Source organism: Phoxinus phoxinus (assembly GCF_949152265.1).
Source record: "Phoxinus phoxinus genome assembly, chromosome: 15".
NCBI lineage: Eukaryota > Metazoa > Chordata > Actinopteri > Cypriniformes > Leuciscidae > Phoxinus > Phoxinus phoxinus.
The window spans coordinates 4,927,307-4,999,395 of record NC_136890.1 but is presented as its reverse complement, the minus strand read 5'-3'; the positions used below and the strand labels follow the sequence as shown (position 1 = coordinate 4,999,395).

General features: G+C 38.6%; 1 protein-coding gene across 1 annotated transcript; it reads left to right on the top strand.

Moving 5' to 3' along the window:
* Positions 1–33,682: 33,682 nt before the first annotated feature.
* On the top strand, positions 33,683–47,048 carry stc1 (stanniocalcin 1). The gene is made up of 4 exons (XM_079638424.1): positions 33,683–33,967; positions 44,043–44,185; positions 44,707–44,918; positions 45,702–47,048. The coding sequence occupies exons 1-4, from the start codon at positions 33,853–33,855 to the stop codon at positions 45,982–45,984; spliced, it is 753 nt and encodes a 250-aa protein (XP_079494550.1). The 5' UTR covers positions 33,683–33,852; the 3' UTR covers positions 45,985–47,048.
* Positions 47,049–72,089: the final 25,041 nt, after the last annotated feature.

The following is a 72,089-nucleotide window of genomic DNA, read 5'->3' as shown; positions in this document are numbered from 1 at the left end:
CTGGAGGCTCAAACAACACTGTTCCATCCGCATATTGTTCAGAACAAGTGGCAGGCACTAGCTTCAGCATACCACCTGGAATGCGACACGACTTACGACCCCGCAATTTAGCCCTACCAATACACACCACAGAAGACTGGTCTCCCACTAGATGGCAATGTTGTAACGCTTGTAAAACAAATTGTGGGGCCTCCACGGACGAGGGAAGATCAAATAAGCCAGGGCCATACTGTCCAAAGAGCTCCTGGTAGCATCGACTAAGGACATTCATTCCCAGTACTCCAGGAACTTGAGTACAGATGCCCCCAGGAGGATCCCTGACCACCAAGACCCCGCACTTAGAAATCAAACGATTACACATCTCAATATCCAATTCCATGTAGCCAATATAGGGAATTGACAAGCCGTTGGCTGCACGAAGTTGGAGCCAATGGCACGACTTTAAACGGTCTACGCCCCAAGATTGAAAATGAGTTTGGAAACAGCTTTCAGTAATAGTAGATACCATTGATCCTGTGTCCACTAAGCAGGGCACTGGAACACTACCCATATGAACAAGAAGGTGTGGGCATGACGACATCAAATGGGATAAAATAGTACATGAGCCATTTTCTTCCCCAACCACGCCTTGACTCTGCAGCGCGGTGGGAATTAGTTTCCCGACGACATGGTTGAGTCAGGCTGTCCACTAACCATTAGTGATGAAGCACTTGAAGGGAAACGGGTAGGTACGCGTTCTCCATCACACTCCCTTGCAAAGTGGCCCGGTTTCTGACATCTACGGCACACAATCTGATTACGACGAGGGGATTGACTACGGGGTTGAGGGGCCTGACTACGGGGTTGAGGGGCCTGTAACCTGGCGATACTTTGAGTCAATTTACCAATTTGTTCTTGCTGCAACCTCAACATTTCTTTAACTTCCCCCAATTCGGACTCCTGAGAAGACCTCCCGGTGTTCTCACGAGGCTCACTCCGCACCCCATACTGGATACCATATGCAGAAGGGAGCGAATGACTACGACCCCTTGAAACCCCTAGCATGCCCTCCCGTTCCCACCGAAGTGCCTCACAACGTACGTCTAAAAGAGTCAGAGTAGGTTGACCTCGTACCAACTGTTTAAGCTCCCGCCGAAGAGAATTATCATTCACATGCTCAATAAACTGATCACGCAACAAAACTTGAAAATTTGGCATGGCATAAGGTGACTTTTGCTTCACTCGCTCCAGGAGGCCGATCAGAGCGAGGGAAAACTCCAACAAAGACTCCCCCTCCTGCTGCCTCCTAGAGAAGAAAGCCTCCTGCAAAGAAACATATGACCGTGAGCAACCATACAACTCCCTAAGCACTGAAATAATTTTTACTGGGTCATTACGTTCATCATCAGAGCGGTAGCGAATCTCTTCCCTTGCTTCTCCCTCCAAATGGTCAAAGAGAAAAAATGCTTTATCAGATGCAGACATATAACGGGCTTGCATACAGGCCTGAGCCTCCTCAATCCACTCCTCAATATCAAGACTAGACCTGCCACTAAATTTTGGGCACCTTCGATCTCGTGGTACAAAAACGTACCTCTCTGGTGGGGCAACACCCTCATTACTTGACTGTGGAGTGGAAAGAGGGGGGCCAGAAGCCACAGCCGACGGCCCACTAGGACCCGGATGAGCAGATGATTGCTCCTGCCGCAATCTGTCATTGTCTGCTCTCAACTGAGTTACGATTTCTCTCAATTCTCGCAACTCTTCCTCCATATTTAACTACAAATCTCACTTACCGCAAGAGAAAAGTACTCACTGGATATACGCTGCTGTTTTTCCTTCGTCTTAATGTTTTCACCACAACCTCAGTCCTAAGGGGAGAAACAAGCAACAAACAGTACACAGAGCAAATCATATACATGTACCCACGTCTCTCCCGAAAAAGAAAGCCTACCCTGCCGACTACGCCACGAATGTGGCAATGTTGAGGGAGGGGGTAAATGTTGTAAATATGTTTAAACACCCCCAAATACAATCCGACTACGCCACCCCGTAAAGAAACGGGGAACTAACCAAAATAAGGGACACAAATTCGTAGGCTGAAGTAATCCGAGAGAGGCGTGTGAACAATGTACAAAAGACTTTATTCAAATCACCATAGATTTCAAATCACCATAAATAGTTAAAATGTTCGATGATAATAAATGTCAAATGTCAGGTCACGATCAAGCACGGTCACAATCAGAGACTCTGTGCACTGAAAAAAATAGAAATACCAATTTGAAAATACTCAAAACGAAAAATAAACAAAAGAAATAATTAAAGACACAGGCTTTCCAGTGGCGGGGGCAGGCTAGATGGAGTGAAGACCCTATCTGTGGATTCGTGTAACACACACACACACGCACACACAGTGAGAGGTGAATCCAAGCAGCACTGCACTCCACACAACTGCACCACCACCTGTGATACTGCAAACTAGCCAGCTAGCCTGCCAGCCCCAGGCCAGCAGTGCCTAGAGTACACCAAAACAAACAAAACACATTAAATTCCATAATACAATGAAGATATTTCCAGCAAAATAAACAAAAGACATTTATAAAGAAACACTATTACAATAACAGACTTAATCTACTGAAAATATAGAAAACAAAATACTAATAAACAACAATATAAACAACACCACAGAAAAGTAAAATAAATGCAATAGTTCCAATGCTCACTAAAGCAGGTCCCAGAATCAAAGTTCTCCCCACACTAGCGTGGAAACACTTAACGGTATCAGGGCACGAGCGATGACATTAATAATGCCCTAGATGTAAACCAGCAATAAAGGAAAAACAGCAGCGCATCCTCCTTTAACAACGGATAAACTTCCGCCTTCAGAAAACGCGACGGGAGAGACAGCTCAGCGCACTAAGAAAGAGAAGTTCTTAATTAAACACTTGTTTTGTGAAAAGTAGGAAGCAGATTGATCACGCTTACCCAAAGCAATTCCTCGTGCCACACGGAGTGTATAGTCGCTCACAGTTCATAATGCATTAGCATGCAGGAAGACTTTTCACTGATTTCACGGCTAAGAGTAAAACAGATAATTAATCGCCCGAGGCCAAAATAACAGTAGGGAAAAGAATCACGCACATACCTGACATACAGTGGACAGCCTATGACCCAACCCGGCATAACACGCACTAAAAAAAGAGAAAGTCTACATTTAAAAATCCACCTGCTCACGTCTATTAGCCAAAAAAGCTACAAACAAACCAAGAGAAACCACGCACCGTCCACACCAGCGCGCTCAGTATGGGCGGTCCCAGTCGTGACGCATACCAGGCGATCTAACTCCAGCCCTAAAATACCATCAGTGCCACCTCCAATAGGCTATGGTGGGTGACAATCATGCACCAATGAGCCAATAAGACTGAACTACGTCACCCACATTGCCACAATCATATTTCAACTAATTAACCATAAATAAAGACACTGTTTCTATTGTGTCAGCCATGTTTTCTCTGACACACCCATAACTCGGAAACTCAAGGCTTAAAAGAAAATCCCTCTCATAAAATCTCTTGACATTGTGGTGCCATTCATGTGTGGACATTCCCAAGATTGCTTGAATGTACTAATGTTCGTCCCTTCGTTTTTTTTAAATGCACGGATTTTTTTTTACAAATAAAACAAAGATTAGTGGAATATGTTGTACAAGAAAATACAATTTCACTTTTTCTAAATTTGATGTTTAATTCAATGGGCCCTATCTTGCACCCAGCGCAATTGACTTTGAACACCGACGCATGTATCATTCCTATTTTGCACCCGCGCACAGCGGACTTTTCCCTCCACAGACGCACGTCGGTAAATTAGGGAATGAACTTGCGCTCGCGGGGGCGGTTCAGCGCAAAGAGGAGCTTGTTCCGGCGCAAAACTGCCCTGGTGCTATTTTCCAGTTTTAGAAAGCAATTGCGCCACTGACCAGGAAAAAAACAGTCTAAAGACAGTGGTGCGTTGCGAGTTAGTGATATGGTATTTTAAGGGCGCGTGCTTGGCCATAATGTAGCGTGTTAACGCACATCCACTTTGATTCTCTAATAATTATAAACAGACGCAGCAGTTTTCATTTTTGCAAATCATACACAAGGAAAAATATTAACACATGAGGGAAATCATTGTTGTGTTCGTGAAGATGTGAAAAAGATCTATCTAGATGTAAAAAAAAAAAAATCTAGATTAGGCTACACATTTACCCAAATTATATGCCTGTTTAACCGAAGCTAATTTGGGTGGGTTTCTCCCATTCTCTGTGTTTTACGGCCCTGACGAGAACATCGGTCTCTTTGGCTGTGAACTCCTCCTGGCGTGCGCCTGGCAAATCCGCCGTTATAATAGCGATCCGCCATGGAACAAGCGCGTCTGCTCTTAAAGGGAATGTGAGAGGACGCTCTGATTGGTTTATTTCACGTTACGCCCAAACCACACCTATGAATAATGAAGCTACTTCAGACCAACCCCTTTTAGATTTGCGCCAGGCGCAAGAGTCGTTTATCCCGCCGGGAAAATAGCAACAGCGCCGGGATCCGCCCACAAAGTTTCTTGCGCTTTGCGCTTTGCGCTTTGACACTTGCGTTTCAGATCGTTAAAATAGGGCCCAATGTGTTACAGTAGGTGCCATTTCTTTGCAATTGTTTTCTAAATTTACTAGCAATGTCTCAGTAAAAATTGTTTCTACACAATTGTTTTAGACTGTGGTGCAGAGTTACTTCTGCAGTTGTTCTGAGAGTAAATGTTCATAAGAAATCCTAACTAGAATTTGAGTTAATTTCTACAATATCACATGAACAAGAGTGCTATTATTAGCAAGTAACTGGTCAGTTAGTTTGCTTTTTTTTTTTCACTCTACCAATGAAGAGTTCCAAAAGAGACAAAAACATTAAGCTTTCTGTAAGCGTAACACGAGAATGAACCTCATTGGCTCTTGCTGAAGCTCAAACGTGCCGCGTAACACGAGAATGAACCTCATTGGTTCTTGCGGAACTTCAAACGTGGCGCGTAACACGAGAATGAACCTCATTGGCTCTTGCTGAAGCTCAAACGTGCCGCGTAACACGAGAATGAACCTCATTGGCTCTTGCAGAAGCACAAACGTGCTGCGTAACACGAGAATGAACCTCATTGGTTCTTGCGGAAGCTCAAACGTGCTGAGTAACACGAGAATGAATCTCATTGGCTCTTGCTGAAGCTCAAACGTGCCGCGTAACACGAGAATGAACCTCATTGGTTCTTGCGGAACTTCAAACGTGGCGCGTAACACGAGAATGAACCTCATTGGCTCTTGCTGAAGCTCAAACGTGCTGCGTAACACGAGAATGAACCTCATTGGCTCTTGCTGAAGCTCAAACGTGCCGCGTAACACGAGAATGAACCTCATTGGCTCTTGCTGAAGCTCAAACGTGCTGCGTAACACGAGAATGAACCTCATTGGTTCTTGCGGAAGCTCAAACGTGCTGAGTAACACGAGAATGAATCTCATTGGCTCTTGCAGAACTAAACTCATCAAGAGTCAACAAGCTGCCAACTGCTGCAGGATGTCTTTGTTCAGGGGGAATAAAGGGGAGTGGGAATTGCCCCGCATTATGAACATGGCCCTTGCGGGAATTATTAAAATTGTACACAATGCCAGCCACCTCGTGCCACATTTCTGGCGCTGTAGATATGCAGAAATCCTAAATTTACCTTAAAATGGTTCTTCAAATTAGAGGAAGAATCAAATGCTGATATCTCTATTGAATTGATGCTTGAAGGATGTGCCTCCACAGCAGCAACGTTTAACAGCAGTTGGCGCCATCTACTGCTGTGTTTAAAGGTTTCTATGCGTGATTTGATTTGACGAAGTCACAAGATCGTATACTTTCTCCCTATCCAATCACCTTGATGCATACAAATTAAATTAAAACAAGCATGTAATGACCCCAAATGGAAGGAAAATAGCTGTAAAAGTACAGTTACATTACTTAAACTTTACTCAAGCACATAATTTTAAAACTACTTAATTACAGTAATGTGAGTACTTGTAGGCTACTTCGTTAATTGCCGCCAAGCAATGAACGACTGAAAGCCAACGTGGAAAATCAAATGAGTGGAACAAAGTAATCAGCTCAACTCCTTGCTCGAGTTCGTGTGAGAAAAAAAAACTTGCTACATGCAAAGTCAGCTCCTTGCAGCATTTCCAATCCACGTCGTTCACATAATCTGGAACATCACAACAAACAAGCATGCTACAAACGCATAAACATTCCAGTGCTGTTGAATATTGAATATCAGTGTTCTTGGAATTGATTGTTGTATAAAACTGAAGTTGATTTAAAAATAATAATAATTCACATTTCTACAGTATTGATTAGTTTCTATATATTTATTTTATTAAGGAATGCACACAATGCACAAAAAGTTAAATATGTAAATATATTTTCCTCACTATCACGCACATAGGCAGTCTTTATAAAGTCTTTATAAAGGTTTATAAAGCATCAAATATAACATAAATTGGCCAACTGAGATACCGATGCTCACTTAAGTTCTCACTGGCCCACAAGTTCCTTGTAGCCATTTAAAGGAGGCTAATTGAAAACACTCTTCTGTGTGAACAGATGACACACACACACACACACTTACACACAGCAAGCTCCTCAGAGCCATTTAAAAGGAGTGTAATTGAAAACACTGGTCTGTGTGAACGGATGTGGGCATGTATCCAGGACGTATTCCTGAAATTCTTTCACTGGAGACAGAACCAGATGAGCCTAGAACTGAAACCAGATGGCCATGGAAGAAGAGGGACGTTTTAGTGTGAGGAACAGGCCAGGTAAAGGTTGATTGTACACTTGTTTTGCTTTCAGAGAGTCAAAGATGTGTTTAATATGGAAACTTGTCCTTATAAACATTTCAGAGTTCGATAACCTAAAAGGAATGTACATCTTTCAATAGTTTCCTCAGATGTAATGGACAAAAGCCATAACAAATGACAAGTTGACAACTCATCATATTCATCATAATTCACAAATAATTTATGTTCTGACCATAAATAAATACCATATTGTTGTGTTAATTTTAGCAGCACACATCCTTTCCAATTCATGAGACTAACTAATTGCTGATCTTCTTGAGATAAAAATTATGGCCATAGTCATTAATATTGTTTGGCAGCTGAGTACATTTTGACTCAGGAGATTAATATTTAAATGTTCCATCTAATACCACTGAAATAATAACTTGCAATGTAATGGCAAGAAAATAATTTCTTCATTATGTGCACACTGTTGTCCAATTCATAAATTATTGATTCTTATGAACCAGTTCTGTTTTAGTTCACTGAACAAACTTGCTCAGAACTGATTTCAGTAACTTCAAGAGGTAAAAATGATAAACCTACTCCTACACACCAATCTCAGATACTTAATATGTTGTGTTATACGACAATTCGGATGTAGCTCATTTCCCCTGTGGAGGGAAGGGAAATTCATTGTTCATAGACTAACTTTGTGGTTTTAAAGTTAGTATGAAACAGAAGTTGCGAAAGTCTTTTCTTATTGTGACGTATATCCAAGTGAAATGGCTTCTCGATCTGATTTTTTTCATGGGGATTTGATTGGATGGTTCATGGTTGTGGTTTGTTGGTGGTATGAGTGACAGGTTGTCCCAAAACCTAGCGCCATTAAACACATCAGAAGAGAAGAGAAGAGAAGAGAAGAGAAGAGAAGAGAAGAGAAGAGAAGAGAAGAGAAGAGACGTTTTTTTTTTTTTTTTAAATGTGTGTGCACAGATAAATCATTTATAATAAATACTGCAATATTCCATTAAAAAATATTTTCATGCTGACTTTAATCCTGTGCGAATCAAAGATGCCCATTTTTTATTGTTTATTTATTTAATGATTGATTGATTGAGGCAACCATATAAAAAATCAATAGTTTTTTTTTTTTTTTTTTTTTTGACTAACCCAGAGCTTCTCAGAGAAATCTAAGGCCATCTCTGATCTAATCCTGTCTAGATAGAAATGCCTGTGATTGTGGTATAGCCTACTATTATTTTCCACAACGCTTCGCCTTGGTAAATTAAATAAACAAGAAGATTATGATCATGGAAATGACTCCAAATGCCACCTAATAGCAGTGACAGGTAAGATATTAAGGACATGAATGTGAACAGGATTTTGGTACAAGTGTGCCACCCCTCATATTCCTCTTTCCACCCCAATTATAATTTTCTAGATCTGCCCCTGTAGTATATTCAAATTTGAATATATACCTATGTCATTAAATCAGATGAGTTAATGATTCAATGACTCATTGGAGTGAATAGCGTGTTTGTTTCACTCCTGAATTACTTAGTGTTTTTTTTAACAAATCAGTTGAATGATAATCACCTACTGGTGTAACAATGTAAAAACGTAAAATTCCCATTAATGCACAAACTGACGGTCTGTATGGAAAGCGCAATCACAGACAAGAGTGATACATGCACTGAAAAGTCCCAGTGTTGCAGTTGGATGCTACTCAATCAATCAGATTCAAGCAATACTGGTTGCCCACTGAAGCTAAGCAGGGTTTAGCCTGGTCAGTGCCTGGATTGGAGACCTCCTGGGAAAACCAGGTTGATGTTTGCAGGTTTGTGTGGGTCCTAACGCCCCAGTAGAGTGATCATGGGGACACAATACTGTCAAAAAGCTCTGTCTGTTACGAACTGCTCCGAGACGAGAGTTAAGATCCAAACGCAGCTTTTATTGGGCAATCCAAAGGCGTAATCCAGTGTACAGGCAAAAAGGTCAAAACACAGGCAAGCAGTCCAAACAAACAAACAAACAAACAAAGTAACAAAACAGGCAGGGACCAGAGGCAAGAGAGTAATCCAGGGAACAGGGCAAGATATCCGAAAAACAAGAAACAAGAAACCAGGGAAAACGCTCAGAAATGCAGTTTAACACTAGACAAAACTTCGCAGTGATTGATGGGGTGAACCAGGCTTATATGGGGTTAACTAAACAAGAAGATGAGATACAGGTAATGAGTGCTGATGAGTCCAGGCAGAGAATGATGGGAGATGTAGTCTGTGTGAATAATAATAGTCTTGATGTGGAGTGACCTCAGGTGGCTCTCAAGGGCACTCCAGCTGGTGACCGTTACACTGTCCTTCAGGTGAGAGATTTAAACCGAGGTCCTGACTCTCTGTGGTCATTACAAATCCCAGAATCTCCCAATTTGCCCATTGGCCTCTATCCATCATCATGGCCTCCTAATCATCCCTATATATACTGATTGGCTTCATCACTGGGCGCTCTGAAGCAATATGGCTCCCGTCGCATCATCCAGGTGGATGCTGCACATTGGTGGTGGTTAAGGAGATCCACCCTTCCATATGTAAAGCGTTGTCGAGAAAAGTGCTATACAAGTGTAATTAATTAGAATATAATATAATATAAAGATTATGAATAACACCATGTGAAATAAGAGATGTAGAGATATACTTGGAAAATTTGAGAGTACTGAACTTTGTTCAGTAACTAAGCAACTGCACTTTTCTGTTTGTAACAGTTGATTTGATAATGTATGGTTTTTCATTTCACTAAAACTAAACTGTTCCCATGATAGCATTTCACACAGATGGCTTGAAAGCAAACTAACTTCCCATAATGTACATCAAGTACATCAGCTAACCTGATGCTTAAAATCTCACAGGGTGGCAAGCCTTCCCATGGGGCTTTATATTTAATCATTAAATGCAGTTCAAACGCCACACACAGTAGATTTAAACTCAAAAGGCTCACGCAATACAGTCTGGCTCGCTTTGACTATTTAGCTTTTAATGCAGTTTAGCATTAAATCAAATATGTTCCTAATATGTCTGAGCTGTTGTGGTGAGGGAAAAGCAGAAAGACCCAAATGCAACAATTGAAAACACTGATCAAGATGTATCACGATAGCCTGCAGGGAACATGGACCCAAGCCCACTGGAGAGGAGATGAAGACAAGCTAAAGATTCAGAAGAAACAAAGACAGATGCACTTGATCATATTCTAGAAGTGAGAGGCGAGGTAGCTGTGTGTACACCTTCAGTACCTCCGCAAAATGACTATTCTTAGAATAGATTTATTCATGAATGTGTTTGGACTTTGAATTGAAGTGAATCTCTTCCAGCCTGGACCTACTGATAATCTAATGCTGCGTTCACGGCTTCACGCCATGTCGTAATTACCGTAATTACAAGATGACAACACGTCACATTCTACCCAGAGCTGTTCGGAATTATGCGTTTCTATGGCAACACTATCAACAGCAAAATGAATTTTCAGCAGTCAGGTGGTACAAGGCAGAGCTCTCAGAAAATTCTAAGTTTTCAAGTTGTAACTACATGTAGGAGTTATGGATGTGGATGTAAAAATTACCATAATTCCAACATGGCGTGAGCATACCTTAAATCTGTGGTTCCCATGAGGGTACTTGAAGGGTTAGTTCACCGAAATGTTTTAATTGTCCCATAATTTACTCACCCTCAAGCCATCCTACGTGTATTCTACTTTCTGCCAAACACAATCGGAGTTATATAAAAAATTATCCTGGCTCTTCGAGCCTGAGTATTGGTGAATGCGGAAGTGCAGAGGATAGAGCAAAACAAAACACCGGTCACGAATTAGAAGTCTAAAACGAGAACTTTTAAAGAGAAATGTGGGAGGAGCTTGAGTTTGTTGCTCAGCTCTATTGCTTGAACTGCGAGAGAAGTCTACTCTAACCTAAGATTATGCTACTCCTACGTCAAGCGTTGGGTCAGAGGTCACGTATACCCACCGGAACTGGACTCGCATACGGCCGTTACCGGTAAGCCAGTGATTGTAGTTTATAAAGTTACAAATATTTTCTTACAAAACCCCTTCGATTCGCTTCAGAAGGCCCTTATTAACCTCCTGAAGCCGTATGGATTACTTTTATGATGGATGGATGCACTTTTTTGGGCTTCAAACTCTCAGGTGCTACTCGCTCCTTTTTTTAAAATATAACTCTGATTGTGTTTGGCTGAAAGAAGAAAGTCATATACACCTAGGATGGCTTGAGGGCGAGTAAAGTATGGGATCATTTTCATTTTGGGGTGAACTAACCCCTTATGCAGGTTGCAGGGGTTACTTGGATTTTGGTTTGAAATTGTTGAAATTACTGCTTTGCTATATACCTTTTTGCTATATATAAAACAAAAGTCCAGAAGCATCACAGCAGCCAAGTCATAAAATTTAACTGTAGCCTTTTTAGTACAGGTGCGCAGATTGAGTCAGCGGGCAGTCGGGCTCTATAATAGAAATGCAAGAGCCTCAAACCAGATTTGTCAAGGGGATTTGATTCTTTCTCAGTCTGCAGGTCTAAACAGCGTTGACATTTCCGCCCAGTGAGGGAAAGACATGCTTCTATATTATATTCATCTGGAGCTCAGATGTGAACGCACATGTCCAAATGACAACCTTGACTAGGCCAATTCTCACTCACCCCTGCAGATTGGGGGACTTTCCATGACTTTCTACATAGTAGGTAAAAATCCCTGGTTTAGTCGATCTATAAGGCCTGGAGGATGGGTACTGCACAAACAAGTGAAATTTATTGCACTTGAGATGGAAGCGCTCGGGTATGAGTTTGTGATTCAAAACACTCAATGAAAGAGCTCAAAGACTTATAGAAGCAATGTAAAATGGCATGGTTGCTTCAGTTTTCATCTCACATTCAAAACGCTATCGGTTTGGTTTAGGTATGGTTTAGTGTTAGTGGCATGCTATTGTCAAAACACGATACGATAGAGCATTAAAGTTGGCATGAAACAGAAGTCAAGTCACCTTCATTTATATAGCAGTTTTTACCATACAGATTGTATCAAAGCAGCTTCACAGTGATAACATGAAAATAATACACCAAAGTTTGTTTCTAGAAGAAAATTGCGTCATCGTCCACCTGAAGTAAGGCAGATCAATAATATTGTTGAATATTAAATGTCCCCAACTAAGCAAGCCAAAAGCAAAGGCAACAGTGGCAAGGAACCAAAGCTCCATCAGTGACAGAATGGAGAAAAAAACCTTGGGAAAAACCAGGCTCAGTCGGGGGCCAGTTTTCCTCTGGCCAACGAATCGAAAAGTGTATGATTATGATTCAGGCAGTATTACTGGTCAGAAGTCAGATTGGATCAGAACATTCAGAATATTGAATGTCACGCCGGAATGGAGACGTTGTGATAGTCTTTTCTTCTCTATTGTGATGTATATCCCAGTGAAACGGCATATCTAACAAGAAAAAATATAGGTCGGGACTTGATTTGTCGATAGGAAATTACCTCTTTCCAACCACCGCCAGCATTTTTGATCATTTTTGGCAAAAAAGGAAAGAAAAAAGTTTTATTCTAGCTTCATGCATTCTTTTTTTCTTTTTTTATTAAACACTTGAATTAAACTAAGTTAACGTTAGTTATAAGTTATAGTAATAAGTTTCATTAAAAAAGAAAAAATTTGAGCAAAAAGCTCAATTTTTTTTTTTGTCAAAGACTACATCCAGATCGGATTCAGAATGATGATCTATATATAGATGGAGCAGATTGAACTTCACAGTCCTATAGCCGCTCTACGTACAACAACCAAAGTAATGAAAAGTTGCCACATTGACGTTAATCTGTTACAGAGAAATTTGAACATGGTTTTAGCGTCACTCCCTGGACATTTCACTTTTAAAGTGCAAAAGGAAACAATATAATTTAAAGTCATTGGGCCCTATATACACCATACGCGAGCCGCGCGACGCAAGTGTTTTTTGCTAGTTCACATCCACATTCACATTCACATTCATTTTCACATCCTGAGCCACGTTGTTTAAATGCCAAATGCATTTACGCCCATCTGTGCACGCATGGGCTGCTGGTCTGAAAACCAGGTGTGTTCAGACGAATTGTTGGTGCGTTGCTATTTTGGTCTAAAGTCAATGGCGCAATCATTTTTTTTGTTATTTAAAGAGCACGTTAGTAACGTGCGTCTATAGGCGGGTCCACAACACGCGTACACTTTGTCCCGTAGATGGTCTGCTCGTGCACAACAGATCCGTTTTCTTCGCTAGAAAAACATTCAGTTTTTCCGTTTGCAAATACCGCCATGTAAATAGCGAATCCGCCATGGCGCAACGCAACTAGCTTTTTAAGGGAATGGCAGCTGAGACTCTGATTGGTTTATTGCACGTTACGCCCAAAACACACCCATTTCTCAATAAGAAAATAGGGACAACTCTTTTACATCATGCACCTACCATTTTTCCCGTCGTTAAACTAGCTAAAGTGGATTCGGACACGCCCTAAATGCACTTGCACCGCGCGCTTCAGACAATGCGCTTAGATCGTTAAAATAGGGCCCTAAATGTTGTGAATGCGTGCTGTCACCATATAAGAAATCCGGCCTTTATCTACGTAAACATTTATTAAGACTCATATTCCTCACACTCAGTGACAGCAATTTGCTTGTTACTGTACAAGTCAAAGAAAACCAATACTAGACACATAAAGTCAGTTTAAAAGGCACTTCGAGTGACATATGCAAGTGCTCTGACCGTTTCATGCCCTCCCTGCTGAACGCTGTGAGTCCAGTGCAGTAGGTGGATGTGATACAGTGCAGAGCTCAGAAACTCTTTCACCCTGGATCCGGTTTAATAAAACCAAGTTATTGCCTCTAAAGCACCATTAAAACTCTTTATAAAAGGATCATGGCATGCACAGAACCGCTGCACTCTCATGGCTAATACCACTGATATACCCCAGGGGGTCCATGAAGAAGATTTACGATATAAAGTTTTTAATATTTTACATGTTCATTACATTTCGAACACTCCGATGATATGTGACGCATAATGTAATGTGTTTGTGTTAATATAACATTAATGTAGTCATTTTGAATGTTACCTGTAAACACATTTTCTATCATGTGGGTTCCTGTGTTGACTTGAGAGACTACGGGTCTTTAAAACCCCAGATAAAGAACATGCATGTTTCCAGGTTAAAGAAAATGTTATGGCATCTTAGGTTATGAAAGACCACCCTTTTCTCCTAGTCTTTACAATAGGGAATCTTTCAGCTCTGGTGTATTTAAAAGGGGTACAATGAGGCTAAAGGCCCCCCGAGGTAAAAGGTTCTTTTGAAAATGTTCCCCTCCCAAAGCGCTAAATGGCAACAAAACTCCTTCCCTGCACATCAAACTATCAGAGTTGAATTAGCACTGCCAAGTTTGCTGTGAGAACACCTGTTTGTCAGTATGTTCTTGCGCAATTGACATGATCCATATGGTCACTGCATGCAAGAAAAGCTTGATCTTGAGCTCATTTGATCTAGCATTCTATCATTTTTAAATGTTGCATAATTCATAGTTCAATAGTTCTTCCGTAACTACCGAATAAGGTACACTTCCATTCACAAGTTTGGGGTCGGAAACACCAAGGCTGCTTTTTTTAATCAAAAATACAGTAAAAACAGTTCTCAATAGTTCCTGTCGTGTCTGCATGACTTCCATGGCTACACATTAGTTATCATTCGGTTCAGCTGTACCTGTTTAGTTCCCTCAGTTAACCTGTGTATACTTCCTGTTTTGTTCACATTGTTCCGTGTCGTGACTAACTAATATAGTTGTAATATCTGTTCCCCTGAGTTTTCCCTTGATTTAAAGACTATTTGTATCTTATTCTCCTGTGTTGCGAGTTCGTTCACAGCTACCCCTATTTTAATATTATTATAATTTTAAACAACAGTTTTATACTTAAATATATTTTTTTTTATGTAATTTTTTCCTGTGAATTTTCATTTTTCAGTGTCACATGATCCTTCAGAAATCATTCTAATATGATGCTGATGATTTGCTGCTCATGTGAATGAGAAAGGCGCACATTCACGGAGTGAATCGGGATAAGATTTGCAGCAATTAATAACTTTTTCTGCTTTGTAGTTTGTACTTCATACAAAACTATTATACTGTACACCGCCAGAGAGGACACATCCTCATTTTGACTACTTTTGCTACCGCTTTCGAAATTTTTGCAATACATCAATTATTGTTACACTTGTCTATCTTATGTTTTTCTTTCTAACTGCATATTTTTAAAGAAATGGTTATAGGTATAGGTTTAGAGGCAGAAGTGGGATTAGCAGCTCAAAACGCTATATTGTTACTAAAATAATAATTTTCCTAGACATTTTCTCTATAAAAGATTTTCTCATTATCATATTCTCTATAAAATAGTTATGTCCAGGTTTGGGGAAGGGTTAAGAAATCTATAATGTATCTATAAATTGATAAAAGGGCAATTATAAAAAAATATATATCTTTATGATATAAATACAGTTTCTCTTTAGCTGTAAATATGTTGTTTACATTTATATGTTGTCAATATATCAATTTACGTAGCAGGCATCTATCCAAACATAAAAACATGTATGTTTTGAACCTCTAAATGTTACTTCCCTGTATTAACAACAAGACCTATGGGATTAATTTCCTGCCATGATTCACAACTGAAAATAAAGTTCTGAAAGGTTGAAACTAAGTGTTCGAAAACTCAAAATCTTAAAAAAAAAATTTTGCAAGATCGAAAAATAAGATTTGCAAGCTTGCAAAATGTAAAAAAAATACAAATATCTCTGCAAACATTATGTTGTTTTTGAGATTTCCTTCTTCAGAACTGCAAAACATTTTTTACGATGTTGCGCAATTTTTTTTTCAGAGTTACAAATTTGTCAGTGTTCTCCCACTGTATAGTTTGTTTTCCAGATTTGAAACCTTGAAACCCGTGATCTGAAAACTGGTGTGCGAATAGGTGAAAAAAAGTTTTGAAACTCTGAAAACTGAGGTTCGAAAGGGCGAAACTTATTACATTACATTAAATTTGCACTCCTATTGCAGACTATTTTTTCAGAGCTGAGTTTACAACACCCACTTTGCGGAGATACGCGCACACAGTTGCGAGCTTGCGACTCGCGTGATTGTTGGCAGCGATGTCACGCAGCTCTGCTCTGAAACTCTGAAACTCAGACTGAGCGAAAATGAAGCTTCGCAACCTCGCAACTTAAAAAAAAAGCCTGGAGGGAGGGCCTTTCTGCTCTTGGCCAATGCTTTGCTGTCTGCTGACGTACAGTCCAATCACAAGTCGTATTTACTGGAAAGGTGGCTTCTGCACTGGTTCTTTGCATGCGTCCGGCACATTGACCGTGACGATTGCTTCTGTACAGAGTGCAAATCCTTCCTCTCATTACCATGATTTACCTTTTTCTAGTATGATTTATCATGATTTACCATGACTTACCATGTTCCAGTATGATTTACCATGATTCTAGTATGATTTACCATGTACTAGGATGGTTTACCATGATTTACCACGTTCTAGTACAATTTACCACAGTTGACCATACATTTAGCATGATTTACCATAGTTTACCATTATTTATCAAAGTTTACCATGATTTACCCTGTTCTAGGATGATGTATAATTATTTACTATGTTCTAGTATATGATTCACCATGATTTACCAAGACTTACCATGTTCCAGTATGATTTACCATGAATCTAGCATGATTTACCATAGTTTACCATGATATACCAAGTTCTAGTATGATTCAGCATGTTACAAGTCTTGATTTTTACCAGTATTTTTTTGCACTAAAGCAAACCGGTTTCTCCATGTTAAATCCATTATTCATGCTTACACACATATTACACGTATGTCAACAAATATATAGCTTTAAGCATTTGTTTATTAGCCAATGCTGAAAGCTGATAAAAAGATTACAAATATAATCCTGCTGCTCTTAAATGGATTTGTTTTTACTTTCATTTTCAGGATTCCCATTTCTCAATGTGACACAATTGTCAATAGTAATACTCCAATAGATGAATTTTGACAAAATGTGATTGTAAATGTTAAAATAATGATTTTATAAAGTCTAAATGTGAATTATATAACAATATTAGGGAGTAGTATGATGAAGAGACAGCAGGGGGCAGTAGAAGACCACTTAAAATACTGGTAAAAATCAAGACTTGTAAAATGAAAGTGAGCCAATAAGTGGTCTTCTACTGCCCTCTGCTGGACAATCTACAATTTAATAGTCTTTTCACATGTGCTTTTGCATTCATATATTTAGACACTAAAAATTCCTCACATAACAATTACTATTATAACACAATCATATTTTGTCAGAGTTTATCACTTCATTTGTTCTGATGCATCACATAATTGCTAACAACGTGGTAAATCATGGTAAATAACGCTAGAAACATGGTAAATCATAGTAAATAAGGTAAATCATGCTAGAATGTGGTATATCATGGTAAATCATCCTGTAACATGGTAAATCAAGGTAAACTAAGATAAATCATGGTAAACTATGGTAAATCATGCTAGAATCATATTAAATTATACTAGAATGTGTTCAATTGTTGTAAACCATGCTAGAACAGGATAAAGCATGCTGAATCATACTAGAACTTGGTATATCATGGTAAACTATGGTAAATCATGCTAGAATCATGGTAAATCATACTGGAACATGGTAAGTCATGGTAAATCATGATAAATCATACTAGAAAAAGGTAAATCATGGTAATGAGAGGAAGGATTTGCACTCTGTACAGAAGCAATCGTCACGGTCAATGTGCCGGACGCATGCAAAGAACCAGTGCAGAAGCCACCTTTCCAGTAAATACGACTTGTGATTGGACTGTACGTCAGCAGACAGCAAAGCATTGGCCAAGAGCAGAAAGGCCCTCCCTCCAGGCTTTTTTTTTAAGTTGCGAGGTTGCGAAGCTTCATTTTCGCTCAGTCTGAGTTTCAGAGTTTCAGAGCAGAGCTGCGTGACATCGCTGCCAACAATCACGCGAGTCGCAAGCTCGCAACTGTGTGCGCGTATCTCCGCAAAGTGGGTGTTGTAAACTCAGCTCTGAAAAAATAGTCTGCAATAGGAGTGCAAATTTAATGTAATGTAATAAGTTTCGCCCTTTCGAACCTCAGTTTTCAGAGTTTCAAAACTTTTTTTCACCTATTTGCACACCAGTTTTCAGATCACGGGTTTCAAGGTTTCAAATCTGGAAAACAAACTATACAGTGGGAGAACACTGACAAATTTGTAACTCTGAAAAAAAAAATTGCGCAACATCGTAAAAAATGTTTTGCAGTTCTGAAGAAGGAAATCTCAAAAACAACAAAATTGTTTGCAGAGATATTTGTATTTTTTTACATTTTGCAAGCTTGCAAATCTTATTTTTCGATCTTGCAAAACTTTTTTTTTTAAGATTTTGAGTTTTCGAACACTTAGTTTCAACCTTTCAGAACTTTATTTTCAGTTGTGAATCAGGGCAGGATATTAATCCCATACAAGACCAAGCTGGAATTGTAACATCAACGATAAACTAAATGCTGTAAAAAAAATCGCTATAGGCTACATATTAACTTGTTTGCCAAATGCCAATGCACACTTGCTCCAGTGTTCACGGACCGGATTTGATTGTTCCAATATGGCGGATGGCTTGCGGCCCATAGAAACACAAACGGAAATCTATGTATACACTTCTATAGTCAATACGAGCGATAAAGTTTGACGTGAAGCAGCTATCTCGAACCTCCGAGGAATCACCCCTTTTAAGAAAATAAAAAGTAAAACAGAGAAGAATCTGCTGGCAAAAACACAACAGTGCTCGTAACAAAACCAGAATCAAAATGCTTGACTTTTCGGAAGAACGGAGGGATTTGACATGTTGTAAAAAGCGATTCAAAGATGGCGTTTTTATTACTCAACAGGTGAGTAATTTGTTTTATTGAACTGATAAATTGCAACGTCGCTCTCTCTAACATAGTTCACAGTAAAGCATTATATATTTGGGGTTATTTCATTATGGTTTTTTTTTGTAGTGCTGTGCTGGATTTTACAATTCAGGTAGTCCGCTTGAGATCCTTTCTATCACTAATATCTATTAAGCCTGAATGTTTGTTTTATGAGCAATAAATACTCTTTGGCCAGTAGCCTATATCAGTTATGAAAAATTGCAACGTTTGACCATGTCAGACTGGCAATGCGTCATAACAACTTTTGTAACGTCATTAAATAAAAAAATATCAGTATAAAAAAATGCACTTACATGCTCAGATTACGGTACATCGGTTTTTTTGGACTTCCATGTGTTCATAGATGACGCGAAACATATTCATCCGCACAGTCAAGTAGAGCCGAAGCACAACCTAAATGTTCTTCCGCACATGCCTGTAGTTCTGTTTTTAACTACTAGAGCGCCAAAAATTATATGGTGAACCGCAAATAAACGGTACACATTTGAACGGTAATAATGTAACATATATATAATAAAATACCCCCCCCCCCCTTTTTTTTTTTTTTTTTTTTAAGTCCCACAGTGACTAAGCCATAGCAGACATAATGCCAGTCTATGGTCTTCATTGGCTGCCCTCAAACAACATGTTAGGTTGCCAAAGGATGAAATATTGCAACTTAGTTTTCTATAACTGTTAAGGAATACATTTGTTATGAGGTACAGAGTGTGCAGAGTAGTAGGCTAAAGTTCCAATCACAATGGAGATTAATTTGTGAAATATGTCTGTACTGGCGTTGTAGCTTCAGGATGTTCTCTCTGTGCTATACTCAAAGCAGAATAACAATAAGTCCTTATAAAATACTTAAAGAGGTTATGAAATGCTAAAAATGAACAAAACAAATTTTCTGCCATTTGCTGAAGTGGTTGTTATGAATAAGTGTGTAATTAAATGTTTCGTATACAGTAACTTGCTGTATCAAAAGTAGTGCATTAAAATGCTGAAATTGCCTCTACATTGATATCACTTATAGCCTTGAAGGCCTTTTGCCTCGAACTGTGGGGCTTTTTAGTCTTTGCATTTGCATTTTTAATGTTTTGAAATTAGTATTTTATGCTCAGCAATGCTATAAGCAATACTGTGAAATATGACAATTTAAAATATCTGTTTTCTATTTTAATATATTTTAAAGCGTAATTTATTCCTGTGATCAAAGCTGATTTTTTTAGCATCATTACTCCAGTCTTCAGTGTCACATGATCCTTCAGAAATCAATATAATATGATGATTTGCTGCTCAAGAAACATTTCTGATTAAGAGCCAATTGGCGATTTGTAAAGTCATTGAATGCCGTAGAAGCTGGTCTTGCCTGAAAAAATGAAAAAATGCAAAGTGAGCATAAGAAACTAAATTTATAAGAGACAACAATATTTACAGTACACAATGCCAAGTTTCAAGTATATTTACATGACTTTTATGTATATAATTAATATATATATAAATCCAAAATAAAAGTTTGTGTTTACATAATATATGTGTGTGTATAATTATTTTGTATATATAAATACACACACATGCATGTATATATTTGAGAAATATTTGCATTTATAGGCTATATATTTTTATATTATATATATAAATATAACTCTTTTATATATAAATAACTAATTTTTCTTAAATATATACATGCATGTGTGTGTATTTATATATACAAAATAACTATACACAATACACACACATATATTATGTAAACACAAACTTTTATTTTGGATTCGATTAATCACGATTAATCGTTTACAGCCCTAAATATATAGACAAGTAATTTATTTTATTGAACTGATAAATTGCCACGTAGCTCTCTCTAACATAGTTCACAGTAAAGCATTATGTATTTGGGGTTATTTCATTATGGTTTTTGTAGTGCTGTAATGGAATTTGCTTTCAACGTAATCGTCTTTTTTAACGTCTCCAGATAGTCCGCATGAGATCCATTCCATCTCAACTAGATAGATGTTTTATGAAAAATTATTTTTTTTGTCATACATTTTGGCCCAGTAAAAGAAAAGAAAAATGTCCTGTAGGCTGGGCCTTTAACCCTGGTGTATCCTACATTTGTTCTGCCGAAGGTTCCTTCAGATTATCTGTCCAGACTGTCTCTGTAAAGAACAACAGACATCTGTGCCTTCTCAGTCTCAACCTGACAACCTGTCAGACTCCATGTTGTATGTTGAACTGGTTCTTCTCTCAGTGACAGGGATTTGCGTCATGGCTGTGCGTCAAACTCACCTCCCACGATGCTTAATGCAGGGCCCAGAAATCAGCAAAGGTCTCTTCAATTTCGCACACTACTTTGCTCATACCAAAATGTAAAAGTAGAAGTAACATTTCTTGTAATCCAAACAGATCAAAGCTTTAGCTTCTCATTGTTAGGCTTTTATGAAATGCCTGTGGTTCCGATACAATGAGCAGGCGATATCCCTTTTGTCTTATTCATTAACTTGATTAGTCATAAAGTGATTACCTGAAATATTGGCAAACTCATCCAGCCTAGCGGATCAGATTAGTCTTTGCACTTGTCTGTGCGCAGTTTCCTCTGGGATTGAGATAATGCTGGGTTAATACATTTAGGATGTGAAATCTATTCAGGGTTAACACTGGTCCACTGCCAGGAGAGTCAGAGATGTTCTAATGTCTTCTGTACATGCAGGTGCATAAAATGAGTCATGTATCTAGGATCTGATTTAATTTAATATTCTAAGCCATATTCAGACGGGACTAGTTTTCTAAACGACTTTTGCGTTACAATTCCTATCATCCGACGACTGGATGGAATCTATTCCATCAAAGGGAATCGACTCATCATTAACAGCCTTTTCAGTTCAGTAGAGATAACCATTAGTTCACCTTTTGGTTGCTCATTATTAGTGATGGCGGATGGTTAGATTTTAATTATTTGTTTCAATGAATCAGTTAAAGGGTTAGTTCACCCAACAATTCTGTAATTACTCTCCCTCATGTTGTTCCAACCCCGTAAGACTTTCGTTCATCATCGGAACACAAATTAAGATATTTTTGATTAAATCTGAGAGCTGTCTCACTCCTCCATAGGACTCTATTGTAATCGAAACTTTCCGCCCTGAAAGTTAGTAAAAACATTGTTAAAATATTCCAAGTGACTACAGTGGCTCAACCTTAGTTCTGTCAGGACAACTATCGTCAAATATAATTGACAATTAGCATACAGTTTGGATTGGCGGTATGGTTCTGGGCAAGCATTGATGAGAGCAGGGAGAGCAGCAATAACCCCCCTTGGGGTAAACAGAACAGAACCAACATGAATGTATGCAAATATATTTAATTAAAGATTTTAAAGTACAACATAATTCGAGAATATATTCTGATTCAAGGGGAATCAGAATGCCAATCCTGACTGGATGAGAGGTGGAGCTGGGGAGGGAGGAGGGTAATTCGCTCCTGAGAAACGCAATAGCTGCTGATATACTGAAGGAGCTTATATATGTATACGGTGATAGGCGTCGTATTCCTATAGGTAGATGTGGATCAGGTGAGAGTCAGCTGATGCGAGCTTGACTAACTTGACCTGCCAGAACTAACGCTACGCTTGTTGTTTATCAAGCGACGAGAATACTTTTTGTGCACAAAAACAAACAAAAATGATTCAACTATTAATTTTCTTCTGTGTGGGCCTCTGAGTGAGTTTATGTAGTGTAAGAGCGCAGTGCTTCTGTGTTGTACGTCAGAACGTAGGCTCACTATTGGCCAGCATCACACCAATAGTGAGCCTACGTTCTGACGTACAACCCAGAAGCGCTGCGCTACGTGAACTCAAGTTCACCTATTGCTGGTTTGGAGTTGGTTCGACTGGCGAGCCTTCTAAGAACCGGTTAGCCTTTCCACAGACTAGAGAGGCACCACAGAACCGTCAATATATGTCTCCTCTTTCCCAACAACACTAGCGCCGCAGTGCCAAATACAAACACACCATCAACAATGGCGGCCGCTGCGTTGCTATTGATGCTCATGGCTTTGCGAACCTATATCGGCATCCAAACCCAGCAAATCCAACGTGTTCGTGCAGCTGACCGTAATTTGTATAGACGGATAATACAATCGAGAATACCGGTAAGTACATAACATATTTTTATTATTAGCATTGTTAATAAGACGTACTTGTCGAACCCCGCTGCAGCCATCTCGCGCTGAATTCGCTGTAACATCGGTTTCGTCCATGAAGCTCCCTCCAATTTAGCTGTGAGGAATCGATTCCAGAACCAGGAATCGGAGTCATTTCCAAAATATTTTTGGACAGCCCTTCCTGACAGAGATATTAAAATGGCCAGATTCTGCTATTTACTTTGTTAGCAAATTTTTTCCACCATGTTGAAGGTTATTGCGCTCAGGCTAGTAAAAAAAACACGAAGAGAAGCATTGGGATAATGCAATATCATTCACATTTGGACCAGATTAGGTTTCTCAGAGGACAGGTGAGTGTGCCAAAAAAAACAATTGGAAATTTGCTCTGGAACAAAGATTTTGTAGGTTCAGGCGCGATTAAAACGTCTGCGAAACACAAATTTCACTAATGTGCTCAGGAAAAACTTGTCCCACCCATATAGGGCTGGAGTAAAACATGTTTTTCTCTCATTTGTAACATTTTACAAAATGAGAATAAATAATGTGGACATCGTTTGCTTTTCTTTCGATTTTCCTTGATAGAATACAGGAGAATGGCTTGTTTGGACAGCAGCGCTTGAGTGTGACATTGGGAGTTGAGCTGACTGAATTACTGTGGTAAATGTGTAAATATTGGATGGTCTTAAACAAGTTTGGAGGGTTGGGAGTGGGACAAAAGAGGGTTGGGATGCTGACTGCCTGGCTCAGTCCTGTACAGATCCGACTGTGACCATGTAAATAGAACCACAACAGTTTTACGTTCTCTGTGATATTTGTATACAACATTTGACTGTTTTGATAAGTAAGACTGTGCGTGATGTGTCATGGGTTGACGTCTGTAGCACATTTACTCCTCTCTGAGACGTCAAATGAGCGTGTGACATATTTTATACTAACTCAACTTGCTAACTCCATTGTAAACTTTGCTTTGGTGTGATGCACGCAGGCTTAGCGCTGCACCTTTTCTTATTTCCGTAACTAAACATGGTTTTAAAAGCTCTCTCTGTAAATATTGATGGGGTTGGCAAACATCATCATTTGTGGGGGGTACAAAAAAAATGTTTTGTCACTGTGCACAAGTGACAAGACATTCTGCTAGATTAATACTTTTTTGTAAAATTTAGTACAGGTTTTATTGGGATTCTGGAGGTGAAGGAACCCTAATCCTGATCTGCTAACTATATGAAAAGCAGTGTGAAATCCAGCAAACATCTGTAATATAATTATAATATAAAAAATAATGAAATATTGCCCCTATTATGCATTTTCAGATATGACATATGTAGTGTGCTGTGCAATAATAGAGCTGTTTGTGAATGTATAAGGTTTACAAAGTTTTGAAAGATCAATCTGCAGATAAAGTTGTCTCCTATACGAAAGAATCAATTCTGAACTGCCAAAACGAGTCCGACACTAATTCCAGTCTCACTTCTGTAGGTTTGTAAGAAATTAGCATAATGCCAGTCTATGGTCTTCATTGGCTGCCCTCAAACAACGTCTACTTTGCCCCGCCCTCAAACACTGTAGTTGTAGCTGAGACAACTAAACAACAAAATTGCTTATTAATCTTTTCTTTTTGAGGTTAAATCCAATTATATAAATCATTGCCATGACAAGGTAATCTGAACTTTAAAGCTTAAATTTCAAACTTGGAATTGCCCACTAGAATCAAGCATTCATACATGAATATGATATCTATTAGAATAAGAAAATTAGTTTCCATTATACTTTGAGGAATTTTGCATCCAGAGTTTGCAATTGCCATTTTCCAACCTTTTTTTGTTCATGTATTCTCACTTAATAATTTTCATGATTGTCAGGAGTACATTGAAAATCGCTAAACTTTAATGAAAATATCGGGGAGAAAGCATGCAGCCATTATGTAGAAATGAATATATCTCCGTCATAAATGAGCCAACCTCTTTGACAGGCCAAAAATGCAATGATATGCCTCGGCACACTGTAATATACTTACACTAAATGATTCATGCAGCGCTTTTTTATGGAAATATATAGACTATTAAACCTCAGGTCACACATTCCCTACCTGCTTCTTACTTTATTGACATAAAAGTCAACACTGAAGATTTAATGCTGTTGGCAACCTCTGGGTTGTGACTTTCTTTGGGCCAACGTTCCTATAGACGTCTGCTGGAAAACCTGAAAGGCCTGAAGTTAAAAGATTTGGACATAAACGGTATTGCTGCTCTTCTGCAACATCTGGCAAGTAAACTTTCCTTCTTTTCTTTTTTAAGTATACTAAATGAGATTTTCACTAAAAAGATGAAGTCCACAAAAGGACTTCACAGTGAATGCACTCTCTCATCCAGTTGCAATGCAGGCTAACTGAGCATCCTTTACCTGTAGGTTTTCAATGCACATTCCCTCTAGTGGACTGTACAGGCACTGCAGGACACAAATAGGCTCATTCTTAGATCTGAGCTGATGATACAACAGACCTTTTCAAATGAACCTTTGAGATGAGCACTTTAGGACAGTACAGATGGTTTGTTACAATAAAACTGAAAAGTTTGAAAGCTTAGTTGTAATGATGATCTTCAGTTCTAAGTATTTGGATTGAAAAATGGACCAAAAATTAATTTTTTTTAATGGATATTTTTAAATCAATGGGAATACAATTAAGCAAGTATGTGCAGGCTTTTGTCTTTATTTGTCTATATTCAATGAGTACAATGCTATATTATCTTAAACTATTTCCTTGGTTTTGTTAAGACTTTGTTTTGTGCTTCAAGTGGTAATTTCAATTAACTTTTCTATTCATTGTGAATATGTATTCATATGCATGTCAATTATTTACACTAAAATCACTGAATAATTCTAACAACCAAAATCATTTTTAAGTATCAAGTCATGTAGAAAAACCTCCTTAAAAGCCCTCTGAAATCAAAATTTTCGTTTTTTAGCTTTTAGTGTGATGTTAGCCTTAAAGTTATGGAAAAAAAACTAGTTTGTTCCAAAACAATGACAAAATTTGCATTTAGGAGATATAAGCATTCAAAACTCAGTCTCTCATTTCTGCTAAAATAGATAACAGATTTTTATGACATCACCGTGGACTTCATCTTCTCATCACATCTTCTGTCCAATCAAATGCTCTCAAATCCAAATATAAACATACAATAAACACCACAATAGTCAAAGCGACCGTAAATGCGTCACAGAGCAATATGGGTTGGAGTGTGTGTTCGGTTGCTCAAATGCTCAAGTTTTATTCCGTTTTCCAGCTGTACGTTGGTTAAGAATGAAATGGCTGGAAAATATTCACACCTCTATTATTGAATCAAACGTATCATCAGCACTCGGATTCGCTTCCATGGTGCTGTCAAGTACGACGTGCAGTCTGTGAGGTAAACTAAACGCTATTGGCAATTTGAAAAGGGGGAGGAGCCTTTCAATATGTCCCGCCTTAGCTTCCTGTTTCAGTGGAAATTACATCAACGCATCATACAAAGCTGCGCGTTCCAAGGCACTACATTGGGCCTTTAAGTTATCAATTGCACATTGGTGCCAGATTATTTGCTGTTGTGTCTATTTATCTAACCGTTCATTAAGCAGAAACCAGAGCTTGTAATTCATGGACATACAAGCCCCACAATGCCGTTGGAGCGAGTGCAGGGTTGCAGCTGACCTCTTGGCAGAAAGGACAGAATGCAAATGGAGAGTAATCTTAGAATCAGTTAAACTGCTTTCATGCAAAGCAATGCAAATATGCCATGTGTGGTATCAGGCCAAAGCAGAATGCTCACTTTTGGTTGCCATCATGCCCTGTCTTTGAACCCTTGCCCAGCATACACACATCTAAACACTCGTTTATTTCCCACATACACACTTTTAGGAGTTTGCAATAGATTAGTGACTTCACAATGACGAAAGGTTTACAATTTCTCATGTCCTACGTCCAGATGTTTCTATTTCTCATAGTAACACGTCCCTGATTAACCACTCATAGGAGGAGACTTCATTTGCCTGATATATCACTATTCCCCAGGGTTGAATTTATTTGTGGTGGAAGACCACCTGAATTTGACTTACCTCTGTAACTAGCCAAAGATGAATTGAGTCCATATGTGAGCGCAGCTGTTGAATCTTTAGGTCTTTTCTGGGTACTCCCTCAAATGAATGAAAAGGTACAGTCTGGATTAGATTTTTTTTTTTTTTTTTGCACTAAATAAACGACATGGTGTAATGCATTAAAACCATGACAGAAAAGTCGGTTGCTGGTTGAGGATGCCAAAGCTAGGCTGAGATGAAGAAACACATTGCTACACATCATTTATCCTTGTGTGCTGGCTATGTTCTGAAAAATTAAATCACGACTAGAACTCAAAAAGTGGAGAACAGTTTTGCTGTGTATGCTTGTTCTGAGAACTTCCAAAGAGTGCTCTCAAAGGTAAAAAATACATCGAAAAAATATATTTTTTTATTTTTCCTCAAATCGTTGAATGTGCCCCTAGGGAGCCATTTTAATGATAATAATAATTCTGATAACTTTCCCAGAACAGCTGGATTGAAATCATTGCCACAATCTAAACACTGCGTGAGTCACTCTTGCAGAAAATTGGATTTTATAATACCATTTTCTTCTTATTTTTGCTGGGGTAAATTTGTCTTCCAACATTTGCACAGAATGAATGTCTTAGTAACAGTCAAAAAGCACTCAAAAAATATGGTAGCATTCAGTATGAGAGCAGTCAAGAAATCCCCATTTTATAAAAGAGCTCCCTGGTGACTAAATGTTTAAAAACGGTGTGAAATGCAACTCCTGGAACTATGTGAACACGTTTCTGAAAGCATTCTAGACACGTTGTTTGGACTAAAAGGTTTGCAATCACTCAAACCAAGTTTGATTTTACACCTGCATCATTATGCAAGCTCTGGATGACATACACATGTATGGTTGCCCCAAAATGTGGTCTCTCAGAACTACACACAGGTTCCTCGTATGAGAACAGCAAGCACTAATGTAATCTAAAAGTCATTTCCTCGTGCTTTGGCAGGTCTAGTGCACACATGCAGTGAGGCATTGATTGACTGATGTGATATGTGACTGGACTGGCACCCCTGTTATCATAAGAAGCTTTCGCACCGTTTTCATAGTTCCCATAACTATTGGCGGAAGAACACGCTTTTTGGCGTGTTCGTACCGCAGGAACTGGGAACGATTTTAGTTATAGGGTCGCCTATTGGGGGAACTAAATTAGCGTCTACTTCAGAGTAAGGTCTAACCCAGCACAATAGGAACTACCAGTGACGTAAGTGTACGTTGTCTAGTTAAACGCATGCCATGCGAAACACCGGCAACTGGCAATTTTTAAAAAGCTGTGTAAACACACAGTTTTACTCCATGAACTAACTCCACAAACATAGAAAACAGCAATAGATGAACAGACGCCAAAGTCCAGGCACTTCTCAATCCTCCATCCCGAAGATGTTTGACGATGTTGAATGGCGTGCTTAAGTTACATCGCTTTCAGCCGGCTTACCTCACTTCAGAGTTCCTACTGGCAGTGTGAATGCAACCTCGGCTGCGTTACACTTCGCTTTTAGACATACACTCGAGAACTTCCCTAAGCACTTCCCCTCGGGGGAATCCCTGCCACCATCCCAAGTGCGTTCCACTTTGTCAAGTGGGCGAGGGAAGTTTAAATGGACAGGCCCTCGTCCCCTTGATTTTGATCGAGAGAGCGAGTCTACTCAATATAGCAACTCTATATATCCCACAATTTAACTTCAGCAGCAGATCACTCATCTTTGATCACCAAAATGACATTTAAAAGTTTTTTTCCTGTGAAAAAAAATCTTCATGCCTTAAAAGAGCTTGAATGCAACTTTACACCCTTGCTTCATTTAGTATACTAGTATACTTAAATCAACTGCTGGCGGTAGATCCTTTTCCTATTTAGCACCAAAACTTTGGAACAGTCTTCCTAACATTGTCCGGGAAGCAGACACACTCTGTCAGCTCAAATCTAGACTAAAAACATCTCTTTGGCCTAGCATACACGTAACACATTATAGACTTCTATAACTCAATGTTAGGCTGCATAGTTTAGATCAGCCGGGACCAGGAACACTTCCCATAAATCCTGATGTACTTTGTGCAGTACATCATAAAGAAGGATGGCGTCTATGCTAATTTTAGTCTCTCTGTTTATCCCGAGGTTTACCGCTGTCCGCCGGATCCAGGCCGTATCCAGATCTGATGAAGGACCAGCGCCAGGACACGAAGTGAAGTGTCTCTCCCCTGTGAAGGCCTCCTTCCATTCACCTCTATACAGATAAAACGTTGTCGGGATAATTCCGGTTTGCGTGGCTAAGCAGACACGACAAAAATTTCTGAATTATACATTTTTAAGGCCTAACAAGTAGTTTGTTGAGGGTTGCTTTGTGAAGGACTACACGCCTGCGCACATATATATTCAAACGCGCATACCTATCGACCGAACACGTGATGCGCATTTGCGCACCGTCTGCGTTTTCGTGAGATTCAGGGAGTGCGTTTCTCGAGACTTTTTGTGCGGATGGGTGGCCGGAGCGCGTTAAGGGTTTTCTGTTAACACGGTGTCGTGTTAGCGGCCCCTAAGTTAATGACTAATGATCTTCGCAACTTCACTGTTACGCTAATTTCTATTATCACTGTAAAACTGCTTTGAAACAATCTATACTGTTAAAAGCGCTATATAAATGAAGGTGACTTGACTTGACTATACGCGGGTCCACGAATATGCTAATTAGCCGCGTCTCCACTCACTCACACCAGCTGAGAGATCCACTCAGCTAACTTACGGTAAACGCTGCACAATGGTGTCGCTCTTTACAACCACGGACATATAACGATAATTAATATGATTCGCTTTTTACGTCACTATTTTATCAACAGCTAATAATGTGTTGCTAATGTTTCACAAACTATGCTCCAGTTTGCATCTCAGTCTGCCTTCTAACAATCATCAGAAACACTTTGAACAACTCAGAACGTCAGTGGAGAAAGGCATGTAGTTCATCATAACATCGTAATATACATCAAACATTGACACTGTCTTTTTTCCTCTGCCGTTTTAAGGAGAAAATACTCAGCAATGCTGTTGATTGACTAATGAATTTGCACATGGTTTGTCCTAAATCATATTAAAAACACCACATATACATAAAAACAACATAAAAAACTTGATTTTCACCATAGGGGGACTTTAATTATATTGAGATTTAATCGCATAATACTTGTAGCAAAAGTTTACACTATTGATAAATGCATATAATTTTTCTTTTGTGCAATTTTATATTTCTCCAACAGCTCATATACCTATAGGACTTTATATATTTTCTCCAACAACATATTTATATATAGAATGGTGCATAAAACAAATTCAAAAGTAAAAAAGGGGTTTAAATAGTGAATTCCAAGTGATCAAGTGCTTAGTGTATTCCATTTAAACCTCATGCACGAGTTCCGCCAGTAGTAGTCACTCATGCAACCTAAGCAATGACGCACATCATAGTCCACGAGACTGAGTGAAGGGAATACAAATTTGGAGTGGAATGGCCCTATAGGTGATAAGGAAAAGCCCCAATACTCCATCCTGTTTGTTATAATGCTTTCTTCACCTTGTTGATCATGTAAAATGCTGTAGAACTAAATTATGTAATGAATATTGATGTTCTAGTTGCTCAGTTAATAACAGACTAGCATAGGGGTGAAATCATTGTGCATTGCATCCGTTAATTGGCCAAAATACCAATTTAAAGACCAGTATACTTGCAATAAGTTGCTGAAAGAATACAATAATTAACCTTCTTGGAATAGCAGACACGATATCTGCATGATTTTGTCTGCTGTGTGTTGTCCAGGTGAAAACCAAGTGTATAATGTTGTTTATGTCTATGTGGTGTGTTTAATGTGCTTTAAGACAAACCATGTGTAAATTCATAAGTCGACAGCATTGCTGAGTATTTTCTCCTTAAAACTGCAGTGAACCAAAGACAGTCTCAAAAACACGGTTTGAAATCGCTGGTGTTTCTGACGTCACAAACGAGCTTATAACCAATCAGATCAACGTGTGATCGTCAACCAGTGGATCTCTGAGCTGAGTGAGTGAGTGGAGGCGGGTCTCATTTGCATATTCATAGAACAGCTTATACTAAATGAGGCAAGGGTGTAGAGTTACATTCAAGCTACTTTAAGGCATGCCAAAAAAAAATCAAGGAAAAAACATGTCATTTTGGAGATCAAAGATAAGTTTTAAGGGATAAAATGATTGACTGCCGGGGACTTTAAAGCTGTCAACATACTTGACAAATGAAGCAGGCCACTAGAAGTTGAGAAGACCGATATATTCGTAATAAAGTTGTCGCAATAAATTAAACTAGAGACCTACCATAAAACACATCTACAAATCAAACCACTGAACACTAAAGGCTTTAAAAACATCATTTAAAAAGCTTGTTTTAGACAAAGGAAGCTTGGGAGGAATACAGCCCACCAATTTAATGGAATCTGTAAAGAAGAAAAAAATACAATAAACTATTTCTTATTGGCAAGTTACTGAACTTCGAGTCTCATCTGTTTTTGGCTAAATCTGAGGGAAAAGAGATTGACCTTTCCTGCCATTCTTTAACCCCTATTGAAATTAGTGTAAGAATAGAAGTGCATTCAGTCTTGATGAAGCGTTTAGGGTTTCACTTGTATTAGCGAGTTAATGCTGCATCATGTACAATCACTGTCTAACCACAAAGTTAAAGGCTGAATATATCAGGGCCACTGGTGCATTTTAAAGAGGTACATAGCAGTGATGTGATTTGATAAATGATGCGGCTGAGGTCTCTTTCACTGTGTTCTTGTCAAACAGTTTTGCCAAGGCAAAATAGTAGATAAGACCTTGTGAATCATCTGATGGCGTTGCAGAGGATGTGGTGATCTGTAAGTAGGGGGTGAGGCACAAATCCATTCATGAGTCACTATGGTGTTTTCACTTTGGAAACACCTGCTGGAAGTACCACACACACAGATGGGAAAAGAGCTCAGATGCAGTCTGCGTTACTCAGCAAATGAAGAATGTTTGTTGAGGGCTGGTATAATAACCGGTGATGTTAATCAAGTTTAGAGTGAACCTCGTTCCTATGTCACTAAAAATAGGGTCCAATGTATCAAAACAAGTTTGATCATTTTGCACAATATCTGTGTTTTCTGTTTTGTTTCATACTAACATTGCTTTTTAGATTGTGCTGAAATGCCCGAATATGCCGTTTAATGGCAGGTTCTCTACAGTATGACAGCTTACCACATATAGAGTCACAACATGAACAAGCAAAACATAAGTCAGCATGTCCTAAATTAATATTTTTTTCCCTTTGGCAATAAGGTGGAAATGTTAGTTAAAAATCAAGGTGTGTGGCTATACAGAAAATCACAAATTAACCTGTATTGTGGGGGGAAAGTGGGTCAACTAGCCCCAGTGATAAATTAAAGGGTGGTCAGAATAAAACACTTTTCTTTCATTTTCCTTCAAGGCTTAAAATGAGCAGGGTTTTTTTTTTCACTAAACCATGACTGTGCTGATTGGGCGAGTCTTCAGTGTCACTTCACGCGTGCGCTTCTGCACGTGCGCCGTGCGCGAGCTTGAGTCCGCGAGTTACGAGACGCGTAAAGTCAACAATGATGGTTTCCATGAGCCACACGATTTGTGTCAATAACTACGCAGTTTATCTCTCAGCTAGAGACAATTCCGCCTGCTTCACCGACAATAGCGCCATTATAGTAGAGGGTCCATCAAAATGCCAAAGCGATAAAAATGCGAGTCATTTGAATAACTTCAAATGTTATTTCTCAAAGACGGTTAAGAAAAACAAAGAACGCAATACATTTGACTAAAACGCGATCCTGGTAATCACACAGTGCCAAAGCTTGTTTAGACAGATGAAATATAATAGGCTGGGTGGATTACTGAATGAAACAAAAAGATAAAGAAAAACAAGCTCTCATTGTTCAAAGCGAGTAATGAGATTTAGACTTGCATTACACTCACAGGAAGGGGGTTTAAGGGATGCCATGTTATCTAATGGGCAATTTAAATCTTAATTTTAACTCTTTTTGATACATTGTGAGGATATTCCAGACGCTGGTTTTAACCATATATTCTTGACGCTTGTCTGGCATGATTTTCCAAGCCAAAATGTTTTGTTTTTCTTTCTTTTTTTCCTTGGTTGTATGGAACATAGTTGCTGTGTTTAGAAGCATATGATAAAGTTGCACAATATAACCTGTCTGTTGTCTGTTTGCTGGTTTTATATGGGTTGTGCATTGGGAGAGCAGCATTTATTTATTTTTTTCAGTAGGGTAAAGTTGAGTTAAATCACACATGAGCTCTGTTCTATATGAGACAAGCTCAGGTCTGTCTATTTGTATATAACAACAGTGCGCGAGGATGTGAGCGTTTTCCCCAATCACCTTTCCCAAGTCAAAAGCAACCGCAAACTTTACGCCATACGAGAAGCTCATTTAAATGCTACGGATCAATGAATGAAAGTTTGAGCTTTGGCTGTGTAAGAGCGCCTGCTGTGATGTGATTGGGCTGAGCGGCGAGCTCGTGATGCTCGGGCACATATAAAGCGCGACCTGCGCTCCTGTCATGCACGCGGCTGGAAGAAGAAACTGCTGAAGAGATCAGCCGGACAGACAGACGGAGCCTTCATGATACTGCCCACATCACACGCATTTCCTCAACCGCACACCGCGCAACACCTAAAGGAAATCCTCTTTTATTGCCCTTCATAGAAGCCCCCAGTGTCATTTAGTGAGAGATGCCGCCAAGGACCGGACTTTTGCTGCTCGCCGTGCTCATCGCCTCCGCGTATGAACTGGATCTGAACGAATCCTACTCGCCCAGGAGAGCACGCTTCACCCACAACAGCCCCTGTAAGTAGGAAGCGTTCGGGAATAATGAGCCGGTTGTGCGCTGATGCGCGTGCATTGGGCTTTTGCTTGGTGTATATAGGGTAGATCATATGAGAGCTGTCATCTCCTCTTTGATGAGCTCTCATCCAATGCATCTATTGACCTGCTCTGTGACAGATGTATTAGCTATATCATGTTCATCATCCTCTGACCTGCATACGAGGACTCATCATATCTCATGATGAGCTGCTTTTGATGCATTGAGCGCGATGAATGAATGTGAATGATGATGATGATGATGATGATTCCGCCGTCGCTTTCAGCCTCAAAAGCAGGAGTTTCTACATTGGGGGGGAAATGCTACTGCAAAAAAACCTGTTAATTGCTTACCTTACCACATAACGTAAAAATGCTAGCTTTTAAAGACAACAGCTTTTACTGTCAAATTAAAAGTAATATCAATGAATTAGGCTACCCTATAATTTAAAGGAATATGCATTTAACAAGGCAATACGTGCACTTTTAAAATCATGTGTCTTTTAAGTAAAAGTATAAATTGCATTATTATAGGCTATGTGGAGGAAAAATGTGTTCAGTTTGGCAATACAATGAACGCATACCTTATTATTTAGAGAAAAAAAGTACTATATTATAGTAGACTTTAATGGCACAATGTATAAATCTCCTTATTATTAATGAAGATTAATGGCCAAATTCACTGCATGCAGTCCATCACATTTGTTTCGATTTTCCACTCCTTTAATCTGGATTGGTCGAATATGTCAAGAGTGCTGGTATTTTATATAACAGAACTGGTGCACTTCAGTTTGCTGAGGGTTCCAACATGCATTTGGCATGTACTGAATATCAGTATGGCTTTGTCATGCTGATATTCACTATTACAGCATTATTGTTTGTGTGATAATTGCATTATTGTGTGTGTTACTCTGATTTGTGTTTTGCATTTGTGTGGGTGACACTGGTTCTAATGTTATTATTAGCCACAGTTCTTCCGTTTTTATGATCTTAAAGTCATCATGTAATCTTCCATTATGGTATCAGCACATTTTACATATAAGCAAACATTTTAATAGCTTAACGTTGGTATTGACATATAATTTAATGGTATATATGGTTACCATTAAATTAAAAATATTTGGAATTTTTTTTTTTTTTTTTTTTCTGGCATCAAAATTGGACATAGATTTATCAATGTAGAAAGGTTCCAAAAAAGGGGGTTTTCACAATAAGGCTACAGAAGAACCATTTTTTGGTTATCAAATAACCTTTTAGTGAACAGTTCTTTAAAAAAAAACATGTTTTAGTGTGAAGAACATTTTAAGGTTGCCCTTTATTTTACAGTGTGTGCACTTATGTGTACTTACCTGAAAAAATACTGGGTAATATAAGGTAAGTACATGGGTTAGGGTTGGTTTAGGAGTAGGTTCAGGGTTAGTACCTATACCCAAGCTGTAAAATAAAGTGCTACCCATTTTAATAATCTAAAGAACCTTTTTGTGGAATGGAAAGGTTCCGTGGAACTCTCAATCCCAATAAAGAACCTTTTTTTTATTTTTTATGTAGAACATTCAAAGTCTCAATATGGACAAAACCAAACCAGAGGGAAATCTCAAAGGGTGATACAATTAAACCCTCTTACACCAAGGACAATTTAAAAATAAAAACATTACATACACATTTAATCTCTACAGTGCTTTCTAAATACATCATTGTTCCATTACTAATATTCAGTGAAAGGCTGATTCACTATATAAAAGGCTTTCCCCGGTGAGGTCATCCTATCCATGTTCCAGCTCTCATCAAATACAGCTGAACCAGCTAACCAAGCTCTTCTGGTTTATTTGGAAATGACAGGTGTTCTAGAACATCCCACTGCAGGTGTACAGATTAAGCCGGTAGAGAATTGGAGGATGCTTTAGTGTGCACCTGAAAGGGCCCAACACTATTACAGATGACTAAATGTTCTGACTTACTGCTCATTATATTGAAACTGAAGATCTGGTGTCAGTGTTACAAAGGCTTCTTGCTTTGTCAGTAATTAATATGCTGCAGAGAAAAGCTTGTCCAAGTGTCAAATAGTGGATCTGTGTGTGGTGTGGGACGCTCAGTTCCGTTCTCTCTCTGGTCAGGACGTGAAAACCTTTGTCAAACTCCACTTGGTATTTGCATAACTTCCTGTTGTACTTAGTTGCCAGGGAGACATGTACTGACTCAGTGCTTTTGAGACAAAGCGACACTGGTGCACCAATAATTCCAAAAGAGCAAAATGAACAGTATATACTTTACAAAACATAATACGTAGGGCATATTCCAAAAAAATGTTACAAAAAGATTTTTACATTTCACTTCATTTATATGCAAAATATTTATTGAGACCGGTTTGATAGAGTAATTTTTTTTTTTTACATTGCAATTTATCTCTTGTTATCTTAAAGTCCCCCTTTGGTGAAAATCAAGTTTTTAATGTTGTTATGTCTATGTAATGTTTTTAATATGCTTTAAGACAAACCATGTGCAAATTCATAAGTCAACACCATTGCTGAGTATTTTCTCCTTAAAACTGCAGTGAACCAAAAACACGGTTTGAAATCGCTGGTGTTTCTGTCGTCACAAACTACCTTGTAACCAATCAGATCAACGTATGATAGTCAACCAGTGGATCTCTGAGCTGGTGTGAGTGAGTGGAGGCGGGGCTCATCTGCATATTCATAGAACTGCGTATACTAAATGAGGCAAGGGTGTAGAGTTACAAGGAAAACACGTTTAAATATATCATTTTGGTGATCAAAGATGAGTTTTAAGGGCAAAATTGGCGTCTAGGGGAACTTTTAAGGCTCTTGTCTTCAGTGTCAGTACCGTTGATGAAACGGCCAATGGAATCTTCAAATAGTGAAAAAAAATGTCCACACTTCAAACCTGAATAAGTTGGGAAAACTCAATAAATTTGAGGTAATCAGTTTTTAAGTTAAGAAATTCAAAATTTAAGTAAGAAGAACTGGCAGATTTGTATTTTTTACTCACACATTTAACTTAAAATGATCATGTAATCTCAACTTAAATATTTTTAGTTGTGGAAACTTGGCCCGCTTTAACTAGCAAATGCAGTAATTGCTAACTTGCTAATCGGTAACAATGCTTTGATGTCATTAGCATAGAATAGCAATTGCTGAATAAGTATGAGAAGATAAAACATTTAACTTATATCTGTTCTCAATCCAAGCTCATGCTCCACTTGTCATCAAAAATCCAAACATAACCCAAACTCGTCTAAATTAGCATAGCAAAACATTAAATGTTACTTAATCTCCCATTTAACATTCATATTGCACAAAAACATTATATAACACTTCATTTTAACATTTACTCTCCCTTTGGCGTGGCAAAGCATGTTGGGAAATCGAAATCCCAGCGCAGTTTCAGTTATATTTAAGTTTGTCTAAATTAAAAAAATCAAGTTCATAAGACCCAAAACAATGAGGCAAATTTACAGTAAGTTTACAGTACATTCCTAAACTAATGAACTCTACTTGACATATTAAAACAATTGCTGTGCCGTCTCCAAATCTGCGAGGTACAGCTGAGTCATTAGTCTGGTGTGGAACACTGACACTCAGGGCCACAAGTTCAAGTCAGGGTCACGCGCTGTGCAAGTTGAAATCTGAACAGGTAGCTATGCAAGTGTAGAAAATGAATTATTCATTCCAACAATTCATCCTATTAGTCTGTGTGTGTGATATCACCTGTCAAGAACAGTACATAGGGGCTCTGATAACTTCCCCAGTTGAGGTTTTACAGCACTTGATGATACATGACTGAGTAAGAGAGAAAGCAAACACAAGACTGTGCATTGTCTATTGATGTGTTTTCCTGGATCTCCAATGGGTCCTGACATGTCAGGGCCCATCACAGTACCCTCAAAATGATCAGAGTGAGTCGGCCAAGCTGTATTCAAGTTTCATTAGTCTCAATATGTCTAATCATCATGCCTGTTTTCCCACTGCAATACAATAAGTGCTCTATGAAAGCATCAAATGCAATATCAAACCCATATTTTACACCTCTTGTCAGCCATGTGCAGTTAAAGTGAAGGAACATCCCCTTAACGGTGTGGCCCAATTCATCCGTAACCGTACTTTCCCCTGTAAGGTTACTGATGACGTCTAGAGGGGTGTCGGATGATACAAAAAAGGCCCTCTTATAATCCAATAACAGTAGCAAAATCTGAGTAATTTAACTTTGTTTTTTGACGGCCCCCGTATTTTCCCTGGGAGATGCAGTGTAATTTGGCTTCATCATGCATTTTTATTAAAAATACCTTATTAAAGAGGATACTTATTACAGAAATATTATACTTTAAAATAACATAACTGAGTGTAATGATTTGGACGCTTAAATGTATGTTATTTGCAAATGTATATTAAATGCAATTAGTTGAACTTAAGTGTTTTTTTTTATCCACTTAAGTATAGGACTTATCTTTATACTTCAGAATTATTTATATCATCTTTGGAATATGGTTTTGACAGTATAAGTGTAATGTTGAATGTACTGTCAAGCATTTATGGTACAGTATATTAAAATATATTGTTAATGTAATTTCTATTAAACCTGTATGTCATGTATTTGAATTAGGGCTGCACGATTTATCGCAATTAAAATGAAATCGAGCTTAAACCGATTTTTTTTTTTTGTGATTATAAAATTTAAATTTATTTGCAGCTTGTCAGTGACAGACGGCTCTGTGATCAGTTGTAAACCATCTGAAAGCACTGCGAGTTTAAGTCGCTTATAACCTGCATTTGAAAAATCAACACACGCCAAACATCTTTCCGAACATGAGAAGCATTTATGAACCTGCTGTCCAACAAATGAAAAAAAAAGTGTTTCAATCTTCTTTTTATTCAGCTACAGTGAAAGTATGATGCCCATAGGGATTTGTGCTCTTTGATACCAAGCTTTCATTTAAAAACCACGTTTCTATCATCTGTATTTTCATCCGCATTCATTCATCTTAGAAAAATATCAAAATTACGACATATGCTCTCAATGACAAATGCGGAACAGTAAGTTCATGCGTTCATGACATCAAGGCTAGATTATTGTAATGCTCCACTGGGTGGTTGCCCTGCACGCTTAATAAACAAACTACAGCTGGTTCAAAACACAGCAGCTCGAGGTCTTACCAGAACCAGGAAGTATGACCATATTATCCCGCTTCTGTGAACTCTGCATTGGCTGCCTATTAAACATTGTATAAATGTAAAAATATTGCTGATTACTTACAAAGCATTAAATGGTTTAGCTCCCCAGTACTTGAGCGAGCTCTTAAAGCATTATAGTCCTTCACGTCTATTGCGAAAAAATTCTGGCCAGTTGATAATATCTAGAATATCCGCGGAAATTACAAAAGATTCTGTATTATGCAGGCCGGACAAGTAATTTGGCAATGTCAATTTGTAAAGAAAGACTACACACCTGCGCACATATATATTCAAACATGCGTACTATAGACTAAACACATAATATGCATGTGCACGCCGTCACAGTTTTCAAAGTTTAACGTTTTTTTTTTTTTTTTCAAAACTTGCACCTTGGAATCTATTTCAAAGTTTGCGTTCTCGAGCCACCAAACACTGTTGTTGTGCAAATGAACGGCCAGAAAGCATTAAACGTTTTCAGTTAAAACAGTGTCGTGTAAACGGCCCCTAAGTTAATAACTAATGATATTTGAAACAGAAGTGAATCAATCAAAAACTAACTTTAACTGGACAATAACTTTATTCTAGAGCTGCTGTAAAGCCCAAACAATCTCTGTTACATTCATTTCCTATTATCACGGTAAAGCTGCTTTGAAACAATCTATATTGTTAGAAGAACTATAAATGAAGGTGACTTGACTTGACTAGTGTAAATAGACACTATTAAAGGGCACCTATTATGACATTTAAAATGTTCCTAATGTTGTTTTGGGAGTCCCCAACAACAGTTTTACATGCATGCAATGACAAAAAACACTTTTGTTGTCGTATAATATGCATTTATTTTTACCTGATTTGCTCACCGACTCCCAAATGATTCGTTCAATGACTCGTTTTTCAAACCCCTCCTTTGCGCGACGCTAATCTGCGTTGATTGGTCAGATGACCCAGCAGTGTTTACAGAGATAATACTTATTGTTTAACACGGAGTACAATGATGCTTTTATCAATTCAATTTTGTTATAATAATGATTATAGTCCACTGCTTTAGTTTGTAGTAAAAAAACTAAAAATAAGATAAAGAATTTAATGTTAACGAGCATAGCCCAGAGTTCATATTGTAAAAGCACAATCAGTCTTTGTTTGCATTAGCCCGATGCATAAACATAACGTTTTTACAAAAAAAAAAAAAAATGCAGTTACGTTACTACGAGGTATTACTCTATTCTTTAAGACAACTCCGAAAACAACGACAAACACTTCACATATCTCAATACAATTGTCATTGAAGACCTAGAAGCTAAACGGTGCTTACACAACAAACAAAATAATTATTAAGCATGCTACATAAAACATAAAAGCAACAATTATTAATAACACTTACAGGTTGTGATACGGAGGAGGAAGCTGATGCAAATACACTTGGAACTGAACCTTCCTTCAATATCAGCCGGCTCGCGAATCCAATTGATTGCATTTAAAAGGTTAGTTCACCCAAAAATGAAAATAATGTCATTAATGACTCACCCTCATGTCGTTCTAAGCCCGTAAGACCTCCGTTCATCTTCGGAACACAGTTTAAGATATTTTAGATTTAGTCCGAGAGCTTTCTGTCCCTCCATTGAAACTGTATATACAGTATACTGTCCATGTCCATAAAGGTAATAAAAAAATCATCAAAGTAGTCCATGTGACATCAGTGGGTTAGTTAGAAGTTTTTGAAGCATCGAAAATACTTTTTGGTCCAAAAATAACACAAAATAAGACTTTATTCAGCATTGTATTCTCTCCCGGGTCTGTTGTCAATCCTTCACAGTTACGCTGATGGCGTAAGACGCTGATGACGTGTATTTCTGGTGCGCCCGAGCTTCATTTATAGACTGAGGGAAACGCACGCTGTAAAAGTGTCTCATCCGCGACATGCACATTTACGCACCATTAAAAAAATTATATCCACGCAAACAATGTAGAATAGCTTGAATATAGCGTGCGTCTCCCTCAGACTGTAAACGAAGCTCGGGCGCACCAGATAACACGTCAGCAGCGTCTTACGTCAGCAGCGTCACTGCGGAGTCCTGAACGCAGATTCACAACAGACCCGGGAGAGAATACAATGCGGAATTAAGTCTTATTTTGTGTTATTTTTGGACCAAAAAGTATTTTCGATGCTTCAAAAACTTCTAACTAACCCACTGATGTCACATGGACTACTTTGATGATGTTTTTATAACCTTTATGGACATGGACAGTATACCGTATATACATTTTCAATGGACGGACAGAAAGCTCTCGGACAAAATCTAAAATATCTTAAACTGTGTTCCGAAGATGAACGGAGGTCTTACGGGCTTAGAACGACATGAGGGTGAGTCATTAATGACATTATTTTCATTTTTGGGTGAACTAACCCTTTAAGTTGGTAAAGCAATCGTCTTCAAAATGGCGCGAACAAAGCACAAGGCTCAGACTATACTTCTGTGGTATAGTTGTATATATGAATTGTAGCCACTTAATCTTCAAATGCTCCTCCTTGGGCAGATGAAAAAAGTTGTCTTTTGAGTCGCACTTCAGAACACAGCGTCTCGTCGCCATTATATTTTCCCTGGCCTTGGAGCGCAATAAGTGGGCGTATCGTATTCAAATAACTTGACAAGTTGACGTCATCTAGTCAGAGAAAAAGCTTCGGTCTTCTAACGATTCATAAAAATGACTCGGAGTCGACTCTTACTTTTGAAAGACAATAACTTTATATACGGTGCACTTTCATATTTCAAACTTTGCAGGATGTTTTTGTTCACTTAGATCTATGTTACACACTACATGAAAGGTACATTTCAAAATTCCATAATAGGTGCCCTTTAATCTACAAGTACAGTTACAGCAAGTAAACATATACATAATACAATTAAGCACACTTCTTTTTCACAAGGGTAACTAGTCTAAAAGCACCCCAAAGGCTTAGACATGGGTCAGCAAGACACCTCAGGTTAGATCACATGAGTTTGTGCACACCATGGCACAATTTCGCAGAAAAACTTTTAGTCATGTATTCACAAGGACAACTGTTTCATTTATAAGAGAGGCCAGTCATGGAAACATTTCATCGTCACTTGACCTGACGCCAACAGCGAGTGTAGGAAATTGATACAACTGTATTTGATATTAAAACGAAGATGTTTATAGTTTTTGTAACTGTCAAAGCTCAAGAGACTAAATAGAGTTCTCGGTTGTGTTTCGTTGAAGTATCAACTTTGTCTTGGATGCTTCTCCTTAAATTCCCATGGATGATTAAACCCTTTAATTGGCATAATAGTGGCGCTTTACTGTTTACAAATTGCTCCCATTTACTTTCATTGTATTTATCACTGTAACCCTGATTTTTGTTTTTGTGGTAATCAGCATTGTCACAAGTGCTGTCAATTGAGTTTAGCTCGCATTGAACCCGGAATATTCTATTAATGTGCAGATTGAGCAAATGTCCTTAACAGAATGTACTTCTGAGATCTTGCCCTAACCTGCTCCCCTGGACAATAGACATATTCACTGCATGACATTTGGGGGGTTTCTGGTTATTTCAGAAGTCTGCCTTTTGCCAGGAGCATTGACACAGCAACACACAGCCTATTTTTCCTTCAGATACAAAAGTGAGTGTGTAGCAACACCAGTCTCTCTGACACACACACACACACCCACCCTTGAGGTTCTGTCTCGGTGTGGCATCCCGGATCCCGGCTCCGCAGGCTACGAATTTGTGCGGCAAAATGTTTATAGTCGTTGGCGCTGAACTTTTGGAGGTGGTGGTGTTGGCCCTTTTACTCACCCCGCTGAACTTATTGTCTTGTCACATGTAAGGGTAATGGAAACAATGGGTCTTGTGCCAAAAGAGACAGTCAGCAGAACCCAATATAGAGTGGCACACATGCCCTACACCCCTCTCTCTCACTCCCTGACGACGGGGGCAAACACAGGGCACAGAATGCCCAGACTACTACAAGAACCCCTCAAGGCCTGCTGTGGGTATTCTTCATTCATTGGGTCACAGTTCCAAGAACAGAAAAATGGCTGGGAATACCCATAAAATTTATGGCAGAGAGTGGAGTGGAGTAATGACGCCAATGCTTGGCTCAGTTATGATACATTTCAGGTTGTCAAGTGGCTATTCAAGCTTGTTGTTATTTGTCCTTTAAAGACAAAATTTGGCTTGATATCAGAACTGAATGGAAACTCACACCATGTCACACATAAAACCCTATTACTTGTGGAGCGTTCCCGTTTGTACAACTGCTCCCTCAGACTGAATGGTATTTAAACATCCCGTGGGCTGGAAGGTGATAATGAGAACGTGTCCCCTTAAAATGATCCCATGTTCACTTGTAAGCAAGGTGAGGAATTAATTATCTTGCCTAAATGGTTTTACAAGTTCATTGGTACTACACACAATGTGTTTCTACTTAAGTAATTTCCCATGAGAATATGTTCCAGCATTAACTGCCCCATACTTCCACACTGGAAGTCCAAACTGTCTCCAAAGACTGCTCCCTCAACAATCCTAAATGGCTTTTCTCCAGGTCTCTGTTCTTTGAGAGTGTACACGCAGAACTATCCATGTAATAGAAGGAAGTTAGTTTATTTCATTGAATTACTCCTGGATGGATGGATGGATGGATGGATGGATACATAGATAGATACATGGATAGATACATGGATGGATGGATGCATGGATGGAGTACATATGTATATTTCCAATTATTTCTGATTTGGACTTGCCAAATATTTTTGCAGTCATTTATGATTTGATCCACTGACAACAATAAGGATAAATGTGGTCAAGAATGCTTTTGGGTTCTTGTAATGTAACAGTGGTTTTCTGTTTGCAGCGGATGTGGCACGCTGCCTGAACAGTGCACTCCAGGTGGGCTGCGGTGCCTTCGCCTGTCTTGAAAACTCAACGTGTGACACAGATGGCATGCATGACATCTGCAAGTCCTTTCTCTACAGTGCTGCTAAATTCGACACTCAGGTATGTGTTTGTATACAATTCATGGCAAAGTACAATAGCGTTATATCAGTTCATCGATGGAAACACTATCCTATTGACGTCAAAGACACCTATTCAGCAGACAGGAAAAACCTAAGAAGCATTAGGATTGGATGAATCCTTTCAAATGAATGCTGCTGAATTCCACAGAGATGGGACTGTACTCTGAAAGGCCTGATGGGAGCTATTATTTTCAAAAGTTCTTATTACAGAGTGATTTATAACGGCATTCTAAATTGATTAGTCTTATATAAAATATAAGACACTAAATGTTGCCTTAGTTTGTCACCCACCTCAAGCAAAGTTATTATTACCAAATTACTTTATGAACTGATTCCTCAAAAAGAATTGGTTCAAAAAAATGACTTGTTTGAGAATCATTCCTACTTTTTACTGCCCAAGGTTCCACTTAATTAAAACTAAACCCTCTCCAGTTTCATGAGATGGATTGAAGTCACCGTTCAGGCCTGTGCTTGACATGTGGTTTCCTGTTCATTTTGCAGGGAAAGGCTTTTGTGAAAGAAAGCTTGAAGTGCATCGCCAATGGCATCACTTCCAAGATCTTTCTAACAGTCAGACGGTGCTCCACCTTCCAGAGGATGATATCGGAGGTTCAAGAGGAGTGTTACAGCAAGTTGGACATTTGTAAAGTGGCCAAATCAAACCCAGAAGCCATTGCGGAGGTGGCTCAGCTACCCAGCCACTTTCCCAACAGGTAAGACTCTCGAGCCGAATGAAAAGAGTCCATCTTACGGTATATACAAAAACACAGAAGGGGTTTCAGGGTGGTTGACCTTACGATTACGCTAAATTTGGAAATTAAAGAATCAGTTAGGTGGATTCCCTTGTGCAAAAGTACTTGTATTTGTAATGAATGTGCACTTGTACTGTACTTCAAATCTTTAACTATTAACACACTTAAGTACAAAGAGTATGCTCAAGTGTACTTGTTTTTCACAAGGATTATTTACCTAGGCCTAATTGAGTTGCTTGTGTACTATTTAGTAGTGAACAGTAACATATAAGGGATTAGGGTGTAAATCGGTCGTTTTGTCATGATACAATTCTCTTAGCTGCTATACATTTACAATTGGCTTAGATTCAGGGGTATATTGATCGATATCACAATATTATGTGCCTATTTTACACAATCAGTCAGATTAATTTACATATGCATGCAACCAAATGATATAACATGAACATTTAACTGGAATTAGCTAATTCCAAATACTATATATAGTGCAAAATCCGCAAGTGTCCAATGAGGTAGATAGTATACGCCTTCATCGTTATCTGTCATGAGCTTGCTAGAAAAATTCACTGATTTTGTGGCAGCAACCAATATTTGAAAGAAAAAATGTCTTTGGGTCATTTGAAAACGATTTTAGCACATTCTTTCGTTTCAGATTCCCTGCATTATGCATCTTTCTAATGTAGCTTTACCATCAAATTTGTTGACGCACGCGGCTCAGTGTGAGTTTTCTCTGTTTCGCCGCAGGTTTTATGGGAAACTACTGCAGAGTCTGATGGAGTGTGACGATGAGACAGTGGACCTGGTGAGGGCAAATCTGTTGACCCGATTAGGGCCCGAGATCACCATGCTCTTCCAGCTACTGCAGAACAAGCCGTGTCCGTCTGCTGCAGTTCCTACTGGAATGGAGACTCGTGGTGGGTGGCGGTGGTCTGTCAGTCCCCATGAATACAAGCACCAGCCAAATCTACGCAACAGAGATGCCTCCAATCTCTTTGGCAAGAAACGCAACATTGGTGACAGCTCTTAACTTCAGACCAATTTGCCAGTCCAAACTTAGCCATCGAGCACACATATACAAACGCAAAGTGAAAACACACACACACACAAAAAAAAGAAAGAAAGCCAGACAAAACAGTGGTTTATTTTACAAGGCTATACAGGGACACATTCCTTCTCAACTGGAAAAAGGCATGCACCAGTGCAAAAACATCTCGAATATCAAATTCTATGTTTATCATTTCATATTCGATGAAAAGCGTTTTACGCATTATTTCGAGGGGAACTCGGCCTGGTTTACAGACCGATCCGTGTGTCGTCGTGAAATCTAGCGGGAGTCATCCAGGCCATAATGTAGAGAGCTCTTAGATAGACTTATTTCCATGAAAATATCTCTAGAAACGAAAGAAAAATAATGTTTGAAAAAAAAAAAAAAAAAAAAACGACAAATAGCCATTTGTATATGAAATATATCTTACAGAGATTACAGCAACGAAAATGTATCTGTATATAAACTGAATCTAGCGTTGATGTGAAATAGTTGGCATGTGTTATAGAAATAAGAGTGTACTATTTATTTATTAACAGATATTTTACTACTACTTTAGCTGTTAATCTCAAATTGCCACTAGCCTTTTTGTGAAACTCTCCCATTTGGTGAGAGCTATCTTTAAAGATCTATGTGCAGGAATTCATTAAAATACCAAAAAACTGAAGTTCACTTCAAACGCAGTAAATCATAAGCATCGAGTACAGCAACAGTAGATGTCAGCGATCCACACTGGACGACCAGTCATTATTTATAAAAATGAGTTCTACATGCACAGGAAGGGAGAGATAACCTCTCTTCGCATTCCTTGGGCTTCGTTTCTGTAGCTTTTCCCCCCACATTTTCTTGACTCTTAGATCATCTCTCTACTTACGATCTGTTCCAGTAGTACAAATAAACTCTGAGAGGAAATTCAGTTCGAAGCCCTGTTAGCGCTACGTCTAAACACATATTTTGGCCAACTTATTGGACAGATGAACAAATTACTCCCTGGTGAATATGACATGCAGAAGTGAGTTCAAGCGCGCTGTTCCCAGCATTGCTGAGATGACAAAAAAAAAAAAAAAAAGAAAAAAAAAAAAAACTCTAAATGTCTATTTAAAAACGTATTAATTGACTTATTAATATTTATTTTCTTACTATATTATTTAAATGTTTATTTTATTACGTTTCTGTGGGCAATATTAGTTCATTCAGCTAGCATCGGTTTACAGATATTGTGCTTTTTAATTGCTTAGGCGTCCGTTTTTGGGAGCTGTTTTAAATTTATTTAATCAATCACTTTATTTAGTCATTCTGAGTTGACTGTACAAGACCCATGTAATGACTCTGTGCTGGTCATGGGGGAACACGCTGGTCATATGAGTCAGGCGAATGTTATATGGGACCACTATAATACAAACTTTGTCAAAAGTTTATTGAGCATTGCCACATGCTGTGTATACTTTCAGGGTTAATCAGCTATATAGAGTATATCGTTAGCTTTAACGGAGTAACTGACATCCAGTATTTCATAGCGCTGGAGGGCGATGCGCGAGCGGTTAATTTGGGGCAAAGTGTTTTCCCGAGCCATTCTCGACACTATGCAATATACAACGTTTCGGAAAGGCCTATTTCTCCCAGGGTGAATGGGGAAGATCTCTTTTGTAAGTGCTTCTTGGGGAAGTTCAGATTTGCAAGGACTGGAGGGCAGCGTTTGGCTTGGGAATGACTGAGGAGCGAGGGCCAAATCCAATCAAACTACCGCAAAACCACTTTTCGACTAGTCCCGTCCAAAAATAAATTCCTTAGCAAAGAAGCCATCTCACCACTGAGCGTTTTAACCGTTAAAATGACCAATCTGCATCCCTTAATTCTTTTGAAAAACACAGCCTGACCATTAAACGGCTTGTTTTATGGTGAACTAACGCTGGCGCCATATTGGTACGGTGGTGATAATACAGCAGTTTGATTGAATTGGACCCAAAGAGTAATGAGAGAGAAGAACCAGAGGGGCAGAATGACTGTTTTTTTCTTAAACCAAATGATCTGCAAACCTAAAAGTAATTCACCAAACTATGCAATAATCGCTAGAAAGGTTTCAAACTAAAATCCATGCTATCGAGCCCCAAGCGGATAAGGGGCCTTTTAAGTTTTGAGACTTAAACAGTAGCTTTTTTTTTCTTCTTCTTCACCCATATGAAATCAGATCCCCAGTCTCCCATCCCCCCCTCCCCGTTTCTGGCCAAAATGGTTAAGTGTGTGTGTGCGTGCGTGTGTAGTTATAATAATATATGCACTTTCTGTTTCATAGGACCACTATTAAAGGGCATTGAAGCATGATCAGATTCTGCTCAAACACACCAGAATAGCTGCTGTATTCTTGTTCAACAGGCAGGGATGTAGTGGCATATGAGAGAGGATTTCTTTCTTTGGGGAAATTATGGTATGATAATATCGCAATCTATTAATCACCATACCTGTACCAAGCAAAGCTGCTAAACTGATTTCCAACCCCCACTGTGTTCATATTAAAGCTGTTTCTCATTTAAAACCCCATCGACTTTGTGTGCGAATCATGATGAGCATGACCAGTGACTCAATTATGCATTACCATTTTCAACCGCAGTTCTGGTATCTCAGCAACAAGGTGTCCATACCATCTCCAGAGAAACAGCAGCGAGTGCAGACGTTCGCCTCGAGCCAGCTCAAAGACATCTGATCTTTAAAAATATGCTTGTGACCTAGCATTCAAGCTTGATTTACAGCGACGCCACGCAACGCTGTTCGGAAGGTTTGGCCACTCTTGTACCGACCACTTGTTCATTTCTTCCGTTACTGAATCAAAGGGAAATGTTAGTGTAAATGTGTGTTATTTTGTTAAATTATTACATTGCATTTGTTCGACTGCTGTGGATATAAGGCTTTTTTTCTCTCATTCAAAGCCTCTGTCATGTAGCTTACCATTGTGATTCAGAGAATTTTCAAAGTTCTAATGGATTTTGTACAACTTCAGAGAATGTATATTTTATCAAATGTCTGTATTTGGTGCAAAGGGGTGCCTACGGCGCTGAGAGTTTCGTGCAGCCCTCTGGTCATTTGAACTTGAACAGCATTGTGTCCTTATCACGATTTATGGTGGATTAGCAGAGCTTGGAGACTGACCCTTCTTGTTGCCAAATTTAAAGTTTATATAACCACTGCCTCAAGGAATCATCTAGACTTCAAGACTTAGAATTGAATCGGACGTTCTTTGCCTGCGCAATAGAAATACTTTAGAATGTAGAGAGCGCCGGGAATGATTGGAAATTGACGTTCTGTGTGAACAAATTGTCCCAGACATGTTTCAGGGTAGTTTAGTGCTTAGTTAATATAGTCATTTGACGTCATAACCAGAGAGATCAGGATGCACTGCAATAGAAGCGGTCTGTTTAAACAGGTCCTTCATTGTTTCTGATTCACCAGAAACTGGTGATTTCTCCTCTTTGACCCAGGGCCCTGAGGACTATAGGCTACACAAGCCACTAAACTGTATGGTACTCTCTCTCTCAAAACTTGAATCCACTTATATCACTCATATTCCTGTTTATGTTCAAATCTTGAGATTCAATGTTTGTTTGTTTTTTTTTTCTTTTAAAATGCAGTATGAAACCAAAATAGGAAAAGATTGTTTTGCAAGGCATTCTATTCAATTCATTTTTTTCCCTAATGTTACACCTGATGGAAATTTGTGATTGATTTGCACTTTATACTGAACCCATATACATGTATACCTGTGTATATGTGTGGGGTTTCTTTCTGTGCTGAGAGGTCAAAAAAAAAAAAAAGATACAAATACATCAACTATGTGTCTTTTACTGTGTAATAATAAACTGATCAGATCTCGCATATGGTATCTTATTTTGTGTTAATATTAACCATTTCTGTGGTGCTGCCACGTTATGAGTTAAATATCCTCATGAAACTGAATACGCTCAATATGGAGTATTTGAGCTCCTATAACTCATATTTAAAATGGTGCAATATTGAAGACTTGGGTACAATGAATTCACTCATGTAATAATATAGCACAATCTTAATAAACCATTGGGCAATAAATAAAGGATCAACACCAATTTGGCTTGTTCGACGCTGTTTTCCAAACAAGCATTATGAACATACAGATATGGCCACAACACCCCTTGAAATGAATGGGATAGTTCACTTTGAAATAAAATTTTGGTATGTTTTAGCTTACCTGAAGTGCATCCAAGATGTAGAAGTCTTTGTCTCCGCAGTAGTTTCAATTTTGATATTTTTAGGTCAAACCGTTCTTGTCTGTCAGTCATATAATGCCGGTATATAGGTACTGTCTCCGAAAGCATGCAGAGATGTCTCTAATAGCATGATAGCAAGTCCAAATAAAAAAATTCCCCATCGCAAGTGCACATTGATGGCCTAAGACACGAAACAAGCGGTTAGTGTGATAAAACGAACAGTATTTATATAGTTTTTATCTCTTTTACACAACCACGTCCATCTGATCTGTTTACACCGGATTTCTTCCCCGGAAACTAATCTAACCGCCTTCGATTGGACGTTGCATTTTTAAACTCAGCAGAAACGCGTGTGATTGGCTGTACAGCTCAACGTATGCCTTTGATTGACCTGAACAATGAAGCGAGTAGTGTGTCAAGATAGAAGGCTTACAAATTGGGAATAAGTGAAAACTCAACACTCCCGGATGAGTCCGCGCGAGCTTAGGCCATCAATGTGCACTTACGATGGGGAATTTTTAAATTTGGACTTTTATCTGCATGCTTTTAGAGACAGTACCTATATACCTGCATTATATGACTGACAGACAAGAACGGTTTGACCTAAAAATATCAAAATTTTAACTACTGCGGAGACAAAGACACCTACATCTTGGATACACTTCAGGTAAGCTAAAACATACCAAGATTTAATTTCAAAGTGAACTATCCCTTTAATGAATTTGGATATTCTAGTAATTCCTATTAACAAATGTTAACATTCTAGAGAATTCTATGCTTTCAAATTTGTGGCAGGGTCAATGACAAATACAAGTGTCCACAATAGAATAAAATTTATTTAAAAAATCGACATTAAAATACACTTAAAATCGGAAGAATCAATTTATTGACTCTAAAAATGTATTGTACCCAAGAAGTAAAAAGTAATAACAGATTTTCCTTGCACCTTGATTACCTGTGCATGTACACTACATATCTTAAAGTTTTAAAGGTTTTAAATTATTTAAAAGTATTCAGGGTAAAAAGCGAGTTTTTATATCATAAATTATTATGAAACAATCATCCTTTTTTTCACACCACATTACAAATCAAATTATCCGACACTTATTGACTTTCACACACAGTCGTCTCCATAATATTATTTCAAACAAGGTACAAAAGCTGTCACTGGGAATATGGTACCCTTTCAAAAGGTACAGCTTGGTACCATATTTACCCCTAAAGGATGTATAATAGCACCATAAAGGGGTCCTATTATATACTGTATATAGTTAGTGGGTAATGTTGCTGTTTGATCATGAAAAAAGTCTGCACAAAGTCCCTCCAGCGAGAGTTATTCTCTATATCAGCCTCACTGTTTCTGAACTCCCTGAAATGCCTCCATTGTAGTCTTGAGTTTTCTTCCAGGAACAAACACGTCACAACAAGGCCAATGTCAAAAACGTAAAACGTTTCTTGTCTCGTCACAGTCATTTAGGAATGACATAAATCACATAAATACATATTTTCAATTCAAAACGGCCATATTTGAGAAAGTTGAGCAGTTTGCATGGGCCCTATTTTAACGATCTAAGCATGGTCTAAAGCGCACGCCGCAAGTGCACTCAGGGAGTCCGAATCCACTTTTTCTAGTTTAACGACGGGAAAAATAGTGGAATTTGCAAGCAGAAAAACTGAACGCGTCTCCAGAGAGGAAACGGATCTGCTCGTGCGCGAGGTTAAAGCAGACCATCCATGGGACAAGCCGGATTCCACCATATCATTATGTACAGTACACAATAATAATCTTTTACATTGTAATCCTTTTATTTTTAATATGTTTGTGTGCTTCTGCATGTCCCTGTGTGTGTGTAATAAGCAGAGAGTGTGTGTAATAAGAGTGTATGCGCATTGTAGGCGCACATTACTAACGCGCTCTTTAAATAACAAAAAAAATATTGCGCCATTGACTTTAGACCAGGCTTCAGTTGGTCAATGGCTCAGTCTATTTCGGTTCCTCAAAATAGCAACACGCCAACAATGCGCCTGAACACACCTCGGTTCCAGACCTGCTGGACCTGTGGCCCATGGGCACACAAATGCATTTGCATTTTAATTAACATAGCGCAGGACGTGAAAATGATAACTGCGTCAGGCTGAAACTAGCAAACACTTGCAGGCACTTGCCTGGCACTGCATTACGCAGGTGTATGATAGAGCCCTTTATGTTACTGTCGTCTGGTTAACATTTCTATCGCAAAACGGTTGGCGTGTATTACGTTTCGCTATTTTACATCTTACCTCACCCTTTTTCAGCTTCAAACTGACGCTTCATGCTGGAATTCACGATCTGCCTACTTTGATTTGATTGGCCATCTCAATAATTTTGGCTTTGAGGAGCACTGGTGGACCACTGAGAGAGAAAATGTAACTTTTAAACCTTTTTGTCTTCCTAACAACATAAAGAGCACTGAGTAATACAGCAGAGCAGTGCAAGAATTTCAAATACTGGAGGTGGGACAATTTGGCCATTTATAATAATTGGGGGAGACTGGTCCCCCTCAATGTCTATAGTGCTGCCCTGCGTCACAATTTTCCTCATTTAAATCGTTCCTGCCAAAGGAATGTGCAAAATAAAGGGGCGGGGCCTAATTGAGTTTCCTTAGTAGTGTGTTGAAACCATAGACTGTGAAACCATATCAATCACAACACTCACTGGTCCAGCTGACCAATCAGAGCACATTGCTCTTTTCAGAAGGAGTGGCTTCATAGAGACAGGAACTAAACAGAGCTGTGTTTCTCAAAAGCATAGTGAGCTTAGTTCATTGCATTGGTGCTTTTGAGAAACGTAACCCAGAGCGTTACTGACAGACTGAGAAGAGAGGTGGTGCAACAATGTCAAATATGTGAAGAATTTTTTTTTTTTTTTTTAAGACCCCTAAACCAAAATAAAGACTTTGAAAAAAGGGAATTTAAAATAAAAGATTTTCATCCTTATAATACATTTTCATTTAAAAATAAAAATGTGCTCATGTCAAAAGAGGCTGAGTCTTTGCATGTGGTAATTGCATGAATATGTGTAAGCCTAAGTAGATAGAAACCATTGGAACCAATTGTCTCTATAGGCTTATGATTCTTTTGTCCCGGCAACAATTTGAAAAAGGGCCCTTTTCTTTTCTAGCAGGGCAATACCCCTGTGCACAAAGCGAGATTCATATAGAAATGATTTATTGTGGAAGAACTTGACAGGCCTGCGCAAAGCCCAGATCTGAAAAGGATCTGGAAAGCCTTTTCAGAAGAGTGGAAGCTGTTATAGTGATAAAGGGAAGGATTAATGGGTTTGGTTTCGAAATGAAATGTTCAACAAGGACATATGGGTCTGGTGTCCATGTCGAGTAGGATAAATAGATGAACAGAGTCACGCTTTATGGAAGTTATGGAATGATCTTCTGCTTGACAGTCCTAAAGATGCTTAAAATACATGCTTGAGTGTGACCAATCTGCAACAGGGCCCTTTCCCCAAAGAGAGACAAGGGGCGTTCATGCCTTCAGAAATGAACTTTCTTAAACTCACTTCACAAACACGCTGAAACTGCAAAGTGGTTGGGTTCTGTTCTGTAAAGAGGCCTGAGGAAAGGAAGTGAGTCGTGCGAGGGAGACGAGCTGAAGCGAGGCAGAGCTATCTCTAGCAGTGGGGAGGGAGATAATTTCATGGTAATTTGGACGAGTCCTGAAGGGTTTTTCTCATTTTCTGCACAAGCTCAGGAGTAGGTGATGCGGCAGCTCGGGCTCAACATTGATTCAGTCATGTTCCACTTATGTAGTCATTCACTCAACTCACTCACTTGCAAACGCCCCAGGTAGATTATCATGCCAGGAGCGACAACTGTTAGCAGCGACTCAAGCATCATGAAAGCTGCTGCATGGCACGCATTTGATTTTCAGGATCCCGGATGCTCTTCCAGCTGGAATATGGTCGACTTTTAACCCCACCAGCGCTGACTTTCATTACAATATATGTGTTGCAGCCTCAACTAGTGATGACGCAAACATTGGAGGCCACATTGATGAGATGAAAACTTTAGTTTGTCTTTGTCCATCATCAAATATTGATGTCAAAGCCATTAACATCTTAACATGAGACAGGTAGTTGTCTATGTAACCACTATAGGGCATTGCAATGATGACATATTTTTGTAGTCAGCATCAGGTCGCCTCAAAAAAAAAAAAAAAAGAGGATTTTTCCATTGGCTTTTGGATTATCGCAACAACAAAAAAAAGCTTTGTGACCAAAAAAAACGTTTATGATTCTTACACGTTTGGACATAACTTGTATTAGGGTGTGTTCACACTTGAGGGTTGGATTAAAACGAACTCTGGTGCGATTGCTCTGTTAGTGCGGTTCATTTGAATAAGTGTGAACGCTGCCATCTGAACCCTGATGCCACCAAAACAAGCGGACCTAACTCTGGTGCGGTTTGAATGAAATATGAACGCAAAACGGACCAAAGATATGTAGGCCTAAACAAACCAAAAACAGGACATGATGTCACAAGATGCGACCCTAAAAAGGACAGAATGCTCAAATGTTCCTGTTTTTTCTCGTCATAGTCGAGATGTTGTCCAGCACAGTTCATGTCAGGCATCAAACAGTCTCCTCACAGCAGATATGGTGTGTGTGTGTGTGTGTGTGTGTGTGTGTGTGTGTGTGTGTGTGTGTGTGTGTGTGTGTGTGTGTGTGTGTGTGTGTGTGTGTGTGTGTGTGTGTGTGTGTGTGTGTGTGTGTGTGTGTGTGTGTGTGATGGAGGGATTTCTGCTGCTGTTTTGACTACTTTACACATTTACAATCCTATACACATCCCTATGCCTTTAGGTTCAGTGTCAAAAATGCCAATGTGAATGCTAAGCAGACCAGGACTAAATGTTGTTGTTGTTGTTGTTTTGGTCTGGACAAAAAGAACCAAGCCAACTGAAGCCTAAACACAATATATAAACAAACTCCACCAGGGTCACATGACTTCAAGGGATAGTTCACCCAAAAATTAAAAATTAGCCCATGATTTACTCACCCTGAAGCCATCCTAGGTCTTCTTTCAGACGAATACAACCGTCTTAAGTTATATTAAAAATGTCCTGGCTGAGCTTTATAATGAGAGTGAATGGCAGTTTGACTTCGGAAGTACATTAAAGCGCATCTATTCATGATTAAAGTGCTGGACACGGATCTGCGGGGGTTAATAACGGTCTTCTGAAGTGAAGCGATGCGTTCGTATACACAATGATGACGTGATATTTCACTCATAATTACCACAAACATCAAACGAAAGAATACACAAATATCATCAGCAAAACTTGACATGGTTCAGCAATTTACTGGAGAGCCGGTACTGAACGCAGTCAAATCTCACGGTCACTTGATGGAGGATCTGGTGAAGAAGCTGTCAGTGATCAAAATACTGAGTTTGAAGACGTTGAAAACGATAGTTTTAAGAATATGGTTGAGATGGCGAATGTGAATGTACTGGGAAATGAGGAAAGTGATGATGGTAAAAACTAAATAAAATAAAAAACCTGCTCAAATTGAACCTTTCCCAGTTCCAAAAGGTAATGAAATATTATTTATTTGATTATTTTCTTTGTTATTAACAAGAGTTGCATTCTATTGTGACAGTTATCCATACGTGTTAGGCCTGAATGTGAATCTGACATTTTCTTTATGTGTGATTGGGACATCATGAACCTGGTTTGCTTGTAAACAACTGAAGCAAAAGAAAATGACATTTTAAGTTCAATGATTGTTATATTTTTAAGAAGCTTAAATGAAAAATCTGCACATTTCTTCAGCGATTAATATCCATCCATCCATGATACCCACTTTATACTAGGGTCAAAGGGAGTGATAACATCCATGAACTGGTAATTCATACTTTGTTTTACAACTCTAAATAACATTTACACATCATCAACACACTTATATGTTATGAACTGTAAAAACTTACAACACTCTTGTCCTCGCCCAAACTAATGCAAACAATCAGTGAGCACTGATAGATACTGTACTACATAATGAAACTAAATGAAATCATTGTTCACTCTAGTCTGGTTTTCATTGGGAAAACTAGCACGAGAAAGTAATAAGTAGAGAAAGAGGAAGGAGGTTTTGAAGCTGCTATGGCAAGCAGCGCCCTCTGTTGGTCGAAGCAAACATCACATGACTGAGACAAGCCTCTTGCTCTACCTTTCTTGCTGCAACATCATATTATTTCACTTTTTGTGGGCTGTTTTGAATGTTTTATTTGAATAATATCGCTTTTGTATGATAATTGGTTGCCGCTTTAGCTTTATGTCCAATAAAAACTCTAGGATCTGAAAGAAACAGCAGGTGAGAACCAGTGTCCTTTTTTATTTTCTCGTCAAAAGTACCCAGAAAGCAGATATTTTCTTATTTTCCAAAGGAGAACACATCTGGATCTGCAAGCCAGTGCTTAAGAACGTACCAAACACAGAAAAATAAATGTTGTAGCTAGTACATAGCAGACATACATGCCACACACATGGACTAGCAATGGCCTTGCACACACACTTTAATTGGCCACTTGTGTGCTGCTTCTAGGGTGAAGTGAGGATCAGGGAGACCTCAGGTGAGAAATGGACGCTCTTGTCAGTTGAAGTGAAGAGCTGGCAGGGGGTCTGTCAGTGGTTTTAAAAGACGGACATATCAAAAGATTTACCCTTGCTCTTTTATACTATGTTCACAATGGGAAGTGCATTCTCCAGGCAGTCCAGACAATTTATTGAAAAATCGTGACTTTTTTTAGACAGTATATACGAATCTGGTGTTTTCTATATATTTCTGAATCTGACCATTTCTATCTGAATCTGACTTTTTTATGTATGTGAACCTGACAATTTTTTATTTACATGAATCTGAGCATTTCTATATACCTGAAACTAGCATTTCATATGTGAATCTGATATTTTCCTTATACTGGTGAATCTTAGACTGGGTAAACCCAGCTCGATCTGCCGGTGATTTGATTTCGCCCTGCAGCTCAGGCTGGAACCCTGTACATTTTTCTATCCTACTTCCCTTCCAAATTTGCGGGAACCAATCACAAACTGGCTTATCCACCTGGCGTGCTATTGGCGGGTTTAACACGATGACGATAGAGAAGCGACGAATCCAATTCCTTTTAATCAAGGGGGTAATCCATCAGCCGGAAACTGAAGCTTCCCCGGGGGCCGCCATTGTAGCAGACCACGACCTGCTGTTAGCCTTCCACTGACTCCCATTCATTTTGGCGTCACTTTGACAGCGAATAACTTTACATCTGAGGCGTTTAACGACTCCATTTGTCCATTATTTATTTCTAAAGAAACATGACAGTGTATAAAAGGCTCCATTACTTTGTATCTGACGTTATGGCCCCGTAGAAGCTGTTTTTGTAAAAATAGGCTAACGATTGCGTAATAACCATTCGCATCTCTGTTGCACAGTCGAGAAATTACCGTATAGACCGGCGGAGAAGCTCGCAAGCAATCGGGGGACGTGGAGGCATAAAGTCAAGTCCGATAAAGTCAAGGGAGAAGCCCATAGAGAGTGATAAAGTTGCTCCTGCTGCTCATGGACAGCTAATGCTCACGCTCTCCGTCTCTGCGAGATTCGGAAGGGAATGATTCAGATTTCTCTCTGCACATCTACTAGAAGACTGACAGCTGTCAGACAGGCTCACGTCACATCATGTCGTCAAGCTCAGTTTGAGTCTGCGCAGTTCGCCTGGCGATCAGGAAGTGAGTGCTTCTAATGGGCTTCACTTTTCTCCGTTGAAATCTATGGGGTCGCTGTGTCCATCTTATATACGGCCTATGCTTTTAACCTCTCGGCGATGCTCATACCATGGCTGCTTTAGTTTAGCAAACAAATCGCTCGAGTGGGTGTAAATACCCCTCACTTTCATGTTTTTTTTGTTTTTTTGCAGAACCTGCAAAAACCGCTGATCAATGCTACAAACCAACACAATTGTTTTGTACAAACTGGAGTTTACGCGTCTGATTGGTTGAAGGACTATCCAATTGTGTCACAAGAGTCATTTGAACTATCCCGTTGATCTCGCCTCTTGTGCAGTAGAAATACAGAGCAGACTCACCAGACCAGTGATCAATCTTAAAAGATTGAGCTTGGTCTGATGATAGCCAGACTCGGTGACTCTCATATTTAAATTTGACATTTTCTATATTGTGTATATTAATCTGACATTTTCAATACAATGTATGTGAATCTGAATCTGGAATTTCTATATGTCTGAATCAGACATTTTCTATATACTTTATGCGAATCTGACATTTTCTGTATAATTGAATCTGACATTTTCTATTTACTGTAAATATATAATGTATGTTTTATATTGTGTATGTGAATCTGGCTATTTCTATATGTCTGAATCAGACAATTTATACATCTGACATTTTGGATATATGTGAATCTGACATTTTTTTATACTTTATGCGAATATAACATTTTCTGTATAATTTAATCTGACATTTCCTATTTAAATCTGACATTTTCTACATACTGTATAGAAACAGTATATAGTACATATATCTGCACAGATATATACAAATTTCTGTAGGTCTGAATCAGACCATTTTTATATATCTGAACCTGCTATTTTTTATATAGGCTACGTGAATCTGATATTTTCTTTATACTGTATGTGAATCAGACAAGTATCTGAACCTGACTTTTTTTACGTGAATCTGACAATTTCTATATAACTGAAACTCACATTTTGTATATATGTGAATCTGACATTTTGATACTTTATGCAAATCTGACATTATATCAATTTGGCTTTTCATAATTAAATCTGACTTTTTCTATAGGCTGCATGTGAATATGATAATTTCTATATATAAATCTGACATTTTGTATATGTGAATCTGACCTTTTCTACTCTGCTAATTACTTTATAAATCCAACATTTTATATATTTATGTGAATCTGACAACATAAGTATTGCAACGCTTAGTTTCTCAAAAGGATGATGAAGACTATGAAGATACAAAACAACAGGATTACAAGCCAAAGTGCGAAACAGTGTGCATGTAACACAAACACCAACCGACAATGAACAGATAACAGAAAGGAACTTAAATACACTGATAAACAATGAAGACAAGAGTTGAAGACGGTGAGTGATGACGATGATGATTGCTGGCAGGTGCGGGTAAATGTGAAGGAGGTGCAGGTGCAGGTGTGGGCCAAGGAGGATGCTGGGAAATGTAGTGCAGACGGTGACTAACAGATGACAGTGACGATGACAGTGACAGTGACAGGTATGGGTTGCATTAATGAGTTCATGGTTTATAGAACTGAAGGGAAAGTAAGAAAATCAAAAGGTCAATTATTTTTAGAAAAGCTGCTAGAATGAAAGCAAATGAAGCTTTCTATTCAGTTTATTTATATAGCCTAGCAATGTGCTATACAAGAGGACATGATTAAAAGTGCACAAGTGGACAAACAGAGCATAAAAGAGAGAGGTATCACATCACAGATTGTAAGTCAGATCAAATAGAAACTATTTTAACTTCGATTTAAAAGTTTCGCTTTCGAGCCCCCAGTCTCGCAGCCACATTTTGGACCATCTAAAGGTGGTTTGAAGAAGACTGGCTGATTCCCAAGTACAGAGAGTTGTCAAGCCTAGTGGCGATAAAAGCATGGATCACTTTTTCAAAATTGTTAAGAGTGAAAAAAAAAAATTTATCAGGACTCGCAATTGATGGAAGCTTGATCTTGCAACCTGATTAACTTGTCTGTCAAGTTTTAGAGCACTGTCCAGTAGGACTCCTTTTTTCACATTAGGTTTAACATAGGGTGCTAAGACACAGAGATTTGAGTTGGCATCAGAAGAGGTAAATATAACATTTACTCTGTTTTACTCTCATTCAAGCGTAGGCGGAAATCGCCTCCCCAACTGAGGGTCCCCCTGCTACTCAATACATATATAATGAAGGATGTAAAGACATCATAGGATTGTGAAGATATTTCCCTGGAACTTAGATTTCATTACATCTATATCGTGTTCAGTGTTAATTGTTATTTATTAACGCATTCAGCTAACAAGAGCACTGTCATTTTTGCTACAATCTGCCATGTAAATAAAAAATAAAAGAACCAAATTGACACAACAATTAAAATATAAAACTCAAGTAGAGGCAACAAGATATGAGACCAGGACTAAAAAACTATATTATAAAATAATTTATAAAATAATATTAAAGGTGCATTAAGCAACTTTTCATGTTAAAAATACCAGTTTTTCTAACCCATACATGCTTAAACAATTGCCTGATGGGCTGAATGAGCCCTTCTCTGATCACTGAGATTGTCTCTATAATCCTGTAAAGTAAAATAAATAAGAGGGATTCGGGCCGAAATTTGAGACTGGGTGTGACGTCATGCGCGTTCACGGCACGCTCACATAGCTATGTCTGGCAGGTTTGTGTATTTGCCGGCATTCTCCGTAGAATATGGATTGTAAGAGACCTGCTTGTAGTTCATTTCAAACACCAACGCAAACTCCACGTAAGATAAAAAAAAGAAAACTTTTGTCTAGTGCGTGCACATCTCTGGCTGCAGTTTCGCTTGCCGCCAGAGGTGGCATAGTTCTGCAAAAACTCAGAATCTTGCGCTATGCACCTTTAATAATAATAATAATAATGTGAAGATACTATATACTAATATTAGTGAAAATAAATATTGTTGAAAAGGTTATTTATAACACCATTAAGGTCTTAGCACTTTTGCTATTGTTACAAGCCAAAGAACCCTAATTTGGTACTGTTCAGAACCACTTTTCTTAAGAGTATACAGTTGGGTTGGGATTTGCTCAATGATGTTAAGTGGAAGATCAGTGGGCTTGTCTGTCCCAGACAAAACCTAAAATACTATGTGGAGGACACACGATAATTATAACATGACCATGTGGTGAACCTATGAGCCTATACTCATATTTAAACAACTATCTCTTAAGCTACAAGTAACATTTTGGCTGTATTATTAGTGTCCCCTCCAAAAATCAAAAACTCTTGTATGAAATATACGCTGATGCATTCAAGCTTAGAAAATTGAAAGGCATCCATGCTTTGATATCCAATGCAAGCTGCCATGGGGTGTAAACCATGTAACATATACCATACTTCTCAAAGATAGCACCAAGTGGAAGCATATAGAGAGAGAACAGAATGGGGGCTAGAATATAACCTTGGGGGACACCGCAAGTCAAAGGAAGAGAACCAGAGTGAAATTTCCCAATGTTGACTGAAGAACTCCTGTTTGTAAGATACGATTGAAACCAGCTTAGGACAGAACCACTTGTGCCCACCACCTGAGCTAGGCAGGACAAAAAATAACATTGTGGTCTATCGTATCAAAGGTAGCACTCCAGTACCATATGCTGTCAATATGAATCAAACAACAAAAGAAAAACAGAAAATCACTCACTGCTCTTGAGTGAATAGCTTTAGTAGCTAAAATTGACCTGCAAATAGAACTAGCAAAGACATTTAACAAAGACACATAAAAGAGCAGTTCCTCTGCAATCAACACAAAATATGTTCCTAATTATAAGAAAAGAGGCCAGGCCAGGGTTTGAAAAGAATGTACTTTCTTAGCAGATGAATTATAATAATGCAATAACAGCCAACACCCTGTAGCACTAAAACTTTAACTTACCACATTATTACAGCTTTATATTAATACAACATAAAGCGAATACACACAAGTGGTTTAATCTTCATTTCAGCACTGTATGTCTACAACGTCTCTCACGTGCCATTTCAAGGGAAGTGTGTTGCTCTATTCAAAACAAAAAGGCTAAAATTGGCAACAGCACAGGCCGTGATTTATAAAGAGAAAGGAAGAATGCATGGAGGGCAGTAGTAAAAAATGACACAGGGATTCAGTCCAGGGTAAAGTCACAGTTTCTAACTGGACCATCATTACCAAACTGCTATTTGTGGCTAAACTGTCCAAACAAAAGCTCTCGGTCCTCAGCTGCCCAAATCTAATGTGACGTCTCCTGTAGTATTACATATTGGAGAGGCCATGTGATGCTCTCTGCAGTTACTGAACCCAACTCCAAAAACAACATACATACGCACAAGCTGTGATCTGTGTCCACACTGGCATGTCTCCACAAACAAATCCATTTAACACCGGAAAAACAGCAAGTACATTATATTGTTATTTCTCTGTTCTTGGGTCTGTACAATTATGTAACATACTCTTTCCAGATGTGCAGAGCAAAAGCCAAGAATGCTGAGAAAAGTTTGTAGTGTAGCAGGGATGATAATTCACAGGTGTTGAAATGCCTGTAATGAGACGTGTCTTTCTATTTAAGGAATATTACATAGCTGAACTGTTTGATGTCACTACGCATTTCTTTTCTAACAGCTCCGTGTCATGTTATATCAATTATACAGTTGAATAAAGTCATTCCTGTCAACGCATATTGAAACATTAAAATAAAGTTATTTGTGTGAATGCACATTGCTGATTATTGCCTTTTATTCACTCAAGTTAACGGTGTTTGAGGTCACAGTTTAATTCGCTGATCCTTCATGTCGGATACGACTGACCAATACGAGTAGCCAACATATTGGATAAGACTCCTAAAAGTTTCACACATACAGCACACGTTACATTACACTAAAAAGTATATAGAAAGAATAAACCAGTTGATTTAGCTTAACAAGTTCATTTATAATCTGCATGGACAATAAACCATAGTAAAATTCATGATTCTCTATGTTTTAATAAAAATGTAGGCCTATTTAATAATACGCATTGTATTAAAAATTATTGTATTTTATTTTTGTCATTGTTTAAAATCCTTTTTCTGGTTGCCTTAGATGCCCCTATTTCATTTGTCCAGCCTTAAGGCCTTTTTATGCTTCTCCGTCAACTCCACGCCGTAGCTACGCCGTCACTCCTACGGCGTCGTGGTCGTTTTATGGTTCTGCGTCGGGTTGTGTTGCATCGCGGTGCATTTCACCGCCAGAACGCTAGGGGGGTGGGGGTGTGACCAATCACAGCCCTTGTGGTCTGCGTCGCCTCGACGCGTAGTTACAATTTTTTGGAGGTGCACGTCGAGCTACGGCGGAGGGGTTCGCGTCGACGCAGAAGGGTCTGCGGGGGTACGCCGTCGATATGACACAGAAGCATAAAAAGGCCTTTAGGGTGCGTTTACACGACAACGATACGCTTAAAAAGGAGAAGTTTTTTCCTTTGAGTTTTCCGCGTACAGACGACACCAGTTGTCAAAGCGATCCCCATTCACACGAATCCGCAAAAACGACTAAAAACGCTGTATGCTGCTGCCAGGCCATTAGATGGTGATGAAACCCTATAGACTGAACACGTAATACGCATGGCATGTTTATGATGTCATTGTTTACACGGAGACCGTTTTCAAAAACTTGCACTTTGAAACCCGTTTTCAAAAGTTTGCATTTTCAGGCACCCAAAACGGAGTCGTGTAAGGCTATGTTTACACGGAAACGATCTGAAGAGAAAACGCAAAAGTGGCGTTGCGTTATCACTTTTTATTCTGCGTTTAAACAAGCGTTATGGGGGGGGGAGGGAATCTGCGTGTATATGGTGACGCAAAAGTGTGTGAAATTCGATGTAGTGTGCACTCCAGGCGGCTAGGTGGCAATGTGAAGCACTGCCACACAACAACACCAAGTCCGCGCGCCTGCACACAACCTTCCTTCTACTTCTCTCCCTAGCAGACTTTTGCGTTTTTACCCTTTAGACGGGAACGCGACGGTGTAGCGTTTTTAAGATTTTCACTCTGGAGGGTGGTTTCACTTTTTTGCGTTTTTAAGCCCCAAAAACGCCGTTGCAGTGTAAACGAAAGGCACATCTGATAAAACATTTTTACGTTTTCACCCGCAAGTGTTCTCGTGTAAACAGGGCCTCAATGAACACCAAAACACATACAAAGTTTTACGTTTGTACACTCCCTCTGTTAATTAGCCAATCACTGCAGCCTCTGTTCTTGTTTAGAAACCACGCATTATTCTCCCTGCTCATCTGATTTGTTCTTCCTTCTTCAATGGATTAATAAAGTTCAATAAAGTGGATCAATTGTGTGCTCAGACAGACACCCCCGCTGGTATTAAGCCAGACATTTCCTCCTTAAGCATATCCTCCCTTACATGCATATTTCCAGTACATTTAGTTTATTAAAGAAACTTCATCCAGAAACGCACCAGGCTCGTCATTGGTGATGCACACACTCATGTGCATTGTGCATCGTGTCAGCAACTCACTGGTCAGTAGGCTATCCTCGGTAATGAAGTGGTGAAAGAATTTTCACCAAGTTTCACCAATTTTCACAAGTGGTGAAAGATTTTATTTAGAATACAAATGTCTTTACGTCTTTTAGTTCAACACGATCTCATGAAAGTGTGTATCTATACCAGGAATGTTATTTCTCGTGCCATTTATAGCTACGCCAAAAATGCTTTTTTGCGTGCATATGCTACGCACTGAAAACCCTTGGGTAGGATCATAGACTGTAAAAAAATTAGGGGTGGGGAGTGCGTGCGTATATGCACGCGAAAACTATTTTTGGCGTATAAATGGCACGAGAAATAAAAAAAATTGAAGAGTGCGCATGTGCGAATGTGCTCTACCATGTAAGAACGAGCCTATGATTGAATCTGGAAAATAGAGCAAAATAACTGAGAAAAATGTGTCGACTAATCGCTTAAATGAATGATTACTAGTCAACTAGAGAAATCTTTAGCTGAGGGCAGCCCTGCATTATTGTGACTCGTATGCTGAGCGAGCAATTACTCATGGAACAACATGAGTAAATTATAACCGTATTTAGTTCCCAGTTATGTGTCATAAAGCATTGGCCGATTTCTTATATATTTACCCTGAAATTCCAAATAAAAATAGACAAAATGTTGATAATTGTTGACAGAGTAAAAATTTAAGCAGCGTCATTGACCATTGCGGATATTTTCCTTTCCAACTTCTGAAAACTAGGTATAATCACAAATCACGGTATACATGGCAAACATCTCTGCCTGGATGAACAGGCATCAGCTGAAGCGGAAAATATCAACAACCGTTCATTCCAGCCAAGAACTAGCCTTGCCAAGACCTTGTCATTTCAATAGACAACTCAAGCATCTCACCCACACAGAAAGCCAAAAACCTTGGTGTCACACTGGACAACAAGCTGTCATTTGCACCCCACTTACTAACCACAGTCAAGACATGCCGGTTCCTCCTGCAGGACACAATAATTTTACGTTGGCTTATTTTCTCTAGGTTGTATCGTATCTATTAGGCCTATTCATAGTTTTCAGTCATGTGACATCCATAGAACTGCAGCACAGGCCTGTAAATATTCTTACTCAACAGATATGTGAACAAAATACAGAATTTCAAACACTAAAAATGCTTTAATGTACTAAACCAGTGATATTAAAAGATCAAATTCAGTACATACATTTTAATGATGTATAGCGAGCAGATGAGCCCGAATATATGAACTAGGCTAGGTTTACGATTTCTTTATAATGGTTTTCTATGGGAAAAGGCTTAATGAGAAACTGCGTATCGCGTTTATATTCTGGGATCATCTGCTCGCCTGTACATAGTCTGCATTGTTAATAATCTGTCTTTTAAAATCACTGTCTTACTACATTAGCACTTAGTACAAGCTGGGAAAGATAACTTGAGAATAGAGAAAATCTTGTTTTGCCCTCATGTGGATGTGACGTCATGTGAAAACTATGAATTGTACCAGCATTTGTTTTTGTACAGTAAAAAAATGGCTATGATAAAATCCAACAATGCTAAAAAGTAGATTTGAATATAAGCAACTGCTTTTTGGGATGCAAAATTGGGATGGGGATTTTTCACCCAAAAATGCAAATTTCTTCACAGAAGAAAGAAAATCATATAGGTTTGATGTGAGTAAATGACAACATAAATGTAATTTTTGGGTGAACTATCCTTTTAACTGTAAATGTTCTTAGAACCAGTTTTTGAGTTTGAGTTCATATTGAAATCACTTTTAAATTTCCTAGTTAACAGGGAACATCCTCAGAACTGTGGCTTACATTCTGACAAATTTCTCTGTATGAACAAACATTCTTTCAGAAACATTAATGGAACGTTCATTCAAAGGTATCTCTCAAAATTTTATCACAAAATATCGTTCATGGAAAGTTTTTTTTCCTGAATTTTTTTTAGTGTTTGTTTAACTTTCTGGCAAGATTTTCTCAAAGTTATGCTCATGACACGTTTGTTTTAGAATATTTATAGAATGTTCAAAAGTAATGTTCATAGTGTTTACAGAAAAATAAATTGGAGAGTTTTCTTAACATTTCTATAACCAAAAAATGTCCAAGGAACATTCAAAAATAACATTTTGGTAACTTAATAAGAATGTTAGAAAAACATTCTTTGAATATATTTTTGTTAGCTTGGGTTTAGTGTCTTATCAAATCTGATCACAGTCTGAGACACCGTTAAGATCTCAATCTCCTATCAGAAAAATCTGAGAACCAGGAGACGCAAACAATACCCCCAGTTTAATCCTATTGCTGTCTAGGGTAAACAATTGAGGGTCACACTTTAGTTTACGGTACAATTCACACTATTATTAACTATGATTTTTGCCTCAATAAACTCCTGATTACTGCTTATTAATAGTGAGGGTAGTTGTTAAGTGTAGGTATTGGGTGTAAGGGATGTAGAATATGGTTAGGTAGAATAAGGCATTAATGCGTGCTTTATAAGCACCAATAAACAGCCAATATCCTAGTAATATGCATCATAATATGCATCATAATTAGCAACTAGTGAGAATTGGACCCTAAACTAAAGGGTTGTCCAATTGAGATATTGAACCTCCATAATTCACAACTGCAACCAGAAGCGTCATGCCTTTCCAGACTGAACGGAAGAGGACTGTCACTGATGCCGCCTCAAAAAACGAAAATAAAAAGGTGTGACTTCTATGTTTGCAACAAGAGTCCGTCTGCACAGATATTGTAATGTAAATGGAGCCCGATCCGCAATGAGGAGTCAGCCGCAGGGGAGACAGACAAGAACCGTAATGAGAGATAATGTTTTGTTATCTGTTAAATCACTGGCATCTGCCTGAAACTGGAGAGAGGATTTCTCAAGCGTTCTCTTATCTCCTCAATTGCTCTCTTTTTTTGACACGTTATACTTTCTGTAACACTGGCAAGCATCTCAGCTTGGCTTAAACTCATGACAATGCCACACTTAATCTGTGCTTGTGGCTCTTACAGCGCTACATTAGAGCACTAACAGCAGTGAGTGAAAGGGCTTGAGTGCTGAGGACACACCGCAGGGTGCAGAAACAATGCAAATGTGTTAAGTTCTTAAGAAGAAGTGAGGGCGTTTCGGGGTTGCATTTTCTTCACAAATCTTCACAAACATAAAACAGTACAAAGCTGAACACAACTGTAAAAGAATCCCTCGAAAGATCCAATCTTTCAGCAGTTTTTAAATACAAGTTCAATACGAGTTACGAAAAGGTTATACTGTATTGAATGTTAGACCGTTCGTTTATGTCACATTATGTCAGTCCACATTGACTTTAAAGTATAAAAGTATAAAATATTATGTTTAGCCTCTTTACTGTGGTGAACTATGTGGTGTGTATTCTGCTTGTGGTTAATCTCTGCAAGAATGTTTTGTCAGTGGTTAAGAGACAAACTGCTTGTCAGTGGTTAAGACACAAGCGAAAGTCACTGCCGCTCTAGGCAATGATCTGATCTATGCAGAATGCAGATATGCAGCTTGAAATCTGTTGTAGTAGCCTATTAACAGTACATAACACAGCACATTTGTAGAAAAAAAGGGGACATGAATTGAGAAATCAAATTTCCCTTGATCGTTTGATATGTACGAGGTCATAAAAACATCCAGTAAGTTTCAAAACTCAAAACATCCTCGTTAGTCCAAACCAACTCAGAAAACTAGTTTTGGATTTTGTCATAATATGATGTAATAGTCAAGTCACCTTTATTTATATAGCACTTTTTACAATACAGATTGTATCAAAGCAGCTTCACAGTGATAACATGAAAATAATACAAGAAGTTTGTTTCTAGAAGAAAATTGCGTCATCATCATCGTCCACCTGAAGTAAGGCAGATCAATAATATTGTTGAATATTAAATGTCCCCAACTAAGCAAGCCAAAAGCCAAGGCAACAGCGGCAAGGAACCTAAACTCCATCAGTGACAGAATGGAGAAAAAAACCTTGGGAAAAACCAGGCTCAGTCGGGGGCCAGTTCTCCTCTGATTATGATTATGATTCAGGCAGTATTACTGGTCAGAAGTTAGATTGGATCAGAACATTCACAATATTTATCCAGTTCCAACTGGTTGGAGGTCGGAGTCACACCGGTTTGGAGACGAGTTTGTTGAGGATCAGTGCCGATGGCTGTCGTGTCGATGAGGCGTTCACAGGCTGATGAGGCTGGCACTTCAGGGATGCGTTGTGGTCATGTCCAGGCGCAGGTCCACCGTTTGATCTGGATCCGGCCCGGATCCAGCTGACTTCAGTAAACCTTGAAACAAATGGACAGATTAACATTAGCATAGATGCCATTCTTCTTATGATGTAACGAGTACATCAGGTGTTATAGGAAGTGTCCCTGGTCCCTGCTGACCTAATCTATGCAGCCTTATAATCATTTAACTGATTTAAATAATAGAAATGCATAATGTTCTATATGAATGCCAGGAAAAAGAGATGTGTTTTTAGTCTAGATTTAAACTGACAGAATGTGTCTGCTTCCCGGACAATGTTAGGAAGACCAAAGTTTAGGTGCTAAATAGGAAAATGATCTACCACCAGCAGTTGATTTTGATATAAGTATTATCAACTGGTCGGAATTTTGAGATTACAATAGACGTGAAGGACTATAGTGCATTAAGAGCTCGCTCAAGTACTGGGAAGCTAAACCATTTACTGCGTTGTACCATTTAGTGTGCAATATTTTAAAAGTTATACGATGTTTAATAGGCAGCCAATGCAGAGTTGACAGAACCGGGATAATATGGTCATACTTCCTGGTTCTGGTAAGAACTCGAGCTGCTGCATTTTGAACTACAGTAGCTGTAGTTTGTTTGTTAAGCGTACAGGGCAACCACCCAGTAGAGCATTACAATAATCTAGCCTTGATGTCATGAACGCATGAACTTACTGTTCCGCATTTTTCATTGAAAGCATATGTCGTAATTTAGATATATTTTTAAGATGGAAGAATGCGGTTTTACAGATGCTAGAAACGTGACTTTCAAATGAAAGATTGGTATCAAAGAGCACACCCAGGTTCCTAACCGACGATGAAGACTTGATATTCTAGGTTATTAAGTGTGGAAGTTGTTTGGCCAATAATTAGAATCTCTGGGGGGGTTTTCAGAATTAAGTAGTAGGAAATTACTAGTCATCCAAATTTTTGTATCAGCTATGCATTCCGTTAATTTTGTGAATAGGTGCCTTTCGTTGGGGCGTGAAGAAATATAGAGCTGAGTATCATCAGCATAACAGTGAAAACTAATGCCATGCTTCCTAATGATATCTTCCAAGGGTAGCATGTACAGAGTGAACAGCAACGGTCCTAGTACTGAGCCTTGTGGTACTCCATACTGAACTTGTGATCGATATGACATCTCTTCGTTTACTGCTACAAACTGATAATGGTCAGATAAGTATGATTTAAACCATGCTAATGCAATTCCACTAATGCCAACATCATTTTCAAGTCTATTTAAAATAATATTGTAGTCAATGGTATCAAATGCAGCACTAAGATCGAGTAACACTAATGAGAGATACAACCACTATCGGATTGTAATAGTGCAACGAAAGACCACCTCTGCAGAAGAAGATCAACGCCTACTTCAACATCATCACATATTTGGCCACGCCCACTGGAGCATTAGTGAGATGAGAAGAAGAGAAGAGAGATACAGGATCACTGCACTAAAAATAGCATTACCTTCCAAAGGATCCTAATGCTATGATAGAGGTTATTTATTTTTAGCTATGTGAACATCTCAGTAGAGCATTATTGTTTCGTACATTTCAACTGTGGATTCTTTGGTAAATTAGTCGCAATTTCGGTGCAGGCTTTGACTTTTACTGTAAGATATGGACTTGACAGTAATACGACAACATGTAAGTAACATTGTTAATTCTAATGCCTGATCTGTGACCAGTGATTTACTGATTCTTGTACAGTCAGATGTTCTTTGTCTCAAAATAATTTATTGCTGTTCATGCATTCGCAAATCAAGCCAGAGACAAAATGGTCAACTTCACATTGTGTATCTTAGTAACATGAAAATGATCTATTTAAATTGGGGGGAAATGTATATGCAGCTCTGTAAAAGTATAACTCTATATATTGTAGCTCTCTAACAGAGTTCATTGTGAAGCATTATCTACTGTGAAGGGTCATATTCATCTTCACAGTCATACAGAGCCGAAGCACAACCAAAACAGTGTTCTTCCGCAAAAACCCCTGAAGTGTTGCTGTTACATTGTCTTTAATTAATTTTGTTTTAATAATTTGTTTTATTTTAAATACATTTTATGAATTAAACAGCCTGTAAACATACTTTAAACAATTATTCAAGACATTTATCTTATTATAGAACCTTTTAGGCAGAAAGTTTTTGTTTTTATTATTGAGTCAAGAACATTTGGAATGTAAGGTGAACACACATCTTTATCTCTAGCAATGTCAGCGCATGTTCTTCTCACCAGCCGGGGTCAGTGTTTTTAAACTTATAAAAGTATACCACAGTACAGTATGATCATACAGTATGATCATTTCATGCAAGTATCCCTAAAATCATGCTCAAAGTTGATCTTGATAAACTGTTGTTGTCCACAGAGCGAATGAAATGCAGATTATGCTAGTTGAGTTTTCCAGCATCAGTGTTTATCAGTCCTGCTCATTCAGATCCTGTCTTGAACTGTAATAACAAGACTTACAGGGACATCTAGTGGCTGCAGATACACTGGCAGCAATACAGACTTCTATTGATTTTTCATCAAATGGATTGGCAATTTATAGGCCTATATAAACTTATATAGTTTATCCACGGGAAATTACAGCACGTTTACTCGGCAAAGAGCGTTCTGCCAATGGTTTATGTCATTAAAATACAAATGTCAAGATTCCACAAGGCGCGCGTTTCCCAAAAGCATCATTAGCTAATATGGTCGCAAGTTCCGTCGTTATCAGCAGTTCAACGAGTCCGTGTTTCCCGAAAACATCGTTCCAACAAACCTTCGCTAAAAGCATCGCACAGTTGTGTGTTTGAACGACAGCTCTCGACCTGTGGTGGTTATAGCAAGTTTCCTGTTTGCATGACATGTGGACCAAATAAATCCTTTATCCTTATCTTCAGCAAAATAAGCAAGCTGGCATTCAGTACAATCTATATCTTTTATTTTGAATATCAATGTAATTTACATATTTTAGCTTGTTAAGAGATGTACGGTTTTTAGAGTGTGCATGTGCTCTAGTAGCCTATACACTGTAAAAATATTCATGATTACAACATTTTTTTCTTTTGTCAAATCAACTTGGATAATTTATGTGGTTCAGATAACATAATATTTTTAGTTTATGTTGATTAAACCAATCTCCTTCATTGTATTAACTCAAACTTAAAATTCTGAGAGGCAACCCGGTTAGTTATACCAACAATATATTTTTTTATAGTCAAGAAGGAGCATATGATTGAATCTTGAAATTATACTAAATAACTGAGAAAAATTCAAA

Coding starts and splice junctions, on each gene's coding strand:
- stc1 (XM_079638424.1), top strand. CDS start 33,853: ATGCCGCCAAGGACCGGACTTTTGCTGCTCGCCGTGCTCATCGCCTCC. Junction 33,968..44,042: donor CTTCACCCACAACAGCCCCT/GTAAGTAGGAAG, acceptor TTCTGTTTGCAG/CGGATGTGGCACGCTGCCTG. Junction 44,186..44,706: donor CTGCTAAATTCGACACTCAG/GTATGTGTTTGT, acceptor TTCATTTTGCAG/GGAAAGGCTTTTGTGAAAGA.